Raw genomic sequence first — 71,514 nt, forward strand, 5'->3', positions numbered from 1 at the left:
CTTCCTTGAAAATCTCAAGTCCCCTGCAAAGTTGATCTACATACTAATCACAATTTGATGTGTGGTAACAAAAATCTTTTTTTTTTTTTTTTTTTGTGGTTTTAATGAATTGGATATATATACATTAAACTACAAATTGTAAGTAACGAAGACGAGCAATGTTGAATTTAAAAAGTGGTAATAGGAAGTTACGTAGTGATAATGACCCATATACTGTAAATTCCTAAAAGAAAATACCTAGATGCTTCCATTGGAACTAGGGATTTTTACGTACTTGAAAAGCACAGTTTAATACGTATGTAAAAACTCCTTTTATAATACCAAATCATTAAGTTTACACATATTTTAAGCTGTAATTTGCATGTAAAAAATCAATTAGTGTTTAAACGTCAAAGTCACATCAAAAGGTCACAAACCACCTAAACCAAACGTACAACGTACAATAACATTAGTAGGTAGAAATGTACAAGCCTTTCAGGCACAGAGGAAACAAAGACAATAAAGTAAAAACGAGTGAATCCCACCAAAGCTCTGTGATATACATCTCCATGATCCATGACTGATTGGTTCCTTGTCCAACAAGGCAAGGGCCTTCAACCTTTAACCTCAAGTGGAATTTTTTTTTTTAATTTTATATATATATATTTTTTAATTTTTTATATATATAAAACCCCTTGGCAGGCTTTAGCTTATGAGTCTGTCCGTCTTCCACAAAGACTAGTCCCCTTCAAGGAAAACTCTCTGCAATTTCCTCTCTCTTTCTTCTTCCTCCTCCTCGAAAACCCTCGGCTTTTCGAGCTTTTTTCGATTAGTTTTTGTTCGTATTTTATACTTCTTGGTCAGAGCTTCAGACCCAATTGAAATGAAGGTGTAGTTTCTCACTCAGCTGCTCGAATCCAATATATATACTGAAGTTTCTTTCTTTGTTCGTAAAAATTCCCTCCACCAACCCTGTGATTTATGCATTAATTTATTTTTTTTCAAAGATTATCGGGTTGATAAGAATATTATTAGATAGTTTAGATTAAGTTTCGGAGAGCTTTGCCTTTTCATTTCACAAAGAAATAAAGAACATGATATTCTCAATGTTTTCTGCTTTTATTCCCTCTTTAGATTTCAAAATCTTTGTGATCCTTCTTGTACTTCTGATCATGGTGACTGGTTTCAGAAATTATGATTTTTGGTCCATGAATAATTGATTTGTTCCTTTGGTTTAAATTGTTAATTGAAAACTAATGAATTGCCATTTTCTCTCCCAAAAATTAAAAAGAAAAACTTAATTGAAAATTATTTTCTTTCTGCAGAAGGTGGTACTGAAATTGGATTTACATGATGACAAGGAAAAACAAAAGGCCTTGAAAGCAGTCTCCAGCCTTACAGGTATGAACTTTTTAAGCATATCAGTTTGATTTGGCTTCGTGAAAAACTTGGAAAATAGTAAAAATGGAAAGAAAAAAAATTCTGAATTCTTTCATTTATCAGCACCTATTGAGGCATTCATCTGGGATATTGTCACTGGAAATTAAAATATAGTTGCAATCGTAGTCTTTGTTGAAATGTCAAACTATTTATTCCATGCACTTATTGACTTTGTTTTTCCTGTGTTCTGTAAATTTTTGCAGGCATTGACTCAATTGCTATGGACATGAAGGAGAAGAAACTAACGGTGATCGGCGACGTTGACCCGGTCGATGTGGTGGCCAAACTGAGAAGAGGGTGGTACACAGAGATCCTAACAGTCGGGCCGGCAAAGGAAGAAAAGAAAGATGATAAGAAAGACGGAGGGGGTGCCAAAAAAGATGACAAGAAAGAAGATGATAAGAAGAAACCTGATCCAGTTGCTGAGCTTGTCAAGGCCTACCAAGCATACAATCCCCACATGACCAAGTACTACTATGTCCAAAGTGCTGAAGAAAACCCGAATTCCTGTGTTATCTGTTAATTAATTGAGGATTATGAGATGATTAGCGGTTTGATCGTGTATTTTTGGTAAGGCCATCTGAATTTTAATTTTTAATCATGTTTTGGAACCAATTGGAGGCCAGCCAAAGAAAGGTTTGTGATATGTATATGGAGTGCAAGTGGCTTGAAAAAATAAGTGTCTGAACTTTGATTTTTATTTTTGATTAAAGTTAAAAAGCACAGTTAATTACTCACCCAGCCTCTATCAATAATTTCTTAATTATTTAACATGATTACTTGTGGATGAAATTTTTGGACTGTACTAAAAAATTACATGATTTTTCATCATCTGGGCCAGTTGAATAAAAGGTGGGAATTAATTTAGTTTTTCTTTGACAAGTACATAAATATTGTTTTTGAAACCCAAAAGGACTATGATGGCAACAAGTATGTATTATATTGGAATCGGTTGTGGAAATTTGTCAGATGCAAAAGACCATCGTTTAATATAAAAAAAATAGTAAGTGGCAAACAATGCAAGAAAAAGAAAGAAAGAGGCAATGACATTGACTTCTAGAACTAGAAGAAGATGTCTTTTAATCTACGGAGTCAAATCATGTGGCTGTGTAATCGTATATATATATAATTTGGGCGTTTTAATTAGAATATTAATAGCTCTTAGTTGTAGTGTCGTATAAGGTTAATTATGAGATTTTAAGGTTCGTGTGCAAAAAATTCAAATGGACCCTCTTTATGTACAAGGCCTATTTCTTCATCAGTTGACCCAAAAAAACTTTTTTTCCTTGTATGTCTTTGTTGTTTAGACATTTATTTAAAAGAACTTTGTAGCACCATATTATCGCGGTGAACAATTAATAATAAAGGATCCACAAGAAGAAAAAAAAAACCATTTAAGATCAAGTATATGTCAAAAATAATATATGATGTTTTTAACCAAGTTAAAAAAAGTACAAAATAAATATAGTAAGAGTTCAAAGCAGAAAATAATATTTTATTTCTCAAATTTTAACTTAATTAAGTAAAGTGATATATAGGAATAAAATAAAAATTGGTGCCCCTTTGAGATAGGGGCCCTGTGCTGTTGCTCCTATGTAGCAATGTAGATGTTAACCATCTTATATATTTATTTATTTATTTATTTTAAGATGTCTTATAAATATGTAATTTGAAATAGATGGTTTTGCTTTGGGATGATATGAAGTCTCCTCACTGGATTGGGAACGTCCCTCTTGCCAACTGCAAATTATATATGTATGGTAGTCAGCAAACAAGCCGTGACGAAATTGTTAATCAATTAATCAATGAGTGCCCCTGGTACTAGTAGTGCTAAAGGAATATACAGGGGGCGTTTGTTTGCATTCACTAAGTTTCACAGGACTAGACTAGATTAAATATTAGTCTAGTCCATGTTTGTTCCTTGGCTAGACTAATTTTAATGGGATTAGCCAATACTCGCTTTCACTAACAACCTCACTAGTCATTTTTAGCTTGTCCCCTCGAAAACCATGGGACTAGCTAAGAAAGTCTTCGTCCTGCTCAAATCACCTCCTCAACCTAGATTTCGACGGCACAAGCTTCAGGTGCGGCTTCATCTCCGACGACGAACTCGTCGACTGCTTCATCTTCGACAATGACCTCGTCGACTGGGTCATCTACGTCATCTTCTTCTCCTTCACTACTTCACAATCGCCATGGTTGTGGCTTTGAAGCTACTGATTTTGGCTTTGGCTTTGGCTTTGGCTTTAGCTTCAACTTCGGCTTGCCTCCTCGTCGACTGGGTCATCTCCGCCATGGCTGCTTCGCAATCTCAGTCATCTTCTCTATATGATTTTGATATTAGAGGAATGATTTGGTTGTGGTATGATTCTTGTTCTGAATTTTTGTAAATAGATCTGCAGGTTTAAATGGTTTCTGGTTTTTTTTTTCGATTAACCCAATTGATTTTTGTTCTAAATTTCTGTAAATCAATTTGCAAGTTTTATTGGTTGCTAGAAGGCTTGCCTATCTTTTGGAATTTCTGAAGGCTTGGCGAATGGTTAACCAACAAATTCTCTTAATCGAAGAAGAAAGTTAAGAGATTGATGCATGATTTGGTAGAGAGAAAATGATGGAGAAGAGAAACGAGGAAGGGTATAGGAAGGAAGGGGAAAGAAAATATGCTTGAGTTCATTCATCTCCATACTTCACTGCCCTTTTATATTATTTTTTGTTTAATTTTTAAGGCAAAAGTGAATTAAATGGCAAGAAAATTATAGTTTGTAAATTAATCTGACACTGTACCAAACATTTCATTAAGTTAGTCCAGTTTAATCTAGTATAAGCTAGTTCAGCTTAATCCTTGAAGTTAGTCCAATCCGAGATAGTCTGGTGCAACAAATGCACTCATAATGTTTTAAACCAAGACTAAAATTTGGCTTTAGATGAAGTGAGATTGAACACGTTAAAGCTTTACTTGATCATTCGACAGGGATTCTAGTATTGTTTGAGCTGAGTTGGAGCATTGCTCGAGAGCAACTGTGAAGGGTTCGAGTGTTGCTGGAGGGATCTTAACTCAAAAAGTTAAGGCATGTTTGGCACTCTACTTAAATTTAACTCTCTTTTTTAGTACATCGATATTTTTACACTAAGGAGAAAGGGAGTTCGGCTGAGCCACACAATGGGCAGCCTAATTTGGTATCGAATTCGCCATTCACGAGATTCGAACCTAAGACCTCTCACTTCCAAGTGAGAAGAATACTACCAAATTGTAGTACTGAGTAGCAAATCCAATTGTTTAGACTCAAACAGTTTTTAAGTTTTCAACATTGAATACTTATATTTGGTATGACTATTTCAAAAACTGAATTCAAAACTAATTTGAAAATTAGTCTACTTCTAAAAAGCACAAAAAATGAGTTTTTAAAGTTTTTAAACTTCAAACTACTTCTCTCTCTTCTCCTCTCACTCCCGATTTTTCTCTATCATTAGCTTATCTTGTTTTCTCCTCACCTCCAAATCTCTCTTTCCTCTCTTTGCTCTTTCTCTCTCATCTCTCTCTTTCTTTCCTCCCCTCCTCCTCGATTCTCTCTCTTATTTCTCTCATCTCTGCTCATTCTCTCTCCTCCCCTCCTCCCCACAACCTCTCTCATCTCTCTGCTCTTTCTCTCTAATCTCTCTCATTCACTCTCGTCTTTCTCTCTAATCTCCCTTTTATCTGGCCCTCCTTTGAATATTTTTGTTTGTCCAATTGAGTTGTGTAGTAATTTCCGAATCGATGAAGAGTTGTTGTAGGATTATTTTTTTTCTTTTCTTTTCAATTATTAAAATTTAATACTAATTTTGTATCTCATACCAAACAAGTTTTTAAATCTTAAAAAAAATTGTTCTTAAAAGATGTTTTAAAAAAATATTTTGAAAAATTATGAATTTTTTTAATACGATACCAAATAGCCCCCTTAGGTTTCCTAAATTCTCAATTTTATATGCACATAGAAAGATTGAAATAGAACATCATGTGTGGAAAAGGTGAAAGCCATGACATGATACCTAGTGCCATGGTCTTCGACATATATTAAATAGTGTACAAGATGAAGTCATCTCTAATGCTTTTTGTTTACCAATAATCTAGCTAATCTTTGGCTTGTTTAAGCAAACACATCCCAACTCCATCAATTTTTTAGTCTTTTCTGAGGGAAAAACAAAAGATAATGACTCATTATTTAATTAATGTGAAACAGATGGTGACATAATATTGCTTATACATGCAAAATTCTTTACAAAACATCTCCATTGTGGTAGGTAGTTTACACTTTATGTCACGTAGAAAAAAAGTGGATATATAAATGATAAAATCCCAATACCTCCACCCAATAATTAAATAGTGTATTAGTAGTGGGTAACATTAAGGTTTCTACAAATAAATATATGTGTGTAGTTCCCTAAGACCATCTCCAACCCTGGGCTAAAAGCCAAATTACCCCCCAAATTACCCCCCCAAACACTCTCCAACCCATGCTAAAATTTTAGGCTAAATGCCAAATGCTATTTCTGGGCCAAATACCCCCCAGCTTTCCCCCCGGGCTAAATGCGAAATGTTTATCGGAATTTAAATTTTTTTATATTAAAATGTTCATAAAATTAATTTACAATAATCTACATATTTATTTTTTAAAAAAAAAATTGATTTAAGAAAAAAATTTAGGCTAATTTCATTCTTTAATAATTCCGGGCTAAAATTTTAGGGTAGAAGGGTTGGAGCAGAAAAGATGTTTCCGGGCTAAAAGCTAAATTTTCTGGGCTAAAAAATTTGGCTTTTAGCCCAAGGGTTGGAGATGGTCTAATGGTTTGGGATTTGGATCCCATCCAGATCCAAATTGTGAGGATCCTAAGGATCCTCACAACTTAGCCATTCATCATGCATCGTACGGTCACAAATCATTTGACTTTTTTTATTTAAAATTAAACACAAATAGTACTTGACAAAAACTGACCGCACGATGTACGATGAACGGCTAGGATGTGGTGGATCCGGAGAGGATCCTCTTCCAATAACTAGGAATTTTTGAAAGAAAGGACAATAATAATAATCCTTCAGAGTTTTTTTTTATTTTTTTAGTACAACGATTTATTTTATACTAAGAGGAGGGAAGAGTGCAGCTAAGCCGCATAATAGGCAACTGATAAGGATTTTACTACTCATGTGAATGCGATAAAAACTCCTATAATACTTGCAAGAATCACAAGATGGTTGTCGTATAAATGGATCTTGCAAGGTCATTCTCCACAGGAATTATTAAATAATTTGAAACAAACCAAATTTCAATTAATTATTGTTTAGTAGAAATTGAGGTGATTGATTTTATAGCCTACTTAAATTAAAAACGAAATTAATTAATAAAAATAAGACAATCTGCAATATTAAAAACTAGAAGGAAAAGAAAACAGTTTTGGGAGAAATCAAATTAAGAAAACACTAGGGTTCCACCATCACCTAGCAATCCTATAAACTTTTACCAATTACTTATGATCTACACATGCCACTTTGAAGGTTAGATTTTCCTCATTCATATTTTACTTGGAACCTCCAACATAGAACGTATATCTAACATGCAACCCGTCCGGACGTTCAGATCAAATCTGAACAAGAAAGACTCATTATGCTTTATGAAAATCTTTTGAAATGCCATGCAATCCTTAAGACGTGGTGTTCATCGTAAGTGAAATTACAATTATTAATCACAAGAAGCTAGCGTCAATTTCAGGGAATCTTCCAACCAAAATTGCATCAAATTACTTTTCTAAAGGTCCTAATGGTGATCAAGCATTAAGACAATTAGATAGTTTTTATCCCGGTGATTAATAATTCAAAGTATGCATGCAATCAATCATAAGCAATTAAATAAAAATCACATACTCATGCTAAGGCTCAAGGCTTCACTCTAGCAAAAGGAATTAGTTACGCATATTCATAATTAAAATCATAGAAAATATAATTAAGAAAATGATTGAAAGCACCTTCAAGTAGAAAATCTCCAAAACCCTAGTAATTCTCTCTGTCTCCAAAATATATCTGCTAAGCCCCCACACAAACCCTAAAAACAGGTCCTTTATTCCCACTGGGAAACTAAAAATAATAATCAAATAAAATAGGAAACATAACTCTAAATTAAATGGTAAAATTCGCCTAAAATATGAACAACCACGTTTTGGACCCATAAGCTGCTCCAAAACTGGCCCAATATAGCTGGATCTAATGTTTGGAATATTTTGAACACTTCTCCAGAAGGCCACAAATCCATCCGAGGTCATCATGGGCTCCAAAAACACAATTTAAGCCCAAAAACGTCATTTTCCAGCACTGCGCATCGCTCCTTTATTTTATCTTCAGAAAATAACCGTTTGGTGGAAAAATCCCAAATTTTGATACGATCAAGCTAAGTGACTCACGAACGTCTTCCAACTAGAATTACTCCAAAATTCGTGCATTTGATCCTGTTTTGCTCTAGAGGAAGTCAAAAGTCCTATATTGAAAATACAATTCAAAGCATCAAAATTCTTCCAAAATATTAACCAAAATATACTAAGATTAAGGTAAAATATATAATATAAAATCTACTTATCAGCGACCCAATTTGGTATCAAATTCGCTATCTACGAAATTCGAACATAAAACCTCTTACTTACTTTTGAGCATTGTATAAATTTGAAAATCTCCAACATTAATAATGTAGTGGAGGATGTTGAGGGAAAGGGCCGTCCCCTTTTGTGACATCGATCTCTGGGTCAAGATTGGCGATGCTGCTGGTGTTTCTCGATTTCTCGATCAATGTTAGAATTTAAATGTTTGTTCTGCTCGTCATGTTATTTGTTAACTCCCATTACTTCAAGTTTGAAGTTGCTTCTTATGTTAGGGTGGTGAATTCAATTTCAAATATTTTAATCTGGCCTCTATTTGTTTATAAAGTTAATTAATGTTTTCACCCAGGAAAACGAAAGTAGTTGATAACTTGATCGTGAGGGTGATAGACCATATGGTGGGCTGGCCCATGGCAAACAAGTAAATGGATCGGCTTTCGGACCGGGTTTGGTTCAAGTTTAATGTCTCTTTCAGTTTGGAGGGAAAGGCCCATGGCAAACTAGTAAATGTTCTTTTTTTTTTCTTTTTTTTTTCGGAAGCTAACAAGTAAATGTTTAGATACAGAAAAGAGACACTAATGAGACACCCACTTCATGAGTCATGGGAACAATGAACAAATCAACAATTGCATGTTTCTTAATCTTTCAAAAAATATTTCATGTTTCTTGAGAAAAATGATGAAAAATGAACACACTTTTTCTAGTCCACGTTCTTCTCATCTGGTTTATAGATCATCATGTGGGATGTAGAGATCATAATATTAGGATTCATCAAATTAATGATTTCACAAAAAATATTGATGTAAAACAATTCACAATTAATTCAATTCTCTTCTGTGAGAAATTATTACAAACAGATACAAACTTTTTTCATTGAATTGAAAAAAGAAAAAATGGACTAAAGAGAGTAAAATGAACAATTCTAATCCTATGAAAGAATGTATCCACCACTCTCAAAATTCCACGAGAAAATATTAAGAACAAATTAATGATATTTTATCTAATTAAGAACCTTGCTATCATAAAAATTCAGAAACTAAGGTAAAAAATGGGGAACTATTATTAGCACTTCAAAAATCTCATTCTACACTCCTTATAAACGTATTTTTCTTTCTAATTATAGAAAGTTTGGAGTGTCAAATGAAATTTTAGGAGTACTACTAACAATTCCCAAAAAATGCATCAACATTTCAAACTGAGAGATCAGTCACTTCTCTAAGTGGCTCGAACAAGAGGCGATTGAGGTATCGGTGAATGAGGTGACATCATGCACGGAGACATCATGATGTCATCCATTCGCCGAGACTGAAAGCTCAGCCTCAGGTTGCTTTGCCAGTACCTGTTGTTCTTCCTCGGTGCAATTGGCTCCTTGTATTGAGCCACAAAGTTTCGGATTCGTGTCAAAGCAATTTCCATGGTCTTGTCATCCATGTTGGCAAAGCAAACTCTGAACCAACCTGGCTCGGGGCAATGAAACGACGAACCTGGTGACACATTGAGCTTAACTTCATGGATTATCGTGTGCCACAACACCATCTCAGCTTCGAACGTCTGCTCCTTGAGCAGCCTACGCAAGTCCATCCATACGAAAAGACCACCATTGCTATTCAAGCAGCTTGTGCCGACTTGATCAAGCTCCATTGTGAAGCGCATGTGCCTTGCTTTTAGCCTTTTAGCACTTTGTGCTATAAACCTCTCGACAAATTCATTGTCTGACAACATTGATGCAATCAGATGCTGAGTTTGTGTCGAAACCAATCCAAAACTTGACATCTTTCGCGCACAATTAACGACATCATCATTGTAGGAATATACAATGCCAACTCTGAAGCCAGGGAACCCCATGTCCTTAGAAAGACTGTACACAATGTGAATAAGGTTGCGGTTGCATTCGATGTTTTCCTCTATGATCTCGGCTATGCTTATGAAACTTGGCTGGCTGAACACGGTGGCAGCGTAGATTTCATCGCACACTAGGTGGATTTTCTTTTCGTTGATGAATGTCACTAGACTTCTGAGGGTGTCTCTGTCAAGGACAGTGCCCAACGGATTTGAGGGGTTGGTAATGAGCAAGCCCTTTACTCTGATGTTTGCCTTCTGAGCCTTCTCATAGGCAGCTTCCAAAGCTGCTCTGGTGACTTTGAAATTGTTGGAGCTGTCACAGGCAACTGGCATCAGTTGCACTCCCGTTCGCCACCCCAAATCTCGGTCAAAACTGCAATAAAATAGCAGAAAAATTTAGCAAAATGCTGGAGAATAGATGTAATTGTTGTGAATAAGCTCAAGTTTTTGTTGTTGTAAATTTCGTTTTTTATATTATTTCCGTATCCTTTAAAGCAATATCCTTAATTAAAACTTTGATGCCTTGGGCCCTTTAAAGTTTTCATTAGAATTTTTATATCATGAAAAATTCATCGGAAGTTAGAATAACTTATAATGCGCAATTCGCTATTATGACATCCGAAAATAATAACGCAACATTATATATTTTAATTCTCATATGTGTCATCACCTCCGTGTTATTGGCTAGATGTCACATGGTGTGTAGGTAAGAATTGAATCATAGAATAAACCAATTGGCTAGTACTGAGAAAGGGATGGATGGCTTTACAAATAAAAATGTCAAAAGTTTTTTTTGGACGAAAAAAAAGGTCCAAAGTTTGAACGGTTGTAAACTGTCCTTCCGAAGGAAAATGGACCTCCCTTTTTCCCAAGCATCTTTTTCCAGTTTGTCGAATTATTGAATAGTTCTAAGGCAATCTGTTGACCCACCGAAGCTCCAGTTGGTCAACAGTTGATATTAAAATAAAGGTCAAGATCCACTTCTTAGTGGCTAATTGTGATATTATTTACTCATTTTCTCTCTTAATCAGATCAAACTAACCATAAAACGATATCCAAACATACCCTGGATAATAAGGAACAGGCACCAGAAATGCATCCCCAGGATCAGCCAAGCAAAAAGCGATCGTCTCATGAGCTCCGGTAGCTCCTCCGCTCATAACAATCCGGTCGGCGTCAAATGTGACACGATTTCCTCTCACTTTTCCCATAAAGTTTGCAACAGCCTGTAGATTATTTCACCAAAACAACTTAGTCAATATATAGCCAAAATATTAATGAAATATTGCTAATATTAATGTAAAATTAATTCAATGCATACATTTCTGAATACTGGCAATCCATGATAATCCTGAAAGATGGCTATGTCCTTGAATTCATTTACTCCTGCTGCTGTGCAAATGGAGGCTTCTGGATTGTTCAGAACCCACTCTTGGATCAAATCAAAACACATCTGCACAAAGAAGAAGAACAAAGAGTTAATTCTATGCTCTTCAAAAGCTACCAAACATAAAAAAGACTTGAGAAAGTTTTCGGATTTCGGAAATCTTACTTCATTTTCTGCAAGACCCATCTGGATAACCCCATTAGGGTTCTTGGTGGGGTGAAAAGGATCACTGTCATAAGCCTTCCAGCCATCAAAGTATGGAGAGTTTTCGCCGTGGCCATTGCTTGTTGCTATCTTAGACAACAGTTGCTGTTGGTTGCTCAAAGTAAACCCCATTTTTTAAACGCCTGAAAAATCCCTGCAATGCTGTGAGGAGTCTATCAAAGTCTATGGAGAATAGAGGAGCTAGATCTCTACGGTTTTGGGTAGTCTTACTGTGCTAAACTGTTTTCGCTTTCGACGATTATTATGCAAAGCACAAACCAAAACCAGATTGATGTGTGATTTAGATGAGGAAAGCAGGTTCTTCAATGGTATTTATATAGGAAGTCTGGTCTCAGATGGCTATGAAAAATGAGAATCTGAAACTTCCTTGAAGGAGCAATATGGTTGCTATTCCTTAAACAATTTCTCTGAGATACTACCAGGACTTTGAAGCTGAGTTGGAAAAAACAAACACGTACTTGGTCACTTCCTTTTTGTGAGGACAATGCTAGTCGTGACTCGTGAAGGGTACTGTCAGCCATCATCAACAAGTTTCCAGTTTAATATTCTGTATTCATTTGGTCTACATTTAGTCAAACCATCCTATAGGGAAGTTCGTAGCAAAAACAAAACTCTATTACATGGTCAAACTAGCCTATGATGCTGATGTGGTATGAACAACTTTTTAAATGGATGAGAACTGATTTCAAAGTTAAATTCCTTTTATATAGAATATGACATGGATGCTTTAGTAAGCGATTACGATGAAAACTTGTGTAGGGTTGCCAATTAAGGCAGCTCTCATACCAGGTGCGATTAAAATACAGTAATCACATATTTTGGTGAGAACTTTCATACGAATAACATGGTCTGAATGCCTCCACACAATTATATCCTACCAAAATTCTGTCATACAATGATGTAGTATGATGATCCATCTAAGTTTAGAGTTTGTTGTCATGGATTATAAATTATGAAACATTTTACATTTCCAAGTATAACTGTATAATGTAGTAGTAGCCAAAAAAATTCCAGTCTTTTAGTATGACTGGGATACACTCAAATACTTGGATTCATATTAAAATGTGGATTACTAAGAAAAACATCTTAGTATATTTTGCTGTCTTTTCATCCTGCAATGGCTCAAGAATTCAAAGGACAGAGCTCTGAACTTAATGGTGGTCCATCTAGAACGTTCAACTTTAGGTCCCACACATATCAAATGTACTATTTTTTTCTGGTGGAACAAATACGCAACTGAGAATTGCATTTGCACCAGATTTTTTATAGTGCAGTAGTTTGGTATCTCAACCATATAATATGACTATAATTCTACGGTGCTTTAAAACATATAATATTCTTAATTTTTTAATCATTAGTGAAAAAAATTAGAATTTCACCACAAAATCAACTGGTAATATGAGGAGTAATTTAACTACTTATAAGTAGCGCTCTGTTTAGTAGGCTGGAGAAGATTGGGCTTTAAGGATATGATTGGATTGGTATGGACTTGTAATACAGGACTTGTAACTCATATATAAGAATAAGTTAGATAACTCACTTTATTGTAGATTTATAATCCTTCATGTTCAGTTTTGTCCATCTCACATTTGAGACAACAAACAACGGACTGGACTCAAGTTCATTTTAATTGATTACAACCTATTTCATTTAGCCCATGAAACAGGAGGTTTGCCTCCCGTCAATGTGAAACTCACCAATTGGCTACATGGGGAGTAACTTAACTACTTATAAGCACATGCAAGATCCTCCTCTTATCAATGTAGGATTCATTCTCAACAATTAGATCTCAATTTTTGTATTTTTAGACTAAGAATTTTATGAGAGTGTCTTGTTGGAACCCACCTAAGATCAGTTTGGGAGTGTAAGACGGTATTTTATCAAAAATAAATAGTGTTTTTGTACTTACAAATCAACAGATTTTTCTCTCCTGTGCACCGAGTTGTGTGTGCATGGGTTGGGCATAATTCGGTTGGGTCGAGTAATTCCATATCGACACTCCAATAATAACAGTCTACGACATCACAACGACATTTTAACCATCCTCCAACAATCTAGCGATAACTCAATAGCATTGTAACGACATGTCATATGTTGCGCTTAATCCAATTTTAACCTTGTTACAGTGTTATTGTCGCGCCACCCGACCGGGTCATGCACATTAGCCCCCGTGCGCAGGAGAGAGAATTTTACAAAGAAAGAGAGAATGAATATGAGAGTTCCATCTTACGAAGTCCATTATGCAAACCAAACGGTCCTTAAGTTCGTCTCCGTTCATTGGTTCTATTGATTCCCTGAAAACATTAATATGGGTGGCTATCAACTGCCCTTTTTAACGCAATGGTTATTTTAATCATGGAAATTATAAAAGAAATTGTATTTCTTAGTCGTAAGTTCTAAATGAATATTATTTGACCCTTTACACGTAAAAAGTCATTCTACTTTACATGATGACTTGGTATTATTTTATAGCACAAATGATGTTTAGATGATGATGAAGGGAATAAACATGTTCATATTATGACGTTAATAGAGTGAAATGTTGCCATATATATCATCGTTTATGATAGTTTCTTTTGAAAAAGTTCATTCCCCGTAACCAAACGGGCTCTAAGTTGGACTCCATTCGTTGATTCACTTGAAAACAATTTAAAATATGGGTGGCTCTCTGGTATTTTTGTCAACCAAAGAGGGTGGCTATTGCCAACATTATGGGTCAAGGTGTTAGACTTTTTTGGTCAGCATTTCCATGTGCTACCAGAGACTACTGCCGTTAGTGCAGCAGAGTGTACCATTGAACCGGCTTTCCTCTGGTTATGTTCTATTGGTCGTGGAAATTAATTTTCCCTATTTTTTTGTCAAAGGTCATATGATAGAAACTAGAATGGTTCATCCTCCGCGTGGTGCGTTGAAATTTTACTCCAATTCAAACCTTTGTAAAAAAAACCCACCACAGCATATCTTGGGTTTGATTCCTAACGTTGATGAATCACACATTATGGTAAGGCTAAAATGTATGTGTGATTTTTTTCGATCCTGAAAGGGTGGACTGGCCGTAACGCTTTGAAATAATCCCTAAACAATATTAGTTAAGCAGAAAATATTGATTAAGCAGAAAATTGCAGACCGTTACATCGCTGTGAAATGATCGAGTCCGGTTTAAGTAACTGGTTCTGCCTTCTGGGTTTGGAACCAATTTAGTCATTAAATATTCAAAGATTGTATGCCTCTCACATGGTTTTTATTTGGAATAAATGAGAACACTTGGAAAAATAAAACCACACATGAGATATATATGTTTATGTCACATGCTGTAAAGATTGATTCGACCAAGAAAGATTAAATGTCGCAGCGAACGGTAGTCTACACACTAATGAGTTAACTCACGGGAAATGATTTATCTACAATTTTTTTTTTCTGCACGCTAATATTTAATTCAATAATATAAAAAAAAGCTAAAAATAAACTTATGTGTGAAATGTGTGAAAATCATTTTCCTAACTTGGTGAGAATTCCAGTGTCGCCAAGGTTCAAGCCATATTGCCGGAAAAAAAAAACGAAATGGATATTGGTAATGTCAGAAGAAAAAACACATTAGTTTGGACAACTTGATTACGTTCAGGTATGCATTATAAAACAGATCTTAAACACCTATGGAAATTGATGGAGAAATCTTGCATGCAACTGATGTAAGTCCGCGGCATCTGAATGCAAAAGACTATTGTGAGAGTAAGTGTTGTATTGTATACACTTGTACCACCAATTGTTACATCTGTTTTACAAGACAAAACTCACACAATATCGATGTGACTACCTGGTCTAAGCACATCACGTGACTCGACGGTACGAAAGGAGTTTTATTAAATAAATAAATAAAATTACACTTAATCAAGGACACAAACTTTGAAGAGGAATCGTTTCTATTCGCTGATGTTATCAAATAAAATGACCATTGACTGCGGAAATAAGAAATTGTTTATTAACGTAAACCAAATTTCCTAGACATTATGCGAAGCTTAAAAGCTTTTAGTCTTTTCAACTCCAGGCTTAAAAGTCTACTAATAGACACGAAAAAGTTGGAACTTTTACAATCAGGCTCAAAGCTTTTCAATCCTTTGGAGTCCATTCAAATTTGGCAAACTGATTAGCCTTTGCTAATTTGTATATGTGTTTGTTTGATCAGGAACTTTGATGGTCGAACAAAATGTGAATACCAACAGCATGACCATTAGCTTGAAATTTGAAACCACCTGCCTAACTTTCAGTAGCATGTTTTTGCAACAAACACATGGTTTCAAGTCCAATACTCGCCCGAGGGAGAAATTATTCTGTTTCCTTGACATCATCTGTCCCGATTCTATAGTGTCACGCTTGCAACACGTATAAATCTTATGACTTTTTTTCAAAGAAATCCAGCACAAAGGAGAAATAACTTTTCATATATGTGATTCCAACTACATGCACAGTTGTGTGGAGTATGTAAATTGATTACCTATAAGCTGTAAGCGCAACAGCGGCGTACAAGTCATGAGATGAACTACATCAGTCACAATTTTGGGACTGCGATCGAAGGGCTCTTTCTACTTTCTCATAAGAAGAACCACCGTGTGAGCTGCAATACTTCGGTTTTCGCCAAGACTGTCCACCTTCTCATGAGTTTTAGCTTTGAGATTCACAACGGAGGGGTCTGCTCCAAGCAGCTTAGCCAAGTTGGCCCTCATAACCTCTTTGTGTGGGCTCAATTTCGGTCTTTGAAGAATCAAAGTAGCATCTAAGTTTCCAATCTCATAACCTGCCTCGTGCATCAATCTCACCTGGAATATTCTCAGTATTATTTGATATCTAAAAACAGTTTTCCATATTAAACTCGGAAAATGCTTTTTAATGTAAAAAACCATGAAAATGTATGAAGATCCATGACAAGTTTTGCAGCCAGGACTCAGATTTTGAGTCCCCGAGGCTTGAGACTCGGATTTCAAGTCCCCAAGGCTGAAGGGAGCATGTGAAACTGGGTATTATAGATGAACAGGCAATCCATCTTTTCAGCCTAATGCCCACACATGCTCCTACCTCACTCAATACTCGAGACTCTAAGCAGGTATTTGGACCAAGGCATACGGCTCATGATTTGGAACTCAAGGCCAGAAAATTGAGATCTGGCATCCAGGACTCAGGGTAGAAGTACCGGACAGAACTTAGGTCCAGACCTCGAGCCCTGAGGTCCAATAATTGAACAGGAGCTTTGCACCGTGTCTCAAAGTTCGGGTCGTGTGGCCTGTCAGTGGAGACAAACTCTTGTAACCAGAGACTGGCAAGCATCCATTGGACGGATGGTGTAATGTTTTAACATGTGGCAATCATCTATAGCACCGGTGGATGACACTAGGAGTATATATTGGTTGCAAGAGATTTTCTCTCCAGACAGTGCCTGGATTTATGGCTCGATGTTGTAAAACATTCTTAATGTTTTCAATTTCTGAATGCAATCTTATCGAAAAGACTGAAAAGCGAGAATTTTGTTTTCAGATTTTGGACAAATCGTTGTAGACCTCAAAAACAAAACAATTGTATTGAGATCACAATCCAAAAGCCCTCAACTAAATTGCTTAGTCTAACTTTTATAGCTTCCACTCTCCATAAGCGACACAATCAGATTTTTTTTCATCCCAAACGTCACAAATCATGAAAAACAACCGTTATCGAGAACCAAAGACGTAAAATTTTCACAATTGCATGCTATATGAATCCTTAAACTCGACGAAAAAGCTCAAATAAATAAAAACAGTAAGAACAAGGACGAGGAGGAGGATAACTTACAGCTTCTTTGATGAACACAGATGAAGCTGCACCCCTCCACTTCGGATCCGAATCGGGAAATATCTGCCCGATATCCGGAAGCCCCAAAGCCCCCAATATCGCATCCACCACACAATGAAGCAACACATCCCCTACACAAAATCCAAAAATTAAATCGAAAACTTGATAGAATAAATAGAAAACGTGAAATTACGGGAAGAAAAAGTAGAATAATGGAGGAATTACCGTCGGAATGCGCCTCGCAGCCTCTGTCGTGAGGTATGTCGATGCCGCCGATGATCAGAGGGTACCCGGGCTCCAGCCTGTGCAGGTCGAACCCGTGCCCGACCCGAAAAGGCAAGAGCTTGGACGGAGTGGCGGAAGCCGGAGCTTGGTCGACCTCGAAGGCCGTGCTGGCAGAGGAGCAAAAGACTGGCCTGCGTGGCGTTTTGGGGGCTCGGAGAGACAGAGGGGCCGAGGGTCGAAGATAGTATGGGTTTAGGGCGGGGAGGTGGGAGCAAGGAAGAGAGCGGGAGAGTGGCTTGGTGATTGTGGCGGTAGTGATTGAGGAGGCGCACGCCGGAGTAGCTGCCATGGCCATAGCTGAAGGTTGAAGCTCTGGCACAGGACTCGATACGACGGCGTTGTGGTGTATCTGGTTTCTGTTAGTGTTGGGCGTATGGCTGAGTTCAAGTTCACCAAACAGGAGCATCTTCATTTGGTGAAGATTCATAAATCGTAGCCGTTCATTCAATTTTTATCAAATACGGTTTACATTTTATTTTAAATAAAAAAATATTTAAAATAATTTCTAACTGCATGTTATGAATATAACTCATAGATTTTGGAATAATCGGACGAGGATTCGAATTCCAAATTCACAACTCACTCGCGGGACCCACTTATTTGTCTCAACTGAAATTCGAGTGGGCAGTGGTATATTCTTCGATGGATATCCTAACTTGGTAATTAAATTATTAATAAGGATTAAGATATTTGGATTAACAAATCCAATGTACATTTTTTGGACAATAATTGTCTGCCCTCCCATTTTTCGTGTTTTCTTGTTTGTGTGGTCACGGTTAAGCCACGTTAACATTTTATATTACTATTTATTTTTATCTTATTATTTCTATAAAAAAAATAATATAAAATATTAACGTGGCTTAACCGTGACCACACAAAACAGGAGGGCACGGTAAGTGGGAGGGCAAACAATCCTTGTCCATATTTTTTGGCTGAGTTTCGTTTCTTTAATTGACAAAGTACAGATAAGGGATGAGATATACATAAATGTTTGTAATTAATTATAAGTATTAAGAGATACTGCATTCATTGACAAACTATGAATCGAAACGTTTGATTAGAAAGATTCTTATTTGGTATGCACGATAGTATTTACACTTTTGGCAATGTAAAAAAAGAGTTTTAACAAAACACTTTTAGTATTGTTCACTTTAGCGAAAATGACATTTTTACTCTAAAAAGTCACTTCTGGTATTATTTACTTACAACACATTTTTGTCATTTTAATTAAATCTCAAAGTTTTCAAGCCTTTTTCATTAGTTTTACTATGTAAAAATGCCAAATACGAAGACAATAAAATCCTTATGCATTCATTTCCTGCGAGAAGAATGGTTCCTCTCTCAATGGTCTCGTTTGGTACAGAGGATTGAATTGGAATGAAAAAGCAACTACTTTCAGGGTACGTTGAAAAAAGGAATGAAAATTTTGTGGCCACTTCGGAGGTAGAAGATGGAATGGATTACTCAAAAGAAAAAGTATCTATACCAATCCTTCCCAAAATCCTCTACCAAACAAGGTATATAGGGAAGAGAACATAAAGCAAAGCATGTCCCTAAGGATTTCATTCCTTTTTAAGCACACACAAATCATCCATGTTCCATTCCCGGCTAAGTACCTTTTACAACAATGCGCAAGCAAATACCCTTCTGTCTGTGACGAGGCATACAGCGCGCATTTTTTACACTCTGACAATACTACTATTCACACTGATGGGTACGTTGAGCTTCTAATTTTCATACAACAAACGACAGTCGAGCCCATTTGGAAAGTGCCAGAGGCAGCGTAGCATACTAGGCATTATCTGAAACAGAAGACCTAAGTTGCTTGCATCCAGGCTCTGGTGAAAGTTTTTCTGGCGCTGCCCGCTTTTGCCTCAACTGCAATGAAAAAGTCCATGAAAAACTAGAACAAGGCCTCTCTCTCCCTCTCTCTCCCTCTCTCTCAATTATGTGTAAGTACGCATTCATGTGAAATGGGGAAATGGGGAAACGGGGCATAAAGTGCGGATGTAAAGCCCATCACTCACCTTCTCTTCAGAATGCTGATACATGTGCCTCAAAAGGATGTTCTTGGCTTCATTAGTTATCACTGCATAGGGGTTTAAATAGGTCAATTTCACATTGTCAAACAACACGATTTGCAAATGCCTACGAATATCAAGAGTCAAAACCACGTCCACAACAGATCAACTTCCACTTTTCAGGATTGATTTATAAAAAACTTAGCTAGAATGGACCTTTCCTAAAGAGTCGCAATGATACAACACGGAAACGAAAATTAATTGACAGAAAATGCGAAAATAGGAAAATAATAAAAGACAAAAAAGATCGAGGATGAAACACTGGGGAAATACATTATTACCTTGATCAGGTGGCGGAAGAGTCCGGTCGTGGGTAGGATGGTAGGTTGCAGGTGTCATTTTCTACAAATAAAAATGGAAGCATCACTTAAAAGAAGAAAAGACAATGCATTTAATTTTGATCACTTTACATCATAAAGATGACTCATGACATCTTCTCGTTTTCTTTTTCTTTTCTTTTGGCTGCTAAAAGAACAAGAAAACAGTAGTTAGATTGATTATATCGCTTCAGTTTTTTAAGATACATCTCCGAGTACCCTAATCTGGGGCGGTGACCAAAAGTACGTCCAACAGTAAAGCAGCAAGCAGTATACAGCTGTAATTAAATTGTTTATAATACAATTAGCAGAATATAAGCTCAAATGTAGACTAGTCTGGTGGTTGGAACAGAGAGAGAATTTTCATTAGATAGGCCCGTTTTACCACATCCACACTAACTCAAGCCAAACGATGGCCGATACCCACCAGAATGTGTGAATGCATGATTCAATATCATCATGAAGCAACCTTCAACCAAAAATTGTACTTGTCTCTATAAGGTGGGCAGAACTACTAAAAAGAGTATGAGATGTAAAGAGCACGTGTAATTTTCTCTGACTTACTATGAATCTATGTTGGTAATTCATCGGAACGTCTTTCAGTGATTACGTCCTACTGGCTCACAATGCCAGCTCAGTTGGTTTGAAACAAATCCAGAATTCAGTTTCCAAGCTATAGCACATATCAACCATTTCTGGAAAAAATCTCAAGCACCAGATGATTATGTTGAAAGTTAAACATAGTAGTGGACAATTCATTATGTGTCAGGCCCGGCTTTTTCACTCACTTCAAGTACCCTAAGATAACTAATCATATGTGTTGGAGTTAGTTCTTGGGAGCAGCCTCTCCATAAATGGGGGTAAGGCTAGCCGACATTCACCTCTCCCAGACCCTGCGTAAAGCGGGAGCCTTGTGCACTGGGTACGACCTTTTTTATGTGTTGGAGTTAGTTCCACCATATGTGAAGGGCCGCGATGGTAATCTACAAACCACACGTCTTGCATTTTAAACTTGAATCAGGTCTCTCCACCCATCACCAATGGTTTTGGGTTGGTTGCTCCAACTCCAAGAGCTTCTCAAGAAGTCGCCAATCAGAAGACACGAACAAGCACCTTATATCTGACAGGTTATGGGGACATTCTCTATCGCCCATATTCAGGATGGCGAAACTAATGTGGGATACTCTTTAAATGCTAGTATTTCTAGCTTAAGTAAGAAAGCCAGTGAATCAGCTTCATGCAAATGGTAAATTAACCATGTAACTTCAATCCAACAACAACAACAACAACAACAACAAAGCCTTTTCCCACTAAGTGGGGTCGGCTATATGAATCTTAGAACGCCATTGCGCTCGGTTTTGTGTCATGTCCTCCGTTAGATCCAAGTACTCTAAGTCTTTTCTTAGAGTCTCTTCCAAAGTTTTCCTAGGTCTTCCTCTACCCCTTCGGCCCTGAACCTCTGTCCCGTAGTCACATCTTCGAACCGGAGCGTCAGTCGGCCTTCTTTGCACATGTCCAAATCACCAGAGCCGATTTTCTCTCATCTTTCCTACAATTTCGGCTACTCCTACTGTACCTCGGATATCCTCATTCCCAATCTTATCCTTTCTCGTGTGCCCACACATCCCACGAAGCATCCTCATCTCCGCTACACCCATTTTGTGTACGTGTTGATGCTTCACCACCCAACATTCTCTGCCATACAACATCGCTAGCCTTATTGCCGTCCTATAAAATTTTCCCTTGAGCTTCAGTGGCCTACGACGGTCACACAACACGCCGGATGCACTCTTTCCATCCAGCTCGTATTCTATGGTTGAGATCTCCATCTAATTCTCCGTTCTCTTGCAAGATAGATCATAGGTAACGAAAACGGTCGCTTTTTGTGATCTTCGCTAGATTGCTCCGGTCATTAGTGTGGATAAGTATATAAATGGATAGAGATAGGAAAGCAAACACAAGATGTACGTGGTTCACCCAGATTGGCTACGTCCACGGAATAGAAGAGTTCTCATTAATTGTGAAGGGTTTACACAAGTACATAGGTTCAAGCTCTCCTTTAGTGAGTACGAGTGAATGATTTAGTACAAATGACATTAGGAAATATTGTGGGAGAATGATCTCGTAATCACGAAACTTCTAAGTATCGGAGTGTGGTGTCGTCTTGACTTGCCTTATCTGTCTCATAGGTAGATGTGGCATCTTCTCTGGAAGTACTCTTCCTCCATCCAGGGGTGGTATCTTTAACTGGTGGAGATGCACAAGGTAATGTATCAATTTCACTTGAAGCTTACTTGTAGTTTCAGGCTTGGTCAAGCGCGATACAAACAATGTAGTAGGAGTCCCCCAAGTCGCCGAGCTAGGGGGTCTGCTGAAAGAGGTGACAGACAAGGTAAGCAATCAGAGCTCCGACTGATTGTTCACCTTCTCCCCATCTTGCAGCAGCATGAAGGATAAAGAGAAGAAAAATGAGAAGAGATGATATGAGATACTTTTGCTTTTGAAGAAGTAACTTTCCACAGGCTTATTCTTGAACTGAGCTGGAGGGTTTTCTGGTTTCCTCCAGAGTATAAGGCCGACTGAAGAATTTGAGGGTCAAAACAAGTCCATCAAATCTAGAGTACGTTCCACCCTGCTGATATGGGATACTTTTGCTTTTGACAGAGTAATGGATGTATCGGCACGTGTGCTGTTACGCTTGTCTCCACATGCTTCCTTGTATCCTTCGCACTTGCCCTATCTGTTCCTCAAGCAGATGCGGAATCTTCCCTGGAAACATAAGATGTTGAAGATGAGTACTCGAGAGCAATGCCAGGTAAGTAATCAGGTAGGGTTCCAGGCAGTCAGTTCCTGGCTGGAAGCTTGATTCCAAGTGCTGACTGATTGCTCTCTTTCTCCTTGTCTTGCAGGTAAAAACAAGGTCAAAAGAAAAAACAGGGAAAAAGCATGATATGGGATACTCTTGCTTTTAACCCTGATGATATGAGATATTCTTGCTCTAGTATAGCTTGTTTGCAGAGGTATTATCGGGGGGAAAGAAAGCTGAATATTTCGAAAGGCTTTGTTGGGAGTGCCCTCTCAGATATGATGAAGGGTTGAGCATTTTTGCAGGTCTGCCTGTCCGTTGGGGATGGAGGTCGACATATATAGGAGTCTCCCTAACAACAAGTAGTAATGCTATTCCTTTACCCTGCTTGGTCATAGCACGGTAGTGGGAGCTGCCAGTTTCACATGTTTTAACTCTGTCAGAGCACTTTGAAAAAGTGGTCTGTGGTATCTGGCTCTCGAGATTCGGAGAACGATGCCTCTTCGATTTTTGAGAAAGCAATCATGTTGGGGGTCTGACTCTCGAGATTCGGAGAGCAGTGTCTCTTCGATTTTTGAGGAAGTAATCATGTTGGGAGTCTGGCTCTCGAGATTCGGAGGGCGGCCTCTTCGATTTTGGAGCAAGCAATCTTGTTGGGAGTGTTGTCTCGAATGTGAGTAAAGGTTGGACATGTTTGCTAGTCTACCTTGCCACGAAGCACAAAGGTTGACACATAGGGACTTTCCAATTATCCAGCAATGGTACTGTTCCTTTACCCTCTCTTCGATTTTGAGAAAGTAGTCATGTTGGGAGTCTGGCTCTCGAGATTCGGAGGACGGTGCCTCTTCGATTTTGGAGCAAGCAATCTTGTTGGGACTGTTTTCTCGAATGTGAGTAAAGGTTGGGCATGTTTGCTAGTCTACCTTGCCACGAAGCACAGAGGTTGACACACAGGGACTTTCCAATTATCCAGCAGTGGTACTGTTCCTTTACCCTTGTGGGTAATAATATGGTAGCTAGACCTTCAAAATTTATGTGTCTAAACTTTGTTAGTGCTGTTTCTTTGCTATTCTTTTACCTTTCTTGGTCAGAGCGATGTAGTGGGAGCTGCAAGCTTCACGTGCTCAACTTTGGCAGAGAACTTTGGCAAAGTGATCTGTGGTACCCATGAGTTATTGTTGCGTGTGGGAAGTGGGTGATTGAACAGTAAGATTCATGTGCTTTCTACTTCACCAGAAGTCTTCGACAGAATGCCCATAATTTCTGCAAAGCTGAGTGTGCGTGTGACAGGTGCTGACAAGGCTAGAAAAGTAGGTGCCTCTTTGATTTCTGAGATCGGCCCTCGTGGTCTCTGAGCAGCCCAGCTTTTGAGAAAGCGAGCGCCTCTTCGATTGATTCGGAGAACGGTGCCTCACCGATTTTTGAGAAAGCAATCATGCTGGGGGTCTGGCTCTCGAGATTCGGGGAGCAGTGTCTCTTCGATTTTTGAGAAAGTAATCATGTTGGGAGAGTGGCTCTCGAGATTCGGAGGGCGGTGCCTCTTCGATTTTGGAGCAAGCAATCTTGTTGGGAGTGTTTTCTCGAATGTGAGTAAAGGTTGGGCATGTTTGCTAGTCTACCTTGCCACGAAGCACAGAGGTTGACACACAGGGACTTTCCAATTATCCAGCAATGGTACTGTTCCTTTACCCTCTCTTCGATTTTTAAGAAAGTAGTCATGTTGGGAGTCTGGCTCTTTAGATTCGGAGGACGGTGCCTCTTCGATTTTGGAGCAAGCAATCTTATTGGGAGTGTTTTCTCGAATGTGAGTAAAGGTTGGGCATGTTTGCTAGTCTACCTTGCCACGAAGCACAGAGGTTGACATACATGGACTTTCCAATTATCCAGCAGTGGTACTGTTCCTTTACCCTTGTGGGTAATAATATGGTAGCTAGACCTTCAAAATTTATGGGTCTAAACTTTGTTAGTGCTGTTTCTTTGCTATTCTTTTACCCTTCTTGGTCAGAGCGATGTAGTGGGAGCTGCAAGCTTCACGTGCTCAACTTTGGCAGAGAACTTTGGCAAAGTTATCTGTGGTACCCATGAGCTATTGTTGCGTGTGGGAAGTGGGTGATTGAACAGTAAGATTCATGTGTTTTCTACTTCCCCAGAAGTCTTTGACAGAATGCCCATAATTTCCGCAAAGCTGAGTGTGCGTGTGACAGGTGCTGACAAGGCTGGAAAAGTAGGTGCCTCTTCGATTTCTGAGATCGGCCCTCGTGGTCTCTAGGGAGCCCAGCTTTTGAGAAAGCGAGCGCCTCTTCGATTTCTGAGATCGGCCTTCGTGGTCTTTGAGCAGCCCAACTTTTGGGAAAGCAAACGGCTCTTCGATTTCTGAGATCAACCCTCGTGATCTCTAAGCAGCCCAGCTTTTGAGAAAGCAAACGCCTCTTCGATTTCTGAGCAGGCGCCTCTTTGATTTCTGAAGCTCCGTCGAGTGCAGATTTTTATAGGGGCTGGCATTAAGTTCCAAAGCACACTTGAATCTCCACCAGTAGAAGCTTCATTCTTGCACTTCTAAGATCTTGATTTGTCCGACCTCTTCTCTCTTCAACACCTTTGAAAATGTCTGGCCCCTCCGACCGTCGTTTTGACTTGAACCTTGTTGAAGAGGCAGCCCCGCCTTCTCCAGACAACATATGGCGCCCATCCTTCGTCTCCCCAACTGGTCCTCTTACCGTTAGGGATTCCGTGATGAAGAATGATATGACCGCTGCGGTGGTGGCCAGGAACCTTCTCACTCCCAAAGATAACAGACTACTTTCCAAACGGTCTGATGAGTTAGCTGTTAAGGATTCGCTGGCTCTCAGTGTTCAGTGTGCAGGATCTGTGTCTAATATGGCACAACGCCTATTTGCTCGAACCCGCCAAGTTGAATCATTGGCGGCTGAAGTGATGAGTCTCAAACAGGAGATTAGAGGGCTCAAGCATGAGAATAAACAGTTGCACCGGCTCGCACATGACTATGCTACAAACATGAAAAGGAAGCTTGACCAGATGAAGGAAACTGATGGTCAGGTTTTACTTGATCATCAGAGATTTGTGGGTTTGTTCCAAAGGCATTTATTGCCTTCGTCTTCTGGGGCTGTACCGCGTAATGAAGCTCCAAATGATCAACCTCTGATGCCTCCTCCTTCTAGGGTTCTGTCCAGTACTGAGGCTCCAAATGATCCCCCTCCGGTGCCTTCTCTTTCTGGGGCTCTACCGACTGCTGAGACTTCTCCTAAGCAACCTTTGTGAAGGCTCCCTCTTGTGTGTTTATTTTGACTCATGTATATGTACATATTTGTAGCTTATCGGGGATATAAATAAATAAGCTTTCCTTCATTTCAACGTATTGTGTTAAATACACCAAAGCCTTCTTCGCTAAGTTCTTTGAATTTTCTTTTGTTGAAGCTTGTATGTTGAAGCTTTCTGAGTGGAGCATGTAGGTTGGGGTAGTGTTCCCTTAATTTCCCGAGTGAGGAAAACTTCTTGGTTGGAGACTTGGAAAATCCAAGTCACTGAGTGGGATCGGCTATATGAATCTTAGAACGCCATTGTGCTCGATCCTGTGTCATGTCCTTCGTTAGATCCAAGTACTCTAAGTCTTTTCTTAGAGTCTCTTCCAAAGTTTTCCTAGGTCTTCCTCTACCCCTTCGGCCCTGAACCTCTGTCCCATAGTCGCATCTTCTAATCGGAGCGTCAGTAGGCCTTCTTTGCACATGTCCAAACCACCGTAACCGATTTTCTCTCATCTTTCCTTCAATTTCGGCTACTCCTACTTTACCCCGGATATCCTCATTCCTAATCTTATCCTTTCTCGTGTGCCCACACATCCAACGAAGCATCCTCATCTCCGCTACACCCATTTTGTGTACGTGTTGATGTTTCACCGCCCAACATTCTGTGCCATACAGCATTGCCGGCCTTATTGCCGTCCTATAAAATTTTCCCTTGAGCTTCAGTGGCATACGGCGGTCACACAACACGCCGGATGCACTCTTCCACTTCATCCATCCAGCTTGTATTCTATGGTTGAGATCTCCATCTAATTCTCCGTTCTTTTGCAAGATAGATCCTAGGTAACGAAAACGGTCGCTCTTTGGTATTTCTTGATCTCCGATCCTCACCCCTAACTCGTTTTGGCCTCCATTTGCACTGAACTTGCACTCCATATATTCTGTCTTTGATCGGCTGAGGCGAAGACCTTTAGATTCCAACACTTCTCTCCAAAGGTTAAGCTTTGCATTTACCCCTTCCTGAGTTTCATCTATCAACACTATATCGTCTGCGAAAAGCATACACCAAGGAATATCATCTTGAATATGTCCTGTTAACTCATCCATTACCAACGCAAAAAGGTAAGGACTTAAGGATGAGCCTTGATGTAATCCTACAGTTATGGGAAAGCTTTCGGTTTGTCCTTCATGAGTTCTTACGGCGGTCTTTGCTCCTTCATACATATCCTTTATAGCTTGGATATATGCTACTCGTACTCCTTTCTTCTCTAAAATCCTCCAAAGAATGTCTCTTGGGACCCTATCATACGCTTTTTCCAAATCTATAAAGACCATGTGTAAATCCTTTTTCCCATCTCTATATCTTTCCATCAATCTTCGTAAGAGATAGATTGCCTCCATGGTTGAGCGCCCTGGCATGAACCCGAATTGGTTGTCCGAAACCCGTGTCTCTTGCCTCAATCTATGCTCAATGACTCTCTCCCAGAGCTTCATTGTATGACTCATTAGCTTAATACCCCTATAGTTCATGCAATTTTGTACGTCGCCCTTATTCTTGTAGATAGGCACCAAAGTGCTCGTTCGCCACTCATTTGGCATCTTCTTCGTTTTCAAAATCCTATTGAAAAGGTCAGTGAGCCATGTTATACCTGTCTCTCCCAAAACTTTCCACACTTCGATTGGTATATCGTCTGGGCCTATTGCTTTTCTATGCTTCATCTTCTTCAAAGCTACAACCACTTCTTCCTTCCGGATTCGACGATAAAAGGAGTAGTTTCTACACTCTTCTGAGTTACTCAACTCCCCTAAAGAAGCACTCCTTTCATGTCCTTCATTGAAAAGATTATGAAAATAACCTCTCCATCTGTCTTTAACCGCGTTCTCTGTAGCAAGAACCTTTCCATCCTCATCCTTGATGCACCTCACTTGGTTTAGGTCCCTTGTCTTCTTTTCCCTTGCTCTAGCTAGTTTATAGATATCCAACTCTCCTTCTTTGGTATCTAGTCGTTTATACATATCGTCGTAAGCCGCTAACTTAGCTTCTCTGACAGCTTTCTTCGCCTCTTGCTTCGCTTTTCTATACCTTTCACCATTTTCATCGGTCCTCTCCTTGTATAAGGCTTTACAACATTCCTTCTTAGCCTTCACCTTTGTTTGTACCTCCTCATTCCACCACCAAGATTCCTTTTGGTGTGGGGCAAAGCCCTTGGACTCTCCTAATACCTCTTTTGCTACTTTTCGGATACAACTAGCCATGGAATCCCACATTTGGCTAGCTTCCCCCTCTCTATCCCACACACATTGGGTGATTACCTTCTCTTTGAAAATGGCTTGTTTTTCTTCTTTTAGATTCCACCATCTAGTTCTTGGGCACTTCCAAGTCTTGTTCTTTTGTCTTACTCTTTTGATATGTACATCCATCACCAACAAGCGATGTTGATTAGCCACGCTCTCTCCTGGTATAACTTTGCAATCCTTACAAGTTATACGATCCCCTTTCCTCATTAGAAGAAAATCTATTTGTGTTTTTGACGACCCACTCTTGTAGGTGATCACATGTTCTTCTCTCTTCTTAAAGAAGGTGTTGGCTAAGAAGAGATCATATGCCATTGCAAAATCCAAGATAGCTTCCCCATCCTCGTTTCTCTCCCCAAAACCATGGCCACCATGAAAACCTCCATAGTTGCCTGTCTCCCTGCCCACGTGTCCATTTAAATCTCCTCCTATAAATAACTTCTCCGTCTGAGCAATTCCTTGCACCAAGTCTCCAAGATCTTCCCAAAATTTCTCCTTCGAACTCGTATCCAACCCTACTTGAGGTGCGTACGCACTAATCACATTGATAAGTTCTTGTCCTATTACAATCTTGATTGCCATGATTCTATCTCCTACCCTCTTGACATCTACAACATCTTGTACCAAGGTCTTGTCCACGATGATGCCAACACCGTTTCTCGTTCTATTTGTGCCCGAATACCAAAGTTTAAACCCTGAGTTTTCTAGATCCTTTGCCTTACTACCAACCCACTTAGTTTCTTGTAGGCACATAATATTTATCCTTCTCCTCACCATAACTTCCACTACTTCCATAGATTTTCCCGTTAAGGTTCCTATATTCCACGTTCCTAAACGCATTTTGCTCTCTTGAACTCTACCCTTCTGTCCTAGCTTCTTCACCCTCCCCCGTCTAATAGGATCAAAGTACTTCTTTTGTGTGTCCCGGGTAAAGTTGATAGGAGCATATGCTCCCAAACAACTTTGAGTGGAGTCGTTCGAAAAGAAGTTTCTATGGCCCCCTTGCTCATTTAACACTGCATCCGGGTGCCGATGGAGATACAGCGACCCTTGCTCACTTATCACTGTGCTCGGGCCACACAGCGCGCCACTTACGGGTGACGCCCTAGCTTTAGCGCAATTTTGTTCTGGATTCATTTTCATAAGGATTCGACGTGATCATGGAGTGCCGGCTGTCGACTACCTGACGCCCTCCCCCTCCTCCTTTATCCGGGCTTGGGACCGGCCATGTAAGACATAGGCGGAGTTAACCATGTAACTTCAATCCAATTGTTAAAAATATTAGATATTGCATAGCTATGAATAATGCTTCTGATTTCAAAATTCATTCAAACTCTATGAGAATTGAGCCATACAGTACAGTATATCGTAACTGGAACAAAGCACCAATCTTGATAATTACACTTCATTTATCACAAAATCAAACATATAGCATAGCTAATGCATTCATATGAGACATAGAGGAAAGCAAACGAAAAATATTCAAGCCGATTTCAGGATGGGGACATTCAACAAAAGTGGTAAATTCATGACCTGAAATTCTATATTTATAATCACACATAATTCATCATTAAAATGGCATTGCTGCAACATCAATTACCATAAGTAATTAAATATAAAACCAAAATCTGCACAAAAATATTCCTACTTACGATTAATTATAAAAATAGATTTCACATGGAAATCCAATGGGGTCTATAAGAAACTTACTGCAGAAACCCAGAATTCCTAAACTTTAATTAAGCACGACCCAATTCAGAAAGAAAAAAAACAAGAACTTTAACAAATAAACAAAACCTTTGCATGATAACTCAGCATGAAAAAGAAGGCGGAAAAAAGGGTTCGATTCAGAATATCAGAAAGTGAAAACTCACAGAAGGATTTGAAGGATCAGACGGTCGGAGCTGGCTGAAGTTGTGAGGGTTATACGACGGCCAGTCACCGAACAAAGACCCCATAAAAAATGCACCTAAATCTAGGGACACCCGGGTTCTAGAACACGCTGGCAGAGCAGAGCTGCATCTGGTGATTGTTTGCCAGTTTATATAGGAAGGGCTGGAGGACCCTAATTCTGTGTTTGTGCCACCTCTCCGCCCGCTGTCGTATGTTGTGATGGAGGATACAAAACTGAGTTATGTATATATTTGTTGGTAAAATACATTTTTTCTTTACCCAAAAAAAAAATGTAAATATTTTTTTCTTTCTATTTTTATAAATATTTGTGACCTACTCGCATAGATAGATAGTAAAAATGTGTACAGTACATTTGAACTCGGTATATGTGATACACATTGTTGATGCACAAAACCGGAGGTCTTGGAACAACGTAAATCCGGCCGTGAATCTGCAAGAAAGTAAATAACACAAGATGTATAGTGGTTTACCCAAGGTTTGGGCTACGTCTACACTGATATTGTATTTCTCTGAGATGATTGTGAGGGAGAGAGTGTGAGGATCCTCATGGCCTAGGAATTGGCCTCCTCCATTGTGAGAGTGAAGAGTTCCTTTTATAGAATAAGGACTCCTCACTTATTACATATTTGCCCCTTTCTTTATTACATAATTACACTTAAGTCCCCCGAATATTTATACGAGATATAAATACGGAGACCCTAAGTATGGTACAAACAGTAGTCCCCCAAATCTTCAGTGAAGAAAGTCTTTTGGCTGGAGACTTGAAATTCAGTCCATGTGTAGGTCGAAGTAACTAGATCTCGTCTAGGACTAATACTCAATATGAGGCAGTGCTTAATCTGAAATGATGCTCAACTAAAAGTAGCACTTGTTGCGAAGCTGCTCGGCTTGTGGCTTATATTGTCTTGGTTGGCTCAGCTTGTGGCGTTGAAGGTGAGGGAGTCCCTTTTATAGAATAAGGGCTCGTTCCTCAGTACATGAATAATGGGTGCTCTCTAATGAAAGTGAGGGAGTCCCTTTTATAGAATAAGGGTTCGCTCCTCAGTACATGAATAATGAGTTAGGAGTGATGCTCGCGGCGAGGCGGTTGCTCAGCTGGCGGCGATGCTCTCTAATGAAGGTGAAGGAGTCCCTTTTATAAAATAATGGCTCGCTCCTCAGTACATGAATAATGGGTGCTCTCTAATGAAGGTGAGGGAGTCCCTTTTATAAAATAAGGGCTCGCTACTCAATACATGAATAATGGGTGCTCTCTAATGAAAGTAAGGAAGTCCCTTTTATAGAATAAGGGCCTGCTCCTCAGTACATAAATAATGGGCTAAGTCCCCCAAGTATTTTTCATAAGGCCCAATATATGGTACATAGTGTAGTCCCCCAAGTCTTCGGTCAATAGAGGCTATTAGCTAGAGACTTTAAATTCAATCCATGTATGGGCCAAAATGGCGGTTGTTCGGAGGCGGTCTTTGTAGACCATGCACTGAAGCTTTGTATGTGAAGCTTTGCAAGTGAAGCTTTGAAGCTAGAGTTCTGTAAATGAAGCTTTCGAAGTTGGAGCTTTTGTATATAAAGCTTTTGAAGCTGTAGCTCTGTAAATGAAGCTTTCGAAGCTGGAGCTCTGTAAATGAAGCTTTTGAAGCTGGAGCTTTGTAAATAAAGCTTTTGAAGCTAGAGCTTTTGTAAATGAAGCTTTTGAAGCTAGAGTGACATGAGTGATGCTCATGAATGTTTATGTTGATTGACATGAGTGATGCTCATAGATGTTGACTTGAGTGATGCTCATGAATGTTAACATGAGTGATGCTCATGAATGTTGACATGAATGATGGTCATGAATGTTTATATATGATTGACATGAGTGATGCTCATGTATAATTTTGGAGTACTGAACGTACTTTTGATCACCTGGTTAGTGATAATAGAGGCAGGCTGCCGAGTAAATTTGGAGTACTAGGCGTATTTTTGATCACCTGGTTGGTGATAATAGTGGCAGGTTGCCGAATAATTTTGGAGTACTAGGAGTACTTTTGATCACCTGGTTGGTGATAATAGCGAAAGGGTGCCGAATAAATTTGGAGTCATAGGGCCTGGCTCTTTTGGGCATATGGGCCTTCGCCATCCACATAACATTCTAGCCCATTATTTTAGGCTTGCCTTTTTTTTTGTACCCTCTAATGGGGTTATACAGATGTCTTCGAAAGATAAGAAAAATAAATTACATGTTTTCAGCATGTTGATGGGCATTTTCTGGTCCAACAGAAAGTGGAGACCAAGAACCTTGGTGGGCATCTTCTTATCTTTAATCATGTTATCCCGTGGGATAGTGAAATAGTGGAATAGTGGAGCATCTTCTTTTTGGCTTTTCCTTTTCTGCTTTCTTTTGCTTTTACTTTCTCTTTTTTGCTTTTGTTTCTCATGTGCTCCCGAGGAGAGCCTCCCTTTTTCTTTTTCTTTTGTGTTTTTCTTTTCACTTGCTGCTTTGCTTTTGCTGTCTTTTAGAAAATGGTAGACAATAATAACATAGTTAATAATAGAAAATCCTTGTAGATCTTCCCAAAAGCAAAAGTAGAGTCTTCCTCGGCAAAAACAATAATGAAAGTGGCAACAAATTCAGCTAAAGTGGCTCTGGTGGAGTTAGAGTGGGTGGCCTCGTCGGTAGTAGGGTACAAACAATGACCAAGATGTGTAGTTAGTCAAGGCACAACAGTCACCTCGTCTGCAGCAGAGGCTGCAACAGCAGAATCAGGCAAAAGCTCAAACTCGTCAATTAAGGATCCTAACAGATCATCATCCCAGCAATCATATGCTTCGGTGGTGCTACTTGAGGACCCCTTGTGATGAAGTAGATCGTCAAACTCCCTAATCGAGTCCTCCATTGCCAAAAGACCATCATCCGAATCATGAGTCCTTTGCCTCTTGATCGTATCACCCAAAACCGTAACGGCATCATCGGAATCGGAATCAGGGAAACGCAGACGCTTGAGAGAAGAGACAGTGGGCATCGAATCTTGACCCCCATCTCCAATTTCTTCACGAACCACAACACAAACAGACTAAAGAGGTGTGCTTTCTCGAACTGGTAACAAGTCGTCGATTTTCTTCTCAAAGAAGAGGATGCATTCGTCCCCAGCTTCCAATTTCAACAAACAGAGAGAGATCAAGCGACAGAGAGAGAAAATAAGAGAAAGAGAGAAAAGAAGAGAAAGAGAGAGAGAACAACAAATTTGAATTGGGCGGAGCAGCGGTGGAGCAAGCCATGGGTGTCAGAATGCGAGTTTATGCAGCGTAACTCTGATGTCTCTTTAAATCCTTGTCATTGATCCAAACTGAGAGTAATTTAAGATCTATTCCATCCAGAACCAATGGGGAAGAAGACCCTTCAACCCTGGGGAAGACACGTATTTTTGAACCAACAATTGTTTTCTCCTCACCCAGTGAAAAGTCCAAGTCCACCGATTCAAAGTGGTAGTCAGGCATTTTGTAATCCTTCAAAAATATTTCCTTTGGTGCAACCACTTTGGATTCGTCAACTTGATCTGGCAAGCTTTCTGTGGCAACTGAATAGATTAGCCTCCTACTCCCTTGTTTGTCCCTCTTGTGTGATTTTGCAGATTCACCGTAGAGTGTGGTGAGATGAAAAATTAAGAGAGAACTGACATAGTTTTTTGTGTCGATTCCCACAGACGACGCCAAATGTTGATGCACAAAATCGAAGGTCTTGGAACAACGTAAATTCGACCGTGAATTTGCAAGAAAGTAAATAACACAAGAGTATCGTGGTTCACTCCAAGGTTTGGGCTACGTCCACACTGATATTGTATTTCTCTGAGATGATTGTGAGGGAGAGAGTGTGAGGATCCTCATGGCCTAGGAATTGGCCTCCTCCATTGTGAGGGTGAGGAGTCCTTTTATAGAATAAGGGCTCCTTACTTATTACATATTTGCCCCTTCCTTTATTACATAATTACACTTAAGTCCCCCGAGTATTTATACGAGATCTAAATACGGATGCCCTAAGTATGGTACAAACACACACATTTTTTGTTACAAGCAGGGAGGATGGATTTGAATTAGGACTTAAGTGCAATGATAAATGCATTTTTAGATGTGAATAATTTGACTAAATTGATGAAATTGTCGTGTATGAACTGTAGCCGGTTTGGTTTGTTTTTGACAAAGAAAAAAAATGCAAACCATCTAAAACTGAAATGTATTGAAGGTTTGTAATCCATTAGTTTGGTTACAATTTTGAGCTTATGTAAATTGCCTTGAATATACATATTTACTTTACACATGTAGGCCTCGTTTTGCCGTATATGACACATCCCGATCCGGATTGTCTACTAGGACTTCGAATTGAGTTGTGTTGGCCGACACCTGGAAGGTGACGAAGTCATAAAGTATAGTGATGTGGAACATGTGAATAAATTTAAACATAAAAGTGCCTACATACGAGAGTGCGCTATGAGCAGAAATGGACCAATTGCACACATGACGTCAAAGCATAAGTAAAGTACAATAAAGTGGATTGAAAATCATACCATCGAAGGTGATACCAAGATTTGTCACGAATCCTCGTCGATACGAAAACTCTGCTACTAGAACCTGGAGGGATAAAAAAAAAAGTGAGTGGGCCTGAAAATAACGCTTTAATAAAGACCATCTAAATGTTATAATCTCTTGCTGTAATACCTGTATAGTTTCCAGGAAATCATAATATGTATAAGTATGAAATCAAATGTAAATCAACAATAAATCCAGGAATATTCCAAATCACTACATATCGGCAGCAGCATAAAACATCAGGTGCTCATCAATCTATGATAACACACGAGTCGGAGTTACCTAGTATTGCAACATGTACGACAATGTCGGAGTTGCATAAAACACAAATATAGTCATGCCATAACTTAATCATTTCAGATAACACCATAAACTCACTTGCACGTCCCGCGTTCACCTTAACACTTCAAAGCATTCACAACGATTATATATAGGTAATATGCATATGGTTATGCCATGATGCAATCTAAAACTCAACCATATCATAGTATTTTATAATATATAAATATGTATATAACATGGCATAAAATTCATAAATCAATTTAAAAGCATTTGTGGAACTATTAGTTATATATATACGATAAAAAGGAAAAGACCCACTCACCTGAGATCTGGGCTACGACTCCCTAACATGAATATCAAGACGGCACGAACGATCATCACCTAGAACAAATATTCAATCATGTCTCAGAACTCTTATCAATAAAACATGTAACTTACATAAAACACATCCCAAAGACGTTCTAGAATAATTTGAGACTCATTGACCAAAAGTTAACCGTTGGTTAAAGATCAATGGTAAGGTCCACAACCCTACGTAACTCAATCCGAAAGATTCGCATCTCGGATTTCTTATTCGTAACTTCTAAAGATCCATATTATACTTCTAGAATATCATACTAAAGTTTCATTATGATCCAAAGATTGGATCTCCGCCAATTGCTTATTCAAGTGGCAGTCAACGTTTTATTTTACAAACTTACAAATCCAATTTGGGAAGATCCATACGTCAAATTCTCAATCTTCAAGTTTCTAATATCCTCAAATATTACATACTATAATGTATTAAATTTTGGTCAATTCACATAATGTTCAAGTAATGGTCTTTAACAAAACTATGTTCAAACGATGAGATTTCATCAATCGGACTTCACCTATGGAATTGGGGTGTCAAAATTAGTTTAGGAAGGTTAGGGGGTGACTCGACTTACGCGTCATCGCACATATCGGTTAGCCGTCGTCACGCGCCGCCACACACGGTTGTCGGCCGTCCCGATTCGCCTAAAAATTCAACTATCTCCAAAAATTCTCAAATTCTATAGAAATGAAGATCTCCAATAGTAGAGCAAGTTTTATACCTGTGGTCAAGTCCAATTTGGCCGGAAAAGGCTCCAATTTTACTAAAACCTGCCGGAAACCCTAAGGTGAATGTTCTTCGATTCTCCTTCCTCGGTGTTCCAACGCCCCTACCACTGGTTGGGTCTTGTTCCTGGGTCCAAAGGAAGTTGGTTAAGGGTGGTGGTGGGTGGTGGAACTCGTTGGAACGGTGGAATCGCCGTCAAGCACCTCCGATGCATCGATGTATTTCTTCACTGTAGGCCTTAAAAACCCTTGATTTTTGGTGGAGATGGAAGAGGAGAGATTGCAGAAGAAATTGCAGGTGGAGGATGGATGCAAATCGCCTGAAAAATGGTGGAGATTGGACTAGATTTGGCTGGGTCGGAACTGGGTTTGAGGTGTGCACGGGTTGAAAGGGAAAGGGATGAGATTCTTCTCTCTCCTTCTTAATTGGCTGATCCCTCCCTCTCATTGCTGATTGGTCCTTCTTCTAACATATCTAATTGATCACTTAAACAAAATAGTTGATTGGTCCCCTTATTCTTGCTTAAAATCTGATTGGTTTCTTTCCCACAAGATGGGAGTTTAATTTATTTATAGCTAAACTTTAAATAACCAATTTTAAACATCTGTAACTATAGCATTATAATCCGGACTTGCAAACGGCTTTCGCCTATGCGTTCGTGGCAATGATTACTACGCAAATACTCCAAAAGAATGACTTATACGTCTTTCTAAACAATGGCCAACAGAAGTCAAAATCCTTGCTTCTAGGGTATTTTCATCAATTCATGCTTTTAAAATTTATAAATCGTAAAATTAGGGACGGGTAGTCACAATATAAGACCATTGGATAATATTAATAATATCTAAAGGATGTTTGGTGAGATTTGTATTTAAATAAGCACCGGATAATTTAATCCAACCCTATTTATTTTATACTCCTCACACCCGCTTATTTATCTTGTCCAAAACTTACATATTATTAGTCGAGGAGGAACTTTTTCGCTACCTTTTGCAGCGCTCTCCTTCCACTCTTTCACATCGCCTGCTATCTCTCATCTGGATCCCAGGTTCGTCTTCGTTGTCTTCTTCTTTTTCTCTCTCCTTTACACACACACCCCTCCCACTTCTTTCATTTTCCTTTGTTCTCTGAAACAAAACTTTCCATGGGTTGAAGGAGGAAGACGATGATTCAAATTCTTCCAATTTGAGCTCTTATGAAGAGGAGGATCCGACAACGTGGGGATAACAATTTGGATCTGGGCTCCAATTAGGGGGCGTTCAATGAGGAAGGGGGCTTGGCTATCTTGGATGTTATCAACAGACGGACAAATGGAAAAAGAGCTAGTTTATGCATGGAACGGGTGCTCCGACAAGGAAGCGTTCAACGAGGAAGGGAGCTAGGCTCTGGCGAGGAAAAGGAGGAGAAAGACAACGCGAAAGGGAGTTGGGCTCCGACGAGGAAGGTGATAGCAATTCAGATTTGTGCTAGATGTTTGATAAAATGTTGGCTTATTACCATTGAAGATATTTAATTTCTAGGATTTTTTTTAGTTGGCTGTGTGTGGATTTGTTTTACAAGGATCCTAAAAGTTGGATTTTTCCATAAATTACTATAATATTTTTGGAATTATGCTAAAATTTATCACTATATTGGTGAAATTTTGTATCAACTGTATTCGAGTAATGTTGTATACCAAACACAATATAAATAACACGGTCATGTCTGATATTGCACTAAACGACCAACTAATTTAATCAGTATTAGTCGATGACTATATATCCTATCAGATTGAAATCAGTATAGTCTGAGCTGCCAAATGAAGTCGTAGTTTTTTATGCTAACAACATAATAGCGTTAAATTTGAAGTTTGACTTATTTTTAACTACGCCCCCTGAAACTCTTGTTTTTTTTTTTAATCTCAGCTTGTTTTCTGTAACTCAAAAGTCACAATTTGACTCCTTGAAACTCAAAGTTCGCTCCACTTTGCCCCATGAAACTCGATTTTAATCCAATTTTGGGCCTTGAATCTTGAAAGTCGTCTTTATAAAACTCAAAATTCGCTCCACATTGCCTTAGATATGGTAATTTCTTATGTAGGTTTGATTTGGCTGCATCGGACTAATCAATTTCTTTTTTATTTTTTTTTCATTTCTTTTAAACTTAATATTCTTTGATTATTGAATGTTAATGCATAATAGAGATTTATAATCAAATTTATTGCAAAGTGGCATAGTCTTATTCAATGTTGGGTCCTACATATGTTTTAGGATGTGACCTATAAGTTTTAGAGGAAGAGAGAGTCCACAAGTTAAAGTGGAATGAATTTTGAGTTTCGGTGAGTAAAATGACGACTTTTGAGTTTCAGAGAGTAAAGTAGCGACTTTTGAGTTATAAGGGATGTAGCTAAAAATAGGCCCTTAAGTTTTATAGTAGGATTTTTTTTTTAAAAATGTCATATGAACTTATATTTTAAGCAATTTGTCATATCAATTTTCTGAAATCATTAATTTGTCATTCACCGTAAGACACATTACTTGTTTTCAAGGTTATTTAAGATATTTCAACTTCCACTCCATCCCCTTCAAGATTTTTATGGACATTTTAAGTTTATTTCAGACATTTAAGCTCTATTTTTAATTGAGGGACATGATTGACCAGGTTGAACCCTCAAAACTTAAAAATAGTTAAAATATCTTTAAGTTTGTTCCAAAGAGAAGTAGAGAAAAGTTCAAAACCAATTTATTCCCCACCAAATACATATATTTTTTGTACAAAAATAAAAAATTTGTAAAACTAAAGTAAAAAATCCGAATGACTTTAAACACAAACTTCTTTTTTGGATGAAAAATTTAATTGCGTTAGGGTGAGATGAAAAATTAATGATTTATGAAAATTAATATGAAAAATTGCTTAAAATATTAGTTCATTTGACAAATTAAAAAAATGTGTATAAATTCATAGTTCATTTGACAAATTAAAAAAAATGTGTATAAATTCATATTACATTTAAAAAAAAAGTTTCCTTTATTAAATTATGGAGTTATTGATCCTTGAGTTATGACTATATTAGATTATTAGTTACTAAATCTTGAAGTTTGATGACATATTAAATATTAGTATATTTCGACATACTAGAAAAAGAAAAATATATAGGAAATTATTTTGTTGTAATTTGATTAACAATGTCGTAAAAACGAAACCAAAATAAAAGGACTAGGTTTGGGCTCAAATCATCCAAACTAAATTGTTGAATTTAGTTTGATTTGATTTGGTTCAATTCGGTTCGATTTTTTAAAATTTTTTCGTCTATTCTAAATCAAACCAAAAAGTTATATTGTGATTGGCTTAGTTGATGTTTTGGGATAAAATCAATCTAATCTTGAATATGTTGTTTATAGCCGATTGAGATACAATTTATTTTTGCAAACTAATTGAATTCTAACTATTTTGACTCAAATACATATATTTTATATTTTAAGTACTGGTTTGGTATTGAGATACTTTTATAAAAAATGGGTATAAAAAAAAGTTGAGCGAAAAAAGGTGTTTGGTAAACACTTAAAAACAACTTATTTTCATAATTTTGGGTGAAAAAAAGTTAAAAACGTGAAGCAGCAAAAATGAGCTTATTCTCACAGTACAACAAAAATAGTTTTTTTTTAAAGCACAACAATACCTAACCAGCTCTAAGTTCAATCACATTACGGCGTGTTTACTAATTAAGAATCCAAGTAAGCAAAACTTAGAATAAACAAAAAATGGGATAAAGCAAGCACTAGCTCCAAAAACCCACAAAAAGAAGAAGTTGGTGAGCCAAAACGACGTCGCATCTTGTAGTGTTCCACCAACACGGTACGGCCCCTCAGTCCCTCTATTTAGGTTTGGAGCCTCCGCTTTGCAGCTTCCTTTTCTCTTTACTCCTCGACCTCCGGAACAAAGACAGAGACGGCTGCGGGTCGTGTCTGGGAGGTCGCCGGAGTCAGAGAACAAAACCCTAACCATGGCCTCACCCGAAGCCCCTCTCTGTTACGTCGGTGTCGCCAGAAAATCCGCCGCTTTCCGCCTTATGAAACAAATGGTGCTCCTCTGCCTCTCTTCTGTATAATCCCACATGCTTTTCAATTTTTTGCCATTTTAATTGCTCCTTTTTTAATTAAGTTAATTATTTAATGGTTTTTTTTTTTTTTGGTAAATATAGGGATGGGAAGAAGGAGAAGGTCTTGGGAAAGACAAGCAGGGGATCAAAGGTTATGTCAGAGTCAAGAACAAGCAGGACACTACTGGTTTGGATTTCTCCTTCTTTTATATATATATATATATATATTTGCATTTCAATTTTTATCAAGTTTTTTTTATTGTTTAGTTGTTTGGTTTGAAGTAAAAATCAACTTGGAAATGCCATTTTTTTTATTATTTGGGGTTTGGTGAATGGAAACAGAAAAATTATAGGTCTTTGGTTTTATGATTGTGTTGAATAGGTGTTGGTGTGGAGAAGCCTAACCAATGGGCATTCGATACGACCCAATTCGATAGTATCCTCAAAAGATTGAAAGTTGTAAGCTTTTTACATTTTTTTTTATCCTATTAATTCAATCAATTTCAAGCTTACTTAAAGCCTTCCCGACGTGTGGTGTATTGTATTTATTTGTTTGTTTTGCTTTTGATTGGCAGCAAGCAGCGCAACCCAGCGATGAAGGTATGTATATGCCTAGATTAACTTAGTTGTTGTATACGAGGAATGTGAGGAATTATGATGTAGTAGTTTGAGGAGTATTGTGTTTGTTTATCTTATAGTTGCTGAGCCGAACGCCACTCAAGAGGAAAGTGATACTGAATTGCCTAGTGATGTTAAGGAACCTGTTGCCAAGGCTACTCGCCCACAGGGAAGGTTGGTTTTTACATCTTTTAAATTATTGATTTTTCATTAGATGTTTTATTGATGCTAAACCTTTTCTACCTGTTGTCTACGGATATCAGATATAAGAAAAGAGAACGAGGAAAGCTTGTCAATGCATATTCTTCTAAGGATATTGAAGGAATCCTTGTAAGATTTAACCCTTGAAAATTATTATCTTGCAAAATGAGTATACATGTACCCGTATGTGGTTTATGAAATTTGGATGCACGGTTTCGAGTTCATAATTGGCATGCGTTTTGCCATTACTTACTGTGATTTTACATGCATACTGCAGGTCAGAAGGGCGGCGTCTCCAGGGATTAATTTCGATCTGGATGGAGAAGTAGGGTCAGACAAGGCATCTGAAATTCAAGTTATATCCCCTGAAGGTAATAACCTGGACTAGATGTACATAATAGGAAATTAACCATTTAGTATTTCAAATCATGAGTTGACTCCTAAGATCAATGGACCTGATACTTGATTCTTTGTTTTTCGCATCACATTTAGTTAACTTTCCTTGGTTGTCGACGATTTCTGTCTGAATTTTGTTTCATTCCTTCTTAGGTCTTCATATTTATGCTCCCTAATGTGTTCAAGTCTTGACTCATGAAAAGTTTAAGGGGTCCCAATAGGAAGGGAGACACCCGAGGCCCAATCAAACAAAAGAAAAGTTTAGGATTATTGATGAAACAACACCACCGAAACTCTTACGTTAGGCAGACTTACTCTATTGACCTTTGTTGAGAATTGAGAATGCTCGTCAAGGTGACCCCATAATAAATATTTTGTTGAGCGCCTACAATTTAATGGTAAATTTGATAGAACACCTCAGAAGCTACAAGTTTTATAGAAAAAACACTTCAAGAGATCAATTTAATTGTAGAAAAACCCTCATCTATCTACTTTTCATGCTGCAAATTTATTCTGAGTTGTGAAATTCCTTTTGGTGTTACAAAGTAAGTTGGGTTTTCCTCTAAAGTTTTGAGTTTGAAGTGTTTTTCGCCAAAGTGTGATGATATAAATTTCTTACATATGAAAAGGCCACAATTTACTATCACGTTCTACTGTTCAATCATTAGTTTATTTTATGTGGTTCTCCTTTTTAAAGTAGATTCGTCTGTGTCAAAAGCAAGTAAATTTTTGTAAGAAGTTTTTATGAAATTACTCTTTTTTTTCATGCTCGTGCTCTTTGGTTGCTTGCTTGAACCATTGTTTTGTGTAATGATCTAATCACATTGTTACAGGAGAAGTATGCAAAGAAATTCCTCTAGATTGGTGGGGCCATAAATATGGGTTTATTCGCGGAGGTTTGCTTGGAGCAGAGATGAAAAGAAGAAAATTAGAAATATCTCAAAATGGTAATGAGAGAAAAATGTTTCACGAGGATGATCAAGTAAATCTTTACAATCTTGTTCAGGTAGGTACTTTCCTGGTTGGATCCTTCATTAATGTGCATTACTGAAAAGAGTTGCATTATTGGTTAGACGATCACCGTGTGCGCGTCTTATGTTTCCAGGATAAATCCACAACTGGAAAGCAAGGACTAGGCATCAAGGACCGGAAAAAGAAAGTAGCTGGTTGCTACTTTGAGGGAAAAAAAACTTCATTTAATGATAGTGATGATGAAGATTCTGCTGATCTTGGTTCTCCTGTGAAACAAAAAGGAGATGAATCTTTGAAAATGGAAAGTAGCAACGAACCAAAACTGAAGCTGAAAAAGCTTTGTAAACAGCTCCTTCGTGAGGTGAGTCCTCCAAAATTGCATTTGTGATTCTCAGAATTTCTCCGGCACTAATTCTATTCCTTGTCCAGGCATCTGGAGAGTCATTGAAGCTGAAAACGTTGAAAGCTTTGATCGATGAACATTCATCTTCTGTTTTCTCCAACTTTTCTTCAAAGAGAGATGCTCTTGCTTACTTGAGACAAAAGGTACGTCACCCAAAATTTTTTAAGCAGTACTCTCATCCTAGTGCAAAATAAATTGTCTTAATCTGAACCATGTTGCATTACCGAATTCTCACAATATGGCCTCTATTTTAATTGTTCGAGCTAAGAATGGCCTCATTTGGTGGTTAGTATTGGATTGAATTGGATCGGGTAATTCACTAGAGTCAATGCATCTTGAAGCAAGAAATGGATGTCGTCTTTCAAATCTTGTCCAAATTGAAAGTAGAAGATGGATTAGGGATGGAAGTAAACACATTAGGGATGGAAGTAAACACGGACAAGATTTTAAAGTTGACATCCATTTTTTGCTTCAACATACATTAAATACAGTGGCTAGTCCAATCCAATAAAAATCAGCAAACGAGGCATATAATGCTTTTATTAGAGCACTGAGACCTTCGTAAAGTTAGGTTTATCTCATTTTTATTGAGGGGGTGCTTAGTCACCAGTAAATGGCAAGGACACATGCTCTTTCAGAATTTGGAGTCATTCTTTTTTCCAGTTTATTTTTCGTATCGTCTTGTCTACGCAAGCCATGAACTTGTGGGTTGTGTGTGCAGCTGGAAGGCAGCAAAACTTTTGTGGTGGAAGGGAAAAATGTGAGTCTCCCATTGAGGAGGGGCTGAAGATTTTGTTAGAAATATTGAGGGGTCATTCTTTTCCTTAGCCGATTTTGAGACTTAAGCATCGTGATCTGCACATTGCAGATAAGTCGAGTTTATAACCAATATCATATAACGATCGCCCTTAGTACTGTTGTAGTAATCAGTTGAAAGAAAATCAAAGTGTCATTTGTAGTTCTGTTGATTCCATTTCGGTGAGAGGATAAGACTATTTTATACATTATTTCTGGAGTTGTTTTCACATTGTTATGATTGTTGATTGAAATTAGAAGATGCAATTCAGTTTTCTATTAGCGCTTTGGTTTCGTCATTCTCGTTCTTTTGTCGCCATCTCAAGGCGACAATGCAACCAAAGCCTACACTTTACATGGCTAGAAGCTCGAGTAACAGTGATGATTCTGGGTTTTCTTCTGTTCAGATGTAGTTGGCTTGCACAATTTTTCTTGCGATGAACTTCCCCAGGTAATCGTAACCTTGAGAATACAGAGCTTCAATTTCTGCCCTCTGACCACTCTCAACCATCCATGTCAGCTCTGCCCTGTAATTCTCCTGCAATCCAGATATTTTCGGAACCTATTTCAGCGAAGTACCGAAAAACTTGAATCATTCAGTAACGTAAAAATACAGTTCTATGAGATGCAGGTTAAACGGTTAACCTGCAAGATCTCCGATGAGATCAAGCTCTTGGCAATCTGGAGGTCCTTTGGTTTCAATGGAACTAAAGCTTGTTCGGGTACGAGCTCTAGGTCTTCGCCTCGCAGCCCCAACCACTTCACGTTGCAAGCTAAAACACGCCATAAACCGATCGACCTTGTAAGTTTCTTTCTACGTAAGAACAAATTGTTATTCAGCAGCAGGAAAACAGGAACCAGATTACCATATCTGTAAGCCTCCAGGCCCATCCCTATGCTTCCAAACTTGAATGTGCATAAAATAGCTAGCCCAGCTGGGTTCCTTCAGTAAATACCCAGCACTTGAAAGCTGAGAACTCGAAATGTTAAAAACTGGAGAGTGAAACGGAGAAAAGGGCATCCATACCAGTCAACCAGTGCTAACATTGGCAAGTCGGGAAATGCTCTGCTCATCCGGTGAAGAAGAATCCTTCATTCAACAGTGTCAACGGCCTACTTAGTTCATAAAAGCGATATTGGGATTTCAACCAAAAAGGAAAGCGATATTGGGGAGAGGGAGTCGAATTTAATTGCAGCCGAAGTACTTGAACGACGAGCACTTTGGGAAAATCTTTTAACTGCTTAAGCTATAAGCCTTGAGTTCTGAGTATTTGCTTTCAGGAAGTGGAAATTTACCTTGTTGCTATATCCGGGTACCCTCTGGCAGTGATCAGAATGCTGGGAATTTGGTTGAACACGCGGTCCTCGACCAACCGCTGGAAAATTGCATGCTAAAAATATCCCAGCAAGCGAAAAACTATTGCAAAATTTAGAAGCTGGGGAAGAACAATCACAATCTTAGTCGAAATCGGAGAAAGTCAATAGAAAAGTACCTTCTCCACCACAATGATGTACCTCGCATCCGTTTTCATCATCAACTTCTCCAAGGAATTCAAGTCCCCAGAGATATTATGCCCCGAAAATCCACAGGCAGCACAGTCCACAACATCTTGGTTTGGCTCCTGTTGCATGATTAATCTACTAATTAATTAAGAGTTAATAGAGTTGATTTCTCCACAGACATGTAAACATTTACAGATTGCAATGTTGATTCACCTGCAACTGCAAGCGACCGGCAACAAGCCCTCGGCTAGATGCCATGATCCCGAGACTGTAACGGCTGCAGCGCAGCAATGCCACCACATCTGCACTCGTATAAATTCAATTTTCGGCGTTCTATGTGTTTGAGGAAAGTTCTGAAAGACTGAAACAAAATTGAAGTCGATACTGGCAAAGGTGATCACCTTGGATAGTCCGATTCACCTGCGACTGAGACGAGAAATAATCCGGTGAATCGCAGAGCAACTTGTAGAAGAGCTCCCTCTGCGTGACCTTCTTATCCAGCCCCAAAATCCGAGAGCACATCGCCATCAACTTCCACACTGTCACAGAAAATTCTACATTACAAATCCAAACACAGAAATGCTTAAATATACACAAATAAATATAATTAATTAGTAAATCAATCAATTAATTAACCTCTGATAAAAGCTCTGGCGGCGTTCGGCCGTGAGAGAGACCTGGTGCAGAGAGCGTTTGTCAGGAAAATCCACGAAGTCTGAGTGAGCAGGCCTTGATTGAAGCGGCGGTTGCTTGATTTTCTAGTGACCTGTGGATTTTCAATTTTTGAGTTATTTTCTGTTTGGTAGGGGAGAAAATGTGAATTGAAGCTGCGGAAAATTGAAATGAGGAGTTGAGATAGGTGATTACGAGAGGAAGGTCGGAGATTGCGGGAGCCGGAGAGGTCAGGATTCGGAGGAAGTTGAGGACGGCGACTTGGATTCGGGCAATGGCCTCCGGCGGAGCGAGGATGTCGGCGTAGCAGAGCTGTTGATCGGAGAAGAAATTCAAGGAGGATTTGCAGTCGTCTTCCATTTTTTTGGAATTTGAGGAAGTAGGTGCCCCCTTTGATCTTTCGCAGATATTTGAATTATTGGCGCGCTCGATAGATATTGATGGGGTGTCGTTTTGCTGCGCAGTTGGATACTCCAGCCTGTTTGTAATGACCCATTGGGCTAAAGAACTTTTTATTTTTTGGTAGCGTTTCTGGGCTGTTTCACTGCTCTCATTTTTAAAAAGAAAATAGGTTTGATCGCGTTTTCTACGACGTGGACTACACTTTACGGACCTTAGGTGTGGACCATACGTTGTGGATTTTAGGTGTGGACTGAATTAGATCCATTGGATTCAAATCTAAACGGCTGAAAACAACCCATCATTAATTAAAAAGGGAATTTTAACAAAAAGCACCCGGTACTGTTCACTTTAACGCAAAACTCCCATCTCCCGCAAGCCATTTCAAATTCTTTCTCGTCAAAAACTTCGTTCCCGTTCGAAAATTTCCTTGCCATTCAAAACCATGTCGTAATTGTGTTGTGCTTGTCGTCTCTAACCTCATTGCAGTTCCACACAGAAGTTTAGAAAAATCAGGCAAGTTTATTTGAGGTTGTCCAGTCGGTTTCACATAAAGGACATGGTGCTTGATTGATTGAAGTTGGGTTCAGAGTCATTGCTTCCTCAGTACTCCTCATACTTCATATCCCAAAGTAAATTTAAAATTTGGTGAGTTTGGAAATTTGGAACCTTAGATATAAATTTTGTTGTTTCTGTAAATTTGATTAATTAATTTAGTGTTTAAGGTTAATTATGCATGTTCATTGATGAAATTAGTTGAAATTGGTGGATATTTGTGGAATTTTTAGGTCGGATGCGGGCTTATGAAATGTTGTTGGCTGGTTGTGTACAAGGGCTAGGTCGTTCACTTTTGTTTTGTTGAACTTATATTGTTGAGTTGAGAATGATGTGTGTTCATGAAATCTTTGTTAATTTTCTGAATTAACTTGATATTGCTTAAGTCCTGATGCTTTGTTTATGGTAGATGTATTGTTATGCAAACTTGTTGACAGGTTGTGTTAAGAGTATACATTGTTGAACTTGGCTGTGTTTAGAGTATATATTGTAGAATTTGGTTATGTTGAACACTTGTATTGTCGTGTATAGGAGATGGCAACTTAGGGGGGTTTCAAGTACCAACAAAAGAGGAAGAACCGTATAGGGGAAGGTTAACAACCTTTCTCAACCAAGTCATGTGCTAGAAGTCATGTGTCAAAAGTTTAATGACGCATAACTTGTTGCCTTTAGGGCATCATGCTTTGGACACTTAGAGTGTGTCGATAGATTGGCCTTTAGTGGCTAATTGGTGCATGAATTGTTGCTTCGTAGAGTGGCTAATCAAGGGGTGAAAGACCTAGAGGGACTCACGTATTTGATAGGCTGCGAAATGACCTGGTTTACGAAGAAGGATTTTCACCTCATTATGAGTTTCGTTGTAATGAATCCTATGATCTAGAGGTTGAGCCTTTCGACATTAGGCTTTTGATTTAGCATGTTCCTGAGAGATTTGGTTTCGTTGGAGAGAGTAGCAAGGGTAAGTGTAGGAAGGGAAAAAGTAAAGCGAAGACCGTCTTCAAGAAAATGAGCAAAAAGATTTCGGTGACTTGTGTCGAGCTTGAAAGGGCATTTAAAGAATGCGGAAATGAGGATGATGCATTGCAAATGGGGTTGGTATACTTTGCCGAGACTGTCTTGAAAAGGGCAAAGAGTAATGTGGTTGTGAACCTAGGCTACTTCCATCTTGTAGAGATCATAGATAGGTTCAACAGTTATTCATGGGGTGCAATATCCTTTGAACAACTACAAGATAATTGCTGCTTCTATGAGAAGGAAAGGAAGAGTGGATGGTAAATGTGGAGGGAGATGAGGAAGATGAAGAAGAAGGCAGGGGAAGTAAGAGGATGCAGAGATCAGTGGGCACAGAGACTCTAGTCCCCCTCCAATATCTTCATCGTTGTTTAAATTGTATTTCTTTCTGAGTTTTTTTGTGTGGGTCCTTTTCTTCTCTTTACATTTAGCATTTTCTTTCGGGACGAGTACGGTCTAGTTTGTATACTAATTTTATTCGTTTCGGCCTAATGGCTTTTTGATATAATTCATTCATGCTCAGTGTCTAGAACATTTCTATATTCAATCATTTAAATTTTCCTTTTTAATATTGGGCATCAACAGTTGGAAAAAAAAGTCAAAATCTAATCATACACTTTTAATTTGTACTTTATTGCTGCAAACTTTCACGGTTTATTGTTGACAAATTGGTTCAGCTGTCATTGTTTATTGTAATATTATGGTTTTATTGCAGTCCTTCTCCATTTTCTAATTTTCAACAGCTTCTTGTGTCAAATCTATTGAATGCATTTTCCTCATGCTAAGGATGCTTTTTCTTATGTTGTCATGTATAATAATTACCACTTGTATAACTTTTGCAGGATATCGCTTAGTCGATGTTGAGGAATGAGAGTAGGATAGGATAATTGTATTGTATAATAGAATACTTTTGTATAACCATTGTACTTATACATTTTTTTCATTACCTATCAATGAAGCATTATTTTTGAAACAATTTTGTATTTTTCAATTTATTATTATTTTCTATAAATTAAAAGTCTTAGCCGACGAAGTTAATATTGTCGGTAGAGGACAACCGTCTCGATGAAATATCTTTGCCGGCAACATCTCTTGTTGGCAAAAAGATGCATTTTGTAGGCTTGAAACACCCTCTACTGACAAATACCTTTGCCGACAAAGTATTTTGTTGAAAGTTATCATGATGACGGTACAGTTTGATGGCTGAGATTTGTCGCCTTAAAATTGAGTTGACGAAATATAAAAAAATCATCTAGAAAGGTCAAATGGTTGATGAATTTTTTCGTCAGGAAATACTCTTTACTGACAAACTAATTTTGTCGGTAAAGTCAAAATTTCTATACTTCATTCCCTTTCGAGCTCTTCTAGTTTTATATGTGAGGAATGATGTTCATTGACTGGAGTTCTTCGACTCGTAGTTCTCCATATTATGGATTTTTCTTTAAGCTTTATTTATTTTTTTGTTTTGAAATAGACGGACAAATACGAATTAGGCAAGGTTGATGTGGTGTGTATGTAGAGAATGTACGGTGTATGTAAAGAGTGATGGGTGTAAGGACAATATAAGAAAGGGTGTGGGATGTATTTAGATAAGTTGTAATTAAAAAGTAGATGTAAAGTATATTCATAAATATGTGGATGTATTCAATAATACGTGGATGTTTCAATAATACGTGGAGTGTAGATAAAAAAAACCTTAATAATAATACTTCCCCCTCTCCTATATATATATATATATATATGATCCATACAATACAATACAAGGACGTTGCATTGCTCAGCCGTTTTATTATTACCCGCTGTTATCGATCTTAAATTATCCAAACAAAGAAAAGATCTTACTACATTCATAACAATTTATCATCATTCATAATTATATATAGTAGTATAGTGGTACATATTATTAGATAAGAACAAAGACCAGTTCAAACTAGGGTTTCTCAAATCCCAGCGAGCGTCCTTTGGTCCTTCCAATCCCGCGTGATACGCGTAAATATAGTCCACAAAACCCAAAACCAAGAGCGATATTTCGAACTAAATTCCTAACTTCCTAGGTAGCTGGTAGTTTGGTAGGAAAAGGATGACCCTATATGCTATATAATAAAAGCCAAAAGTAGAATTTCGTAACAATGAAATGATATGATCCTGACGGTGGTCATATACAGTGAATCAGTGATGGTGGTCCAAATTTCAAGTAGCCAATATTCTCGAGCTATCTTCCCTCCGCTTAACGTCATATTAGCCAGTCGCTAATAGCCATATCACTAGGAGAGATGCTCTTTAGAGCAATTAAAATACAGTTTTATTGCCTTTTTTGTTGCCCGATGAATTAGTGACAAGACTATCTCTCTTTCTGCATGCTAATTCTTTTTTGTCGTCCATCAGGTTCTTGTGACTTTATGGAGATCTTTTGTATGATTGATACTCGAACGCCCATGCCTGTTGCCTGGAAGGCGCATATATATGTATCACAGTGCTGCTGCAAGTTGCGAGCAGTGGCTTGATTTTCTTGTTTGATGACTTCGGGACGTATCGTGTTTGCGTGTACTGCGTGTTCACCTCCCATTAGACCTAAATAATTTTGGAAAAAACAGGACTTTTTATCCAAAATGATTCCTGAGATTATCTTAACTTTTAACTTTAGTTCTTGACAATAAAAATCGACAAAGTAGTCTATGAGTTTGTCTATTGTAAATTATTTTAGTGAAAATCCTTAGTAAAAAGCTGAGTTGAACCTTTAATGAATATTTTCAATTCATGTAATATTTTCATGAGTTTTTATATTTTAATTTTTTTTAAATGACATTATTTATTATGCCACCACATCATCCCACTATTGGTACTACCCATGGACCCTCACCATTGGTGCTACCACCACTGCCCAAGACACCGTTGTTGTCGTCACCACACTTACTACTATGGATATTTTTTTTTATTATATACAATTATATCACTTTTACATTAAGATTTACCAAACATTTCCCTACAACTTTTCATACTCCAAACACTTTTAAAATACAATTTATTAAAAACTCATTTGTTTATTTTACAGTTGATTATTTTTAAAGCACAATAGCTACAATTTTTATTTTATTTTATTTATTATTTTTTGTAAGAAAACAATGATGCTATTCGTAGCACATTTATTATGAAAAGTTTACTATATTCCAATAAATAACATACACCTGATGAGTGAATATTAAGATAAGAGCCAGAAATTCCAATGGCGACTCTTGAAAAAAAAAATTAATTAAACAAACTACATTTGAAACTTTATTACTTAGCCTTAGAATTGGGGACCAACAAAGATAGCTTCTCATCCGAACCAATTGGTCATATGGATGTACACACAACAAAGATAGCTTCTCATCCGAACCAATTGGTCATATGGATGTACACACACTAGTATGCTCAAACACTACTAAGAATAACTGCTTGGGCGACGAAAGGGAAAGTGTCTCGCAAAGGGCAATATCGTCGCTGGAAACATTAGGCAGCAAAGAGAGTCACACAAATTCTGTCGTGCAAAGCTTGTGATGTCAGGCAATGCGCAACCAAGGAAAGCTCTTCGTCACGCAAAATGAAGATTGCGCGATGGATTTGGTGGTCGTTGTGTGTATCGAGCGACGAAACTGGGTTCGACCCCCAAACACTTGCGCGACAGACGTAAAGGTTCGACCCACAAACTCTTGTGCGACGGATACAGAGGCCGTCATGGTAAGATTTTAAAATTAGTTTTTTTTTATTTTAAATAATTTATTATTTATTTATTTTTTTTCCTTTTAAATGTTGCTAATATTGTTTTATGTAAAAATTAATTTAATGAAATTAAAAATAGAAAATGTAAAAAAGAATATTGAATTAAAAAATTATTGAAAATCTACATACAACTGAAAAAAAGTATTTTTAAATTTGAAAACAATTTAAAACAAAACTAAAATAGGTAGTCCTCGACGTCACAATTGTCAGTTGGTGGTGTTGCTGCTACGTCGTGGGGCTAGGAGGTCGTAGCTGCTGCAACGGGGGTTGGGAGGTCGTTTATGGAGGTGGTTCAACGTTGGGGAAGTGAATGCCAAAGATTTGAAGTGCGCGATGAATTTGGTTCATCAAATTGTTTTGGGTTACAATTTGAGATTGCTGGGCGTTAATCCACTCTTTCAGGTCTGCCACTTTAGATATCAGTGTTTCGACCTCTTATGTTCTTTGCCTAGAGGATAAGGCAGATGGATCCTGAAGGCAGGCTTTCCTAAGCCCCCGGTGAACTTTCCCAGGCCGACGACCAAGCATCTGATTGAGTGTATCTGCCATGATTTGAAAACCAGCATCCTCAGGGGGAAACACCTCCTTGATCGGGGTTTCTAGGGAAAGCTGGGAAACCACCTCCTCCAGAACAGTTTAGCCCTTCTCCACCATGGTGGACTAGAAAAAAGAAATAAACAAATTAATTTGAATATACATGTAATTAATATTAATACTAGTTGAATTTTAAAAAAAATTGAAATAACTTACATGAAGCTGCTACATTAGCTTATCCTCGGGCCGAACGTACACCTCCTTGAACATGTCAATTTCAGGAAACTTTGACCCCTCTTAAAAAATTTAGAAAGTGTTAATATAGATTACCAATTGTGTAATAAAGAGTAAAAAGATTGAAAACTTAAAATAAATATACGGGTACCTTACGTCGGTCCTCCAACCTATAAGAGAAGTGTTGTGAGTCGGATCGCTGAAGAAGTTTCTTCTTCGACTGATTGATCGAGTTTGCCTTCACTTTTTTTATGTTGAATTAAAAAAACGTATTAGTTTAGATATTTATAACAAATGAATGAAAAAAAGAAAATTTTATACGTACGAGGTATTTCTCATCTTGAAAATGGCCGCAGAGCCACTCCCATTCATCTTGGCGGTCCACCAACTCTATTGAGCACCTAACTGCTAGAGCAACCTCTAGACCGTCATATAGCTCATAATGCTTGTGGAGGTCGCTCTTCCATTGAGTGAACCTACCGGAGCAAAGGTCGTTGATGTACTGCATTTGATTGGCATGGCATCGAGGTTGGAGAGTTCATAGTGATGTTGCAAAACTCAACAAACAAATAGTAGTTAAAATTTATATACTTTAATAAAAATTTAGTATTTGAGGTTGAAAATACTTACCAATAATTCATGAAGAACGGCTTCCTTGACTTCAGGTAGGACAACTTTTCTTGACTTCCAAATGAGGGGGCAATGGTTCTTGATAACCGAGCCAATGTCAGTGGCCAACGCACTGTGCTGCTCTTTTGTTGCAGTCGCACAATGTCGAGGATCCCACGTAATGGTGATCTTCTCGGTCATGGTGCAAGTGGTCTGCGATGTCTTAAGTAGTTCGCAAGGGCTCCTGATTTATTTATTTATTTTTGAACTACCAAATAAACAAAGTAAACATTAGACGAATTCTATTTTCTACAAAAAATTCGGCAGAACCTCCCTTAAAACTATAACATTTCCTAAAACCTGTAGACAATATAACAACAAAAACAACATATCCACCCAACAATTCAAATAGTTTATACCAATTGGGGACGTTAAAATAAAATTTACAACTTGTTGATATGACTTCACACTGCGAGTCTACAACAAGTTTTGGCTTCTAAGGCCAGGTGTGCCAACTTAAATTGTTTATAGTAGTGATAATAATAATATAGAGAGCATCTATTTGTGGGATTACACGAATTGACAATAATAGAGGCAAAGCACTCAAAGCGAAGTTCTTAGTAAGTTTGTTCTAATTAATGGGAATGTGATAGTTTTGAAGGTTCAAGCATGCCTACAGACTAATGTCAATGTTGCTTTAACCATCATGAAACCAGAAGCAAGCTTATCAATGGATAGAGCAAGCTTACCTGTATGAGACCTCTCTCCATGGATAGATGAAGCCTCACTAGATTGCTGAGTCTTCTTAGAACTCTAGGGCCGTCGATGAGTCCGCTGGGCTAAGGTACAAGGTGCGTCACAAAAAAAGTTGATGATGCAGGAGCCGTAGATACCGTTGGCCCCAAAGGCATGACCGGAGGGACACCCATCGTGCCCATATCAGGTGTGGAGGTGGCAGCAACACTACCACCTAGAGAAGGTGTCTGACTACCCCTACTAGCTGCCCGCCGGTTTGATATTAAGTTCAACATGTACAAAAAAAATTAATAAAAAAGTTACATTCCACTACTTTAATATGGTTTGGATATACTAAAAAAATATCCTAAATATTCATGCACTATAGGAACATTTATAGTGTCCCACATGCCTATATGTATAATCTATTTACATGCCTTATGCAAACCTATATGATAAACATGAAAAAGAAAAGTTAAAAGGACAAAACAGTTTGCAAGACAATGCAACTTGTAAGGAATTGATGAATGATGGAAGAGGGCAAGCATGTACTTATTCTGGCTGAAGGTAAGATGAATAGATGTGTGTGTGTGTGTGTGTGTGTGTACTTATGTATCATATTCATGACTTGGACAAAGGGAGGGGCAGACAACCCACATCTCCACATATGAATCAAGTTTGGTTCAGCAGTTGTAGACAAAGTTAGAAAAAGAAAAAAACAATCATGAATCTGTTTAGATATCATCTTCTTATATGCATTTCATTTCACATATATAAGGTGAATGAAAACATGAGATAGGAATAAAAAAGAGTATTGCAAGGAACAAGTTTATTCATAAAAACAAACAAACAAATTGACCCATCTACAATGACATATATGATGCAACAAATATATTGAAGGGAAATCGAACTAAAACCTCAAGGTAGAATCCATTAGCAAACCCTAGAATCCACTAAGAATAATTGAGGGAAAACTCATGTTTGTCATGAAAAACCCTAGAAGGTCTTAACGATCAAATAGGAAATAAATAAATAAAATTGTGAACAAAGTTCCAAATACATTCCTAAGTTACAAAGCTTGTACAAATTATGAATGGAAGATAGTTACAAAACTTGAACAAACTAACAACAATTGGTACCATGACAGTTACAAAACTTGTTGCATCCCTAACATGTGTAATGCTAATGTGAATGAGGCTAGAATGTGTGATATAGTTGCTCAATGTCTTAGTGAATGGGATGACTGTGGTTAAACACGAAGCTCAATTGCCAGCCACCAAATAAAATGAGAAGTTAGAGCAAAAGCATTCTTAAAATGACATGATTAAATTAATTCCAACTAATTATCAAATGCATGCATGACAAAGTTGAAACCCACATATTATCAAATCAATTATCTTCAAACACTTTTGGGCATACAACATTTTTATCCCTAAAGAAAAAATAGAATAAACAATTCCTTAGATTGATATTACAGTATTTCTGTGGGAATGAATGAAGAACTAAACCTACATTGGATCCAGGTGTTTTATTTCAGGTCCACTCTGAATGGTTAGTTTCATTGAACTTCCTTCAGTGAAACTAAATAAAAATTTACTAGGAAAAAACAAATCATGATTGTGAAACACTTGTTACAAGTCACCAGCCCACTCACAAGTTCAAAAGGGCCCAAAATATAGAGCTACTCCAATGATATGGCTTCCAACTAGAAATTTTGTGAACAATCCCTAGACTATCCTAGCACTAATGGATAGTTCCTACTACAATCATTTAGATATCAGAAATGACTTGACTAGAAAACTGCAATTCGAACCTCTATATACGGATGACAGCTTCAGAACTAGGTAGCTTCTAGACTTTATTTTTGTTTCCAATAGTGCATAGAAAAATCACCATATATTTTGAGATTAAAATGGAATGGGGTTTTGTCTACATTTTATGTTTTCTTTTTCATTTTTCCTCTCTGAGGGTTTTGATAAGCAATTAGAATCATCATGGTGAAAATTAGTGAGGTTTTCCTAGATTTAGGCCCATTATAAAAGCAAAACTACATGTTCTTTTGCCCAAAAATTAAGTTAGAAGCAGCATGGCTAAATGCAGCTGGTTTTAACATCAAAATTATTGCAACATAAGAGATTGCTCACCAAATCACACACAATTTTTGTTTTGATTTGGGATATTTCAGATCACTTAGTGAAAAGAGCAAGTTCAACAAGAAAAAAACTACCAATTCTCATCAGCTCTGCAGTTTTACTCCTAGGAATGTTAATAGTTAGATTGATGATATTGTATATACGGAAGAAGAAACTCAGAAATGAAGGTAAGAATCTCATACAAGGACTACAAATTTTATTTTATTTATGTGTATATGATTATAAGATTTAGGAACAAAAATATAATTCAGAGTATCATGACATTAACAATGAAAAATGTAGTAGATAAGGTGTTATTATTTTATCTTGAAAGTGTAACTAACTGCTCACATCATTTTTACTCGTACTGAAGTGATCTCTTAAATATTTTCAAAACCTTTTTTTTTTAGTCACATATTTTTAAAGCGTCTTCATTATCAGTTTAGACCTAATTGACCTCCAGGTTGGACATGAAGATGAATACTTACTTTGTTTGCTTTGATTAAGGATAATCCCAACAATGTAATTGTTACCATATTGTTATAATGTTTCATGGAAAAACAATGATAAAGGAATGACAACTATGTAGAGCCAAAAATAATCAAGAGGTGACATGTGAATATTTGGGTGAAAATGATAAAATTACCCTCGAGGCACACCGGAATTCCTACGCGTGAGCAGTGGACAATCATCCCTCAATCAAGTAAAAAATGCCCAAAATAGGTAACAAATTCAAAGTTATTTCATCCATCCTCATCCTATATTTTCCACAAGGTAATTATTTCATAACCTTCAAAACATTCCATATAAATTGAGTTAATTGGCTAATTAATGGATTTATTCCTAATTAATCTATTAATTACCAATTAAATCACCCATTTCACACAAAAATACCCCAAAGGTCAGGCCACCTTTTCTCAAAAAGGGGACCGGCCATGCTCTATATATTGAACCCCTTTTTCTCTAAAAACCTAGGTCCACACTCTTGCAAAACTCCAAAAACTCTCTAAACACTTTTCTCTCTAAATTCTAACTTTGGCATTGTAGGTTCTTCGGCAAAGACCCCCTATTCATTGTGGGCGTGTGAGGCTTTTGGCATTAACCAAAGATGTTAATTGTTTTGTAGGTGCAATTTTGTCCAAGATCAAGGAGGAAGAAATTTACATCCACAAATTGGTGCTTTCATTGAGAGTTGAGTCCCACACTCGTAGAAGACTCTTGCATCCAAGGTTTTCTATTTTCTTGTCCATTTGTAGATTTTTCATACGTTCTTATTTTTAGAATTTTTTATTTGCAAAAATTATTTGATAAAGCGTAAAAGAAAAGTACAATGGCTAGAAATTTAGAAACTTCAACAAACAAAAATTCCAACGTTCAAGAGATGGGACCACAACGATCCACGAGGCTAAACTAGACAATAAGTGGAGCGGCATCACCACCACAAAGCTTCACCATGGAAACCACCGCAATGGCCACTATGGTAGCCACCCGCGGCGAGGTCCATGGTGTCACCACCACCATAAAGCTCCATCATGGCAACCATAGCAATGGCCACCATGGTAGCCACTTGCGGCGAGGTCAATAGTGTCACCATCATGGCCTGAGCTATGCAATCCAAGGCTCACGGCACCATGGCCACAGCCCAAGCCATGTCACTCTAATCCCAACGCGAGCCCAATGTGTTGCCAAGTTGAGCCCAAGCCTTGCACCCATGTGTGCCACATGCCGAGCAGCCTAATCTCGTGGCCCAGCTTGCTCCCATCGAGCAGCCCACTCTCGTGGCCTAGCCTACTACCGTGGCTTAGCCTGCTCTCACCGAGCAGCCCACTCTCGTGGCCCAACCTAGTCCCGTGGCTCAACCTGCTCCCATTAAGCAACCCACTCTCGTGGCCCAGTCTGCTCCTGTGGCCCAGCCTGCTCCATCCGAGCAGCCCACTCCTATGGCCTAGCATGCTCATGTCGAGCAGCCCATTCTCGTGGCCCAACCTGCTCCTACTGAGCAGTCTGCTCCCATGGCCTTTCAAGTAGCCCAAATCGATCCAAGATTAGTTCAACCATCGCGGCTCTAAATTTCTGGACCGATGATCCAACTGGGAGTATTTTCACCACATTCTTCTGCGGATTTGACACTTCCCAACTCAAATCTCGCAGCCGGAGTTTACCACACTTCCACTGCTCAAGGAGACACATTCCTTCCAAGCTATTCCAACCCAAATGGAGAACAACACTTGTCTCGACAAGTCATAGAGTTGACGAGCGCCGTTGCACAATAGACAACTTTGGTGAACCAGCTCATGTAGCACACCGAGATGCAACGTGCCCTAGACGAGGTGTTCCGAAGTAGGACAAGGGTAGACAAAGAACCTCTCCAACAGCGTCCCGGCAAGCAGCCATTCGACTAGCCAAGAACCAAGCTTTCAGGCAGTGTACATTCTCGATTGGGCTTCCGAGATAGCGTATACTCCTGTCTTAGCATGTGGAGGAACGCTCACTCTCAATTAGGCCCATGGATAAGCATACATTCATGGTTGGGGCCACACTCCGATAGTTAACATGAGCAACCTTCCTGGCGAAATGTTTATTTACGGTTAAGCCCGCAAGGGCACCCTTCACCTCACATCGGAGTAAGCAGCATGACGGACGAAGAGAAACAGTCACTCAATCAGGCTCAAGTTTAACCGGCAGCCTGCGAAGAACTTGCTCGCCTGATAGGAACGTACCACACGCACCATATCGACGGCATATACGAGGCAAACACATGGAAGAGCAGCCTAGACTAGCAAGTCATGACTGGGGGTAGCCGAAAGCTCCACTACCCCAACAAAGACTAATTCAGGAAGAAGTAGAGAGATTCTTGACCAAGCAATTGGGGCAATTTCTAATTCAATGAGGTCATTGATGAGGCAATACGATGAAACATGACCAACATAAGCAGGTTACCCTTCACAGACTAGATCGAGTAGCCAGAGCCTCCACGTGAGTTCAGCATGCCATATTTCATATATTTCAAAGGGGATGAAGACACGGAGAGACACTTAAAGCACTACTGAAGCGTAATAATCCTGTATCGAAACAACGACGATCTCATGTGCAAGATATTCGCCACCACTCTACAAGGTGAGGTGCAATATTGGTTCTACACCGTGCCGCCACAATATATCTGGAGTTTCAACGAACTTTCTTTAGTTTTCACCAAAGAATATTCATCCCATCGCTTGATCGAAAAAAACTTGGCGGTGAAGAAGTTTGCAATTCATTCCAATTCCTAGCTAATCACTAGCCAGACTATTGGAGAGTACACGGCAAAACATCCAAGGATTGCACAATTCCTAGAGAAGGTACGCAAGCAACTTGAGGCATTTCTGACTTACACTTTCACTTAAGTTACGTGGGCAGACAACGCCCACGCAGATGTGCTAGTTGGCTTAGGCTCTGCCCTCGACCACCAACTAAAAAGCTTTATTCTGGTGGAGTATCTAGACAAACCAAGCATAGAAGCGGAGCTGACAAGCGAAGTGTCACAAGTTGGAGTCTAGAAAGCTCCAAATAAAGGTAGCACATTACTACATGAGGGACGACACTCTCATCCGAAGATCCTATGCTGGACCACACCTTCGCTGCCTAGCCCCTCCCGACGACCTAAAGGTCTTAAGCTTAATCCACGTAGGCGTTTATGGGAATCACTCCAAAGGTCGATCTTTAGCATAAAAGGCTCTTAACACAGGCTACTATTGGCTTACCATGCACCAAGATGCTAAGGAGTTAGTACAAAAGTACGATTGCTACCAACGCTATAAGCCTGTACCAGCACTGTCTGCCAGCGAGTTACACCCGCAGACGAGTCATTGGCCATACATGCAAGTGGGCAATCGACCTGGTAAGACCTATGCTGCCTTCTACTAGGGGTAGAGGCATGATGATCGTGGCAACCGACTACTTCACCAAATGAGTAGAAGTAGAGCCCAAGACAACCACGATTCAAATAGACATAGAGCACTTTATATGGAGGAATATCATTTGCCGATTTGGCATCCCTTAGTTCATCATCATCGACAACAGTCCGCAATTCGTGGGCAAAGATTTGGTGAAGTTCTTCAAAAAGTATGGCATCAAGCAGCACATGTCCACGTCGAGATATCCTCAAGGCAATAGGCGGCCCGAAGCATCCAACAAGATGATCCTCGACTGCCTCAAGAAATCCCTCACCAACAAGAAGGGAAAATGGCTAGACGAACTCCACAGATATCTATGGGCATATCACACCACCAAAAGACGAGCAACCAGTGAGACTCATTTCTCTTTGGTATTTGGATCAGAAGGAATCATTCATCCCAATGTCATCAAGCTGAGTATCACCGCTCTACTACTAAGCATTGAGCAGAACAGTAAGGAGATGGATACAAGCTTAAATCTGGCAGAGGAGAAGCGTGAGCAGACTATCACCCCTATCACAGCTTACCAGCAGCAGCTATTCTCTAGCTACAACAAAAGGGCCAAGATCCGGTAGTTCCAGCACGAAGATCTAGTCCTAAGAAAAGCCTTCATCACTACCCGTAGAGAAGGCTCCAAAAAGATCGATACCATCTGGGAAGGTTCGTACAAGATTAGCAGAATAGGCAGTAAGAGTAATTACACTCTCACCACCATGAAACAACAAAAAGATCAAAAAGCAGTGGAATGCCTATAATCTGATGAAGTACCATGTGTGACTTCCCACTACATCAAAGCCCGAAGACTCAAGTAGCTCGACGGGCACCACCTCACAAGCTGAGGACTATCCAGTTGTTATGAAGTTCCTACTTTATAACTAAGTTCTTGTTCGTTTCACTCGTTTTTCAATGAGGAATTCAGAAGTAATCACAACTTGGCTCAGCTGCATACTTACAACAACTGATCATTCCTGCACTTCAAAAGAAGACCGCGCCTTTGTTAGGGACTCATCACAGGAATTGTGCCCCTCGAGGGACCAACTATGCTCTCCAATGTGAGAGGGTAAACCAATTCCCCGACACCCACATGAGTTAGCTCTCCAAGACAGGAGGATAAACACTAAACTATGAATATCCAGATGTGGATAAGCCTGGCTACCTTAGTATAGCTAGATGCACGATGGCTTGCGTTGACATTCCTAGAAGTAGCCACAATGGTCTTTTTCAAGGCTTAGCTAACTGAAGGATTTTGGGTCTCTTGGCCTAATCCAAGGGAACCGGGCCCTAGAGACGAATGGGGCACATTACGCAGTACATCTGATGGATGGCTGCCTTGGAACCCTAAAGCTACTACTGAGTGCATTAAGGTAGCCTACAGTTTCCAGAAGACTGCCTACGGCTTGCCCTTCGAGCAGTAAAGCCATGCTAGACTTATACAATCGCACATTCTTATGAAAGGTTAAACAAGCTAGCATGCATATACGAAGCTTTATCCACTGCCGACATGCTACGTAGTTGATAAGCTTCACCTTTGCCAAGCGTGGACCAACTTACACCAAGTCCTAAAGTGTTGTGATACTTGCTACGCAACCTATGGAATTAGAGAAAGCCAAAGTTAACAGCTTAGTGGTTACGCAGACTTGTCTGTTTCTGTAAGTAAGGCATCCGGATGCCAACCCTATGGCTAACAACTTTGCAAAGTTCTACACCAACACTTATGGCTGCATAGGCTATGCATGCCTGTCTGTTTATAGAGAAATAGCATGCCTGCCATTGGCCTATAAAGTCTAAAAGTTAGGGCATGAACAAAAGAAGCAAAGATGAAGAAAAGCGAAGAAACATGTTAATAAACAACTAGCAAAGGCCAAATGAGTTCAAGCAAAACAAGAACTACAAGGAAAAACAAAGAAAATCCTAAAGGCTACCTAGAAGACTACACTTTAGCAGCTTGGACATCCCACGACTACTCGGTCGCCACATCTTCAGTAGCCACGACACTTTTAGCAATGGCATCATCCATCACTTCACCTCTGGCTGCCCTAACCTAGGCACTAACTTCTCCAACTACTTCACCAATGGAAGCCTCAAAAGTAAAAACAAGTAAGTATTCCGAAGAAATAGAGAAGGTCTCGAAACCTTGAGCCCATCATTCTCACCCTTCAGCTGCTCATCCTGCTCGAGGATACCAACACGGACGCACTGCAACTCATCCACTCCCTTCTTCAGACTTTCGTTGATCTTCAATACACCTTGAAGTTCCAACACTTGGACTTTAAGCCTATCGACGATTATCTTGAAGTGGATCACTTGATTATAAGAAGCAATCAACTTTTCATCCTTTGTATAAACAGTGAAACGAAGATCGGAAACTACAAGCTCAAGATTTTGAATCTAAGGCATGTAACATCCAATCTCCTTATCTACACTTTCATACTTAACTTGGATCGCGTCAAGCTTAGTCTTTAAGTCAACAATATCTTGGTGAGCGGTCTCAAGTTGCAGAGAAGTGGGGGCAGAAATATTAGACCCTTTTAAAGCAACGAGCTCATAATCCAACCTTTTGATCTCCTCGGTTGAGGAATAAGCTTCAGCTGCCATAATCTTCGCCACTTCCTTGGCAACCTTGCTATATCTTCATCATAGTAAGCAGAGCAGTTGTTTTATATTAGGTTGTATGCTTCACAAAGGAACTTGGGTAAACAAACCTTTCTAAACGCCATCAACAAACTTGGCACAAGTGTCCATGTCTTCAAGTAGATATGCTTTCAAAAGCATACAAAACTCAGTAGCCTTCCCAAAAGCAGGCTTAGGGGATTTCTAACAGCTACCCATGCAAGCAGTCTACTCCTTCCCGGCAGGTGAATCAGTCTTAGTAGCAGAGGGAGTGGGCCTTAGCACCATTTTAGCAGTAGAGTCCATCTTATCGCTTTTCATAATAACAAACCTTTCCGAAGGAGAATCAGACTTTTCTCCCAACGGACGTCTTGGCACATACTTCGGCATTAGGGGCATAATAAGACCTCTACACTGAGCAATACTATCGACAATCGTATAGGCCATTCTAGACATGGCAGGTGCCACATGCTCAGATTTGGCAGCCCCTCATTTTTCTTCTCATTGGAAGAAGTCATGTCAATCACATGACTCTCGGCAACATGCGGACCCTCATAAGCAGCGGAGGAAGTCTTCAGTTTTCTCAACTGGTATTTCTGGAGGAGGCGAGGAAAATCTTTTCTTTCCACCTTCTTTCATAATAGGCTCCAAGTCAACGTTTAGACGAGCCAATGCATTCGCCTCGATTCTCTTTACCTTCTCTCTCGGGAGCAGCCCACCTTTCTCCCGGCGAAGAGAACTAAGCAGTCAACGCCATTCACGGTACTCAACAAGGGAGCTCAACCCATACTGGCTTTTCCCTCATATTTTCTCTCGGACCAGCAAGCAGGAGGCCTGCATGCCCAGCATTCTAGCAGGCTCGCGACCTTTTCATTTCTCTCAATCGCCGGCCTAGCCCGTGTTAGGACCAATAGCCCAAAGGACAAGAACCATGCGACTCGCCTGTCATTGCGCCCCAGCACCTCAATCTGTGGCCCCAGCCACACAAGCTGCCCTTGGCACTATCCTAGCTAAGTGGCCCAAGCAGTGGTCCCTGCCACAACACCTCTTTGGCCCATGCCGAGTTGACTCTTGGCCCCTGCTAGCCGACATGTCACACCACCTCGACGGCGGCCTCACGACAACACTATCCAAGAAGAAGACAAGGAAAATTAAAATTTTCTTACTTCGGTTTGGCGTAGGGAAGACAAAGAAAGCAATGAAAGACGATCTTTTGCACGGGCAAGATGTAGAAGATTGCTAGAGGAGGGGGTCCAAATATCCTCTAAGCTCTCTCTCTCTCTCTTGTTGGGTAGAATAAATTGCTCTCCAAAGTTGATTTAATAACCCACATAAGGGGACTTAAATAGGCTTTGAGAGAAATTTATTTCCCTTTCCTAGAAAGATATAATTTCCAATTAAAGAGGGAATCAACATCAAAATTGGAAACAATCTTATGTTTCCTCAAGCAAGAAGATCTCTACACCTGCTGCTATTTCCTGTGAGCAGCCCAACAGGTGTGGGGGCATTTGTGGAACAAAAAATAATCAAGAGGCACGTGGATTTTTGGGTAAAAAGAACAAAATTACGCTCGAGGCACACCAAGATTCCTATACACGAGCAATGGACAATCATCCCTCAATCAAGTAAAAAATGCCCAAAATAGGTAACAAATTCAAAGTTATTTCATCCATCCTTATCCTATATTTTCCACAAGGTAATTATTTCATAACCTTCAAAACATTCCATATAAATTGAGTTAATTGGCTAATTAATGGATTTATTCCTAATTAATCCATTCATTACCAATTAAATCACCCATTTCACACAAAAATACCCCAAAGGGCCGGCCATTTTTTCTCAAAAGGGGGACCGACCATGCTCTATATATTGAACCCCATTTTCTCTAAAAACCTAGGTCCACACTCTTGCAAAACTCCAAAAACTCTCTAAACACTTTTCTAAATTCTAACTTTGGCATCGGAGGTTCTTTGGCCAAAGCCCCCTTCCCCCAATTCATAGTGGGCGCGTGAGGCTTTTGGCCTTAACTAAAGGTGTTAATTATTTTGTAGGTGCAATTTTGTCCAAGATCAGGGAGGAAGAAATTTGCATCCACAAACTATATGCCCCTAAGAACTTATGATTCCATATGCAAGATGCAATGAATCAAAGGCTCACAAACTAACATGTCAATCTTAGGTTTGTTTGATTGACTTCGATCCGAACTCCACGTGTTTGCTAATTTTACTATCATTTCAATGCGCCGCATATATATATATATATATATATATATATATATATATATATATATATATATATATATATATATATATATAGATTAGGGTTTAGGTTTCATTAACCTTCTTAGGAAAAGGAAATAATTAAGCCACTTAATTATTTTGTCAAAGAAACAAGAACTAGCCAGTCCATTTTAGTTCATAAAACTTTTAGTATGTCTATGTTAGATTAATCTTACGAACATAATTTATATGAAAATTCCAGTTAAGAAATACATAATATTGTAAGTTATATTATTATTGCATTTCTCTATTAACAAGACACATGGAAAAGGATAGGGAAATATTGCTGAGATATATCTCCCCTTATGAGAATAAGAGTTCCCTTCCGTTTCCAAGAGAAAGGAAGGTCAAAATCTCATCTCAATTCGAAAACCCTAACCCAAGATTCCCAATTCTAAATCCCTAACCCATGATTCTCAATTCCAACCCTAAATCCATAACCCAGGATTCCCAATTTGAACCCTAAATCCCTAAAAGTTGTAATTAAAACAATTCAACAGAAAAATTGAGAAAATTGCACTTATAAATAATTGAATTAAGGGAGATGAATCAAGGGAGACTGGGTGCTTACCTAGTAATGTTGCGGTGGCAGGGAAGGGGTGTGGCGTCTGAGTGCGGTGGATGCGAAAGGGAGAGTGATAGAGAGACAAAGAAACAGAGAGAGTGCGAGAGAGGGAGACACTGAGATAGTGAGTGATAAGAGCAAGGAGCTTGAGAGAATCGAGAAAGAGAGGAGCTTAAGTTCGGACAAAATCGAGAGAGAGATTGAGTGAGTCTGAGATAGAGAGAGATAAAGTGAAAGCGCCGAAATAAGAACGCACCCAATTGTGGCACAAAAATCAATTTTTACATGTTTGCGCGACAAGAGTGTTTAAATTTTCGTTGCGCCACTAGTTAAAAAAAACGAATTTTTAAATATTTGCGTGACAAACATTTCTAAAACGTCATCATGCATGTATGTAAATTTAATTTATTTTTTAGTTTAAATAAATAAATAAAAAATTTTAATTAATTTTGTTACAAATTTTAAAAGAAACTTTTGTTTGTATACAAAATAAATACCATTCAATAAATATCATTACATTTACATCACAATTTTTCATTAGTCCTCGCCTGAACCAGAATAAATATCATCACTATCGTCAGATTCAGACTCCCATTCCTCCTCGTCTGTAGGCACATCAACATTGTTGGTTACGTGCTCGAGTGCATTGTATCGCGGTAGATCCCCGAGGTAAATCATAATGGAGTCGATTGGTATTTTGATTTCAGGACTTCCAGCTACCTGATACGGTTCTTGTACAATAGTTATATCCTGCAGTGTATTTGCACCAAGTTCTGTTGAAGTCTCCAACTGTTGGTCAGCAATATCACCATAATCGTCATCGACAACAAGATCTCAATCCGGAATATCATACAGCCCTCTGTGCTCAATCTTCCGAACTACTTTCTATCCTTTCCCGACCTTAGGGTCATTTATATAGAAAATTTGTTTGGCCATTGTTGCCAAAATGTAGGGGTCGTCGTTATACCAATATCATTTAGTGTTGACCGATAACAAACCATCATCTCATTTAACATCTCCAACCCTATGTGGTTTGTATCAAACCAGCGACACTTAAACAGGATAACTTGACAACGGTCTTTGTAAAGCAATTGCACAACACTTGTCAGTTTTCTATAGAAATCAATGTCTGCAATGTTGCCCGCACCCAGGACATGTATCCCACTATTTTGCATACAAAGCTTGTCATCGCGATTAGTTGCCAAAAACTTGATGCCATTTACATAGGCCTGGCAAACGGGTCGTGTCTGTCGTGTTCGTGTCGTTTTTGTGTAACACCTGTTATCTTAACGGGTCGTGTCGTGTCACACCTGTTATCTTAACGGGTCCTTAACAGGTTGGGTCACTTTACCCAATGGGTAAAGTGACTCGACCCGTTATGACCTGTTAAGAAAAATATATTTTTTTCTTAAATTTGCACATACCATACATTACCACATAAATATTACTTCAAAACATTAAAACATATTTGTCATTTAAGTACTACATCTACACTAAAAAATAAGAGCCTAATAAAAAACAAGTTTGACGGTTGGATTGTTAAAATTAGTTTCATAGAATTCGTATCCCATCAAAACGATAGATTCACTAACACTTAAAGTTTATTTATACTTTCATTAAGTATAACATAAGATTTTGTGGTATCCACTTATGTAAATATTTTAAATTGATGATCAAATTCATTCATTTTATTCGTATAGGGTAAAGGAGTGTGGTTGTAAAAAATCATCAAAATCAAAGTGAAAATAACCGTTAAATCGTGATTTTTTGTTTTATAACCGTCGAAAAGTTTTGTCTCATTACTTGATCTCTGAATGTTTATTTTTTGTGATTTTTGGTGTATGTGATCTCAAAGCATATACAAACAAGTTTGACGGTTGAATCGTTGAAATTAGTTTCATAGAATTTGTATCTCTTCAAAACGATAGATTCACTAACACTTAGAGTTTATTTATACTTTCATTAAGTATAACATAAGATTTTGTGGTATCCACTTGTGTAAATATTTTAAATTGACTATCAAATTCATTCATTGTATTCATATAGGGTCAAGGAGTGTAGTTGTAAAAAATCATCAAAATCGAAGTTAAAATAACCATCAAATCATGATATTTTGTTTTATAACCGTTGAAAGGTTTTGTATCATTACTTGATCTCTGAATGTTTGTTTTTTGTGATTTTTGGCGTATGCGATCTCGAAGCATATACAAACAATTTTGACGGTTGGATCGTTGAAATTAGTTTCATAGAATTTGTATCTCATCAAAACGATAGATTCACTAACATTTAGAGTTTATTTATACTTTCATTAAGTATAATATAAGATTTTGTGGTATCCACTAGTGTAAATATTTTAAATTGAAAATCGATCTCATTCATTGTATTCATATAGGGTCAACGAGTGTAGCTGTAAAAAATCATCAAAATCGGAGATAAAATAACCGTTAAATTGTGATTTTTTGTTTTATAACCGTCGAAAAGTTTTGTCCCGTTACTTGATCTCTGAATGTTTTTTTTTTTTTGCGATTTTTTGCTGATGCAATCTCGAAGCATATACAAACAACTACATTTTCAAGAAACCATCGAGGAAACAATTCACGATGCTTTTTGGCATATAAATGTGAAGGATGTTCCCGCTTCATCAACTTTTCATGCTTATCTAGGTAGGCAATTGTCTCGTCACAATTGTTAAGTATAAACCAATGTGCTACCTCCATGTTCATTTTGTTAAATGACTCCCCTCTGATTGGTTCGCTAAAGGGTTGTGCAATTTGGGCAAAAATAGAAAGTTTTCATTTCTCACACCACTGTCATTATTGCATTGCTATCGGTTGAACGTAGTCTCAACGTCTTGTAGGTGTATTGCACAAAATGTAAGTGACTCAAATGCGGCCCATACCTCAATGATTGATCCTTCTGGCTTTGCCTTGTTCCGTACACTCTTTTTTAATTTTCCCAGTAGTTTGCATCAATAAACAAAATATCGTATAAAATTAGTCAAATCATTCATACATCATGAACTAAAGCATTTATGGCGATTATAAACCTTTCTATCAGATACATCCATCGGTAGTTGACGGGTCTAGCTAGAAGTGCCTCCTTTGGCAAGTGAATCATCACGTGGATCATACCTGTGAAGAAAGCTGGGGGAAATATTTGTTCAAACTTGCATAACACTTCAATAATATCATCGCACAATTGTTTAACATTGGACTTGCTCAAAGATCTTGCAGTTAATTGAGAAAAATATCACGCCAACAACATAATCGGCTTTAACACGTCTTCAGGTAAAAGCTGTCAAATTCCCACTGGAAGAAGGCGTTGAAGTATGACATGACAATCATGACTCTTAAGGTCGGAAAATTTTCTGCCATCCATGTTTGCACAACGGCCGATGTTTGAAGCATACCCATCTGGAAACTTTACAGAAGATAGAAATTGCAAAAACTCTTTCCTCTTATCTGGTTTCATAAAAAACGATGCGGGCTTCTTTCTGGCTATGTTTTCGTCCCTCGTCATCCATAAACCTAGCCTAATGCCCATTTTTTCCAGATCGATCTGAGCTTTTATTGTGTCCTTTGTTTTTCGATGTCTAGTATAGTTATGACCAGTGTATCAAACACATTTTTCTCAACATGCATTACATCAATGTTGTGTCTTAATTTTAATTTGGACCAATACGGGAGCTCGAACAACCTTGTCTTGTGTGTGTAGTTTAAATGCGTGTTTGGTCTTGTCATTTTTAAATATTTGCCTAACGAAGCAAAATCCAACCGATTCACCAGAGCCAAAATTTCAAATCCAGACCATTCTTAGGGTCTTGGCCCAAGCTCTGTGTCGTTGAAGAAGGTTGTCTCGTTTTAACACCACTCATGGTCCCACGCTAACCATCTATGATGCCTTAGGTAACAAACTTTTCCTGCATGCCACTAGACTGTGTTCTCTTTGCAAAATGGGCATGCATAATAGCCTTTAGTGCTTTACCCAGACATCATAGCGTACACATGAAAAACGTTTATGTCCACATCACAGCTGCCCTCAAAGTGAACATCTTCTCGATAGATTTATCATACGTGGGAACACCATTTTTCCATAATTCTTTTAGTTCATTGACCAACGGTTGTAAATACACATCAATAGACGTGGCCAGATCTTCGGTTATCAATGTCATCATCATAAATCTTTTTTTTCATGCACTTTCAAGGTGGTAAATTATACGAAATTGCGAAGATAGGCCAAGTGCTGTGGTTTTGGTTTAGAACCCCGAACAGATTAAACCAGTCTATCGCAAGTCTCAATCTAACATTCCGAGGATCACATGCAAAATCGAGGTACATCCGATCAAACTCTTTCCAGGCCTCTCCATCTGCAGGATGTCTCATAAAATCGTCATCTACTTGTCTGTCATTATGCCACCTCATGTCGCTTGCAGTGTGCGTCGACATATACAATCCCTACAACCTAGGCTTTAATGGGAGATAATGCATAACTGTTTGTGGAATCTTCATTGTTCTATTCTGAAAGGTCATTTTAAACCATGACTCATTACATACAGGTCATTTATCCAACGCTTTATTCTCTTTGTAGAACAAAATGCAATTATTTTTACATGCGTGAATTTTTTCGTATCCCAATCCAAGACCATTAGCACCTTCTTTGCACTTTTATGATCTTTAGGAAGCATCCTCTTGAAAACTTCCAAAAAACAATGGCCGTGAGTACCGAAAATCCTTCGCAACCTGGGTATAATTTTTACTTGGCACTTTTTAATAGTTTTTCATATTTTTCGAATGCTTCACTGTCCATGGTGGGAGGGACGTCATCTTCTACTTCCACATTCGTATTTGAACTAGCAGTTGGAAAATCGTCATTGATAATGTCCATAATTTAGTCATTTGGCTCTACAAAAGATCCAACTGTATCCATTGCTTGGGTAGTGTGGGAGGATGAAGCATATTGTATTTGTTCTTCATGATGATTCAACGTAGTATAGGTTTCTATCATCCCATTTTTGACTAAATGGTATCGAACAACTTCAAAATATTCAATCATTAATTTGTTACACTTTCTACAAGGACATCAAACTTGAGTTGAACCGCGGTTGTTTGCAATTGCAAAATCAATGAACTCATTTATTCCATCCAAATAATCATCATCACATCTTTTAGGATTATGTATCCACTATTTGTCCATTACACCTGCAAACAAAAAAATTTTACAAGGGTTACAACAACTTCAATTATGACATGCCACCTTATGCCTCCGGTATGGGTCGTATCTCCCTGCAGTTCTTCAAGTGCACAACATAGATACAAAAAACTACGATGCATCCGAAGAACGCAAAGTGATGCTACCACATTTCCCACATTCAAACTCTAATGTGTGAATCGCAAAATGCAACATGTAACTGTGCATTCTCAAACTGTCCAAAACTTTGGGACAATTCAAGAATTAATTGGACCGCAGTCATGCTTTTACATCCATTCGCGAAATCCAACTAACTCTCAAATGAGAAACTAAGCTCATATGAACATTGCAAACCATTTTTTGTACATCCATGATGCGAAAATTAACTTAACACACAAATTAAACCCTCTTTTTATCATTGTGTCTTGCCTTTAACAAAAGGCAATCATTCCTCTCTTGCTAATTCAACTCCTTTGTAGCTGTCCATGTGCCTTCATTCTTCAATTTCTGATGCATTTGCCTTGTATTCCATCCCTTTTCCACATGTACTAGCTGTTAGACAACTTTCACACACATGTTTTGCATCATTTCATCTTGCAAACATCAACTTTTGGCCACTTTACACCTCTACACACATGCTATGCATCATTTCAGCTTGCAATTATGTTTGTAGTTGCTGAAAATGTGAATACAACTTGTAAAACAATCCAACAAATGGCATCTTTCACTTCTTTTCCTTTCAAATTGTTCCTTAAGTGTATGTATCTGCACACTTCCATACTTCAACTTCATTATTCAGATTTTTGCATGTGTTGAAACCCTTTTTAAAACACCAAAAACGTCCATCCCACTTGCTCCATATGCATGCAATCCATTTTGGCCCAAAATTGCTCCAAATTGCACCAAAATGCACTTTCTTTCCAACTTTGCTATTAGGACCTATAAACACACAAAAATAGCTTAAAACACTCTTATAAGCAATAACTAACTAAGTAAATGCAAGAAAACATGTTAACTAAGTCGCATAAATATGCTCCTATCAAATTCCCCCACACTTAGCTTTTGCTAGTCCTCGAGCAAAACAAAGAAATAAAACGAAACAAAACAAATAAAACACAACCTAAACCTTCCAACATTTGCCTCAGG

At 38.5% G+C, this 71,514-nt stretch overlaps 6 protein-coding genes and 1 long non-coding RNA gene across 8 annotated transcripts; 4 read left to right on the forward strand and 3 right to left on the reverse strand.

The window, feature by feature from the left end:
• The first annotated feature begins 662 nt into the window (after window positions 1-662).
• On the forward strand, window positions 663-2,152 carry LOC103411716 (heavy metal-associated isoprenylated plant protein 39). The gene is made up of 3 exons (XM_008350353.4): window positions 663-868; window positions 1,305-1,380; window positions 1,623-2,152. The coding sequence occupies exons 1-3, from the start codon at window positions 863-865 to the stop codon at window positions 1,940-1,942; spliced, it is 402 nt and encodes a 133-aa protein (XP_008348575.1). The 5' UTR covers window positions 663-862; the 3' UTR covers window positions 1,943-2,152.
• A 6,684-nt stretch (window positions 2,153-8,836) lies between these two features.
• Window positions 8,837-11,682, reverse strand: LOC103411726 (1-aminocyclopropane-1-carboxylate synthase-like). The gene is given in 4 exon segments (NM_001293839.1): window positions 8,837-10,252; window positions 10,945-11,105; window positions 11,201-11,332; window positions 11,432-11,682. Coding segments are annotated over 4 exon segments (1,464 nt in total). The 5' UTR covers window positions 11,603-11,682; the 3' UTR covers window positions 8,837-9,252.
• Window positions 11,683-15,911: 4,229 nt separating this feature from the next.
• LOC103411737 (2-C-methyl-D-erythritol 2,4-cyclodiphosphate synthase, chloroplastic) lies at window positions 15,912-18,108 on the reverse strand. The gene is made up of 3 exons (XM_008350367.3): window positions 17,534-18,108; window positions 17,309-17,439; window positions 15,912-16,305 (listed from the first exon to the last, which is right to left on the reverse strand). The coding sequence occupies exons 1-3, from the start codon at window positions 18,018-18,020 to the stop codon at window positions 16,072-16,074; spliced, it is 852 nt and encodes a 283-aa protein (XP_008348589.2). The 5' UTR covers window positions 18,021-18,108; the 3' UTR covers window positions 15,912-16,071.
• A 21,865-nt stretch (window positions 18,109-39,973) lies between these two features.
• Window positions 39,974-43,934, forward strand: LOC103411700 (G-patch domain-containing protein 1). Its single transcript, XM_008350336.4, has 11 exons — window positions 39,974-40,249; window positions 40,370-40,454; window positions 40,650-40,726; window positions 40,843-40,867; window positions 40,966-41,059; window positions 41,149-41,215; window positions 41,364-41,457; window positions 42,316-42,488; window positions 42,588-42,815; window positions 42,884-43,000; window positions 43,579-43,934. Exons 1-11 carry the CDS (start codon window positions 40,172-40,174, stop codon window positions 43,642-43,644), a joined length of 1,104 nt encoding a protein of 367 aa, XP_008348558.1. The 5' UTR covers window positions 39,974-40,171; the 3' UTR covers window positions 43,645-43,934.
• LOC103411708 (meiotic recombination protein SPO11-2) lies at window positions 43,831-46,306 on the reverse strand. Of its 2 annotated transcripts, none has more exons than XM_008350346.4 (10): window positions 46,023-46,306; window positions 45,792-45,921; window positions 45,557-45,694; window positions 45,369-45,457; window positions 45,146-45,274; window positions 44,949-45,043; window positions 44,680-44,742; window positions 44,519-44,595; window positions 44,298-44,425; window positions 43,831-44,190 (listed from the first exon to the last, which is right to left on the reverse strand). In XM_008350346.4, exons 1-10 carry the CDS (start codon window positions 46,185-46,187, stop codon window positions 44,056-44,058), a joined length of 1,149 nt encoding a protein of 382 aa, XP_008348568.2. In that variant the 5' UTR covers window positions 46,188-46,306; the 3' UTR covers window positions 43,831-44,055. The 2 variants fall into 2 exon arrangements, with proteins under 2 accessions (XP_008348568.2, XP_017181650.2); XM_017326161.3 differs by having other exon boundaries at window positions 43,831-44,214.
• Window positions 46,307-46,574: 268 nt separating this feature from the next.
• LOC139191288 (uncharacterized) lies at window positions 46,575-48,768 on the forward strand. The gene is made up of 2 exons (XR_011575280.1): window positions 46,575-46,874; window positions 47,313-48,768. It is a non-coding gene; the product is annotated as an uncharacterized lncRNA (long non-coding RNA).
• Window positions 48,769-59,969: 11,201 nt separating this feature from the next.
• On the forward strand, window positions 59,970-60,302 carry LOC139191199 (uncharacterized). Its single transcript, XM_070811771.1, has one exon. It carries the CDS (start codon window positions 59,970-59,972, stop codon window positions 60,300-60,302), a length of 333 nt encoding a protein of 110 aa, XP_070667872.1.
• The last annotated feature ends 11,212 nt before the right edge of the window (window positions 60,303-71,514 follow it).

Source organism: Malus domestica, chromosome 14 (assembly GCF_042453785.1).
Source record: "Malus domestica chromosome 14, GDT2T_hap1".
Lineage (NCBI taxonomy): Eukaryota > Viridiplantae > Streptophyta > Magnoliopsida > Rosales > Rosaceae > Malus > Malus domestica.

Coding starts and splice junctions, on each gene's coding strand:
- LOC103411737 (XM_008350367.3), bottom strand. CDS start 18,020: ATGAATCTTCACCAAATGAAGATGCTCCTGTTTGGTGAACTTGAACTC. Junction 17,440..17,533: donor CTGCGAGGCGCATTCCGACG/GTAATTCCTCCA, acceptor GATTTTGTGTAG/GGGATGTGTTGCTTCATTGT. Junction 16,306..17,308: donor CTGTGTTCATCAAAGAAGCT/GTAAGTTATCCT, acceptor AGAATATTCCAG/GTGAGATTGATGCACGAGGC.
- LOC139191199 (XM_070811771.1), top strand. CDS start 59,970: ATGATCCTCGACTGCCTCAAGAAATCCCTCACCAACAAGAAGGGAAAA.
- LOC103411716 (XM_008350353.4), top strand. Junction 1,381..1,622: donor AGCAGTCTCCAGCCTTACAG/GTATGAACTTTT, acceptor AAATTTTTGCAG/GCATTGACTCAATTGCTATG.
- LOC103411700 (XM_008350336.4), top strand. CDS start 40,172: ATGGCCTCACCCGAAGCCCCTCTCTGTTACGTCGGTGTCGCCAGAAAA. Junction 41,458..42,315: donor TCAAGTTATATCCCCTGAAG/GTAATAACCTGG, acceptor ACATTGTTACAG/GAGAAGTATGCAAAGAAATT. Junction 43,001..43,578: donor TTGCTTACTTGAGACAAAAG/GTACGTCACCCA, acceptor TTGTGTGTGCAG/CTGGAAGGCAGCAAAACTTT.
- LOC103411708 (XM_017326161.3), bottom strand. CDS start 46,187: ATGGAAGACGACTGCAAATCCTCCTTGAATTTCTTCTCCGATCAACAG. Junction 44,743..44,948: donor TACCCGGATATAGCAACAAG/GTAAATTTCCAC, acceptor TGTTGAATGAAG/GATTCTTCTTCACCGGATGA. Junction 44,215..44,297: donor TCTCATCGGAGATCTTGCAG/GTTAACCGTTTA, acceptor TCGCTGAAATAG/GTTCCGAAAATATCTGGATT.